Consider the following 62,500-nt stretch of genomic DNA (forward strand, 5'->3'; position numbering starts at 1 on the left):
AGAGAGAGGGAGAGATGGAGAAAGAGAGAGGGAGAGAGGGAGAGAGAGACGGAGAAATGGAGAGAGGGAGGGAGAGATGGAGAGAGAGAGAGGGAGAAATGGAGAGAGAGAGAGTCAAAACCCATAACAAAAACAAGTTTCTAAAATGACACAAACCCAATCAACTCCCATCGCAACAAGTAAAATGAGATATTATTTCCCGCCGTCCCAATCGTTGACAAAACCCATAGACGCCTCTCTCTCTATCTCTATCTCTCTCTCTACCCTTCTCTCTTCCTCTCTTCTTTCTCCATCTCTCTCTCTACCCTTCTCTCTTCTCTCTTCTTTCTCCATCTCTCCCTCTACCTTCTCTCTTACTTTCTTCTTTCTCCATCTCTCGCTCTCTACCCTTTTCTCTCTTTCTCTCTTATTTCTCCATCTCTCTCTCTCTACCCTTTTCTCTCTTTCTCTCTTATTTCTCCATCTCTCTCTCTCTACCCTTCTCTCTTTCTCTTTTATTTCTCCATCTCTCTCTCTACCCTTCTCTCTTTCTCTTTTATTTCTCCATCTCTCTCTGTACCCTTCTCTCTTTCTCTCTTATTTCTCCATCTCTCTCTCTCTACCCTTCTCTCTTATTTCTCCATCTCTCTCTTTCTACCCTTCTCTCTTTCTCTTTTATTTCTCCATCTCTCTCTCTACCCTTCTCTCTTTCTCTCTTCTTTCTCCATCTCTCTCTCTACCCTTCTCTCTTACTCTCTTCTTTCTCCATCTCTCTCTCTACCCTTCTCTCTTACTCTCTTCTTTCTCCATCTCTCTCTCTATACCCTTCTCTCTTTCTCTCTTCTTTCTCCATCTCTCTCTCTACCCTTCTCTCTTACTCTCTTCTTTCTCCATCTCTCTCTCTACCCTTCTCTCTTACTCTCTTCTTTCTCCATCTCTCTCTCTCTACCCTTCTCTCTTACTCTCTTCTTTCTCCATCTCTCACTCTCTACCCTTTTCTCTCTTTCTCTCTTATTTCTCCATCTCTCTCTCTCTACCCTTCTCTCTTCTTTCTCCATCTCTCTCTCTACTCTTCTCTCTTTCTCTCTTCTTTCTCCATATCTCTCTCTCTACTCTTCTCTCTTTCTCTCTTCTTTCTCCATATCTCTCTCTCTACACTTCTCTCTTTCTCTTTGATTTATTTGTAGTTGGTAAGCCGGCAGGGTCGCCGTGGAGTTGGACCTGGCGTCTTCGACTGTTCTTCCATGGCGTAGACTACGGAAATATGGGTTTTTGAGGGATGCCCATGGATTTTCTTCCTTCATTGATTAAAGGGTCCGAAGCTTCTCTAAAATTCTTCACTCCCAGTTGTGACAAAATTTCCAGACCACCATCTATGTGGTGAAGAACACGACGCGTAGGCCAATTCGTCGTTCCGGGTTCAGAAATTTGAAGGGATTCTCTCGCGATTTGCGGTACTGATCAGCGACAATCAACAGTGGAAAAGGAGATGGTCATGGGCAGGACGAGGAGATGGATTAGTGGGTTCTGTTCGTTGATTTTTATTCTCTGTCAGTTTGTAGACTACGCGGCTGCTTTACGGCCGATCAGGGAGAAATTAACTTCTTCTTCTTCTTCTTCTTCGACGATCTTTACGTCTGGCTCTTCCTTCTTGATTGATGAGGTTGGCTTCCTTTTTCTTCTCTTTCTTATCGTTTCTGTGATTCTACCTCGCTGCAATTGGAACGTAAATTAGTTTTTTGCGTGATTTGAAGTTTTGGAATTTGAAGAGGCGTCAATGAATGATTGAATCATGCACTGATCAGAAGAATTACGAAAACCCCTTATTCCGTTATCCGTTGTTCTTGGCTATGAACAGTTGAGAATGAACCTGAATTAGTGTTTTGTCAGCGATTATCTCCTTTGGAGTAACATCCATGATTAGGAAATATGTCGGTCTTTCAGCCAACTTAGTTAAGGCCTTCAAATTGAATTATCTGAATGAGAAATTTAACTGGGTACATCTCAATTTATTTGTGTTGGTCATATCTTCTGTTCGTTTCAACCGCTTGGGAGAAAAATCGGGAAAGGGAAATCTTTTAGATTGGGTGCATTCTTGGCTGAAAATAGTGAAGTTTTACTAGTAAAGGCTACTTTTCGATCAACTTAAAGTTTTTGCCGAAAACTGTTGCTTACTTTCATTTCATATCATAGTGGATATCGATTCTTTATGTAGTTATTATCTATTTGTATCGGTTTTCTTTAACAAAATAGTTAATAACAAAGTCTGACTATCTTTTGTTTCGCTAGCCTATTCTTCGGAGAAGTGATGACAACTTTGGCCCTTACTCTGCGAGGAATATCACAGGAACGTACAAAGGTTTGCTGTTTGTTTTGTATATTTTAAATTGGAATTCCTTTTGCCTGTTTTCATCAAACTTTATCCATTTGTTTCGATCTTTTTCTCTCTTTGGAAAGTTTTTTTTTATAAAAATCTTTCTCATTGTTTTTTTTGCAATTTACCTTTTTATTTACTAAATATTTTGGATATCGAATTTGGATAAAAAATAAGAGTACCACCATTGCTTCATATTGACTCAATATATGAAGCTCCACATTTCTGCTAAAATTTTGCACTTATTCTCTTACCTGATTCACGGGGGAAGTATAATTACGAGTCTGAACAGTGTTTGGCTTTGCTGTTTGGATAACTGTTTTGATTTTTTCTTTCTCGGGTGAAGCTTAGCAGTAGAATTTTTTTTGGTATTTATCTTAGCAATATGCTCTTCTGTTGGTGACAAACCCTAGAGAGTTTGGAGGAGAAGAAGGGTCGATGGAGGTTGAGAAATGAGAGAATAGATTGACATGAGGAAGTAAGTGGCTTACATTAGGGTATTTATACCCTATGAGAGAGAGGAAATAAGAGCTCCTAAAGGGCTTATAGAATAGGGCCCAAGAGGAGGATAAGCACTTAACTAACACCCCCCCGCAAGCGAAGTATGGATGTCGTCCATATTGAGCTTGGATACAGCACGTTGAAGCAGCGGCCGGGACAGTCCCTTGGTGAGGACATCCGCTGCCTGGTCAGCAGAGGAGACGTATTCGAGGTCGAAGAGCCCCTCGTCCATACGTTCCTTGAAGAAATAGCGGTTGCGCTCCATGTGCTTGATGCGCCCTTGCTGTCCGGGGTTCTTGGCTAAGGCGATAGTGAATTTGTTGTCACAGAAGAAGTGGATTGGTCCCATACTTCACGTGAAGATCGGCGAGATGTTGTGGATCCACTGTCCTCGGCTGCCCCATCAGCAAGAGCACGAAATTCGCCTCGGCACTGGAGCGACACCTTGTCCTGCTTGCTACTTTTCCAGCTGACGAGGCTGCCAAGAACGAACGTGCAGTACCCGTGGTAGACCGACAATCCACAACGGAGCCAGCAAAATCGGCATCGTGTACACCTTCACCGCCTTGTCCGAGCTATGAGGGAAGAGGAGTCCCTTGCCCGGGCAGCCCTTGAGATACGAAAGTACCCGGTGGGCGGCTTGACTGTGAATCTCTCGGTGAGTGCATGAACTGACTGAGCAGGTTGACCGCAAATGCAATGTCGGGCCGAGTGTGAGTCAGGTAGAGGAGTTTGCCCACCAACTGCTGATAGCGGTGAGCATTCGTCAAGGAGAGTCTCGCCCTTGCCCAACTTGACGTTGGGGTCGATAGGAGTGCTCACGGGCGCACACCGGTCATCCTGTCAAAGTCAGCAAGTCGACGGCGCACTTCTGCTGTGAAACAAAGAGGCCCCGTGAGGAGTACGCCACCTCAAGGCCGAGGAAATATCGGAGAAGGCCAAGGGCCTTGATCTCAAATTCCTTGGCCAGGGCGGTGCTAAGACGAACGGCTTCAGCAGCATCTGATCCCGTGATGAGGATGTCGCCGACATACACAGCAAGGATGGAGATCCCGGTCGGACGGTGGCGGAAGAACAAAGTGGCATCTCCGTTGCTCTGAGTGTACCCTTCGCTTTCAGAACAGCGGAGAACCGCCGAACCACATGCGCGGAGACTGCTTTAGTCCATAAAGGGACTTCCGCAGTCGGCAGACGTGGCCAGGGCGAGAGAGTAACCCGGGGCTGCTGCATGTACACCTCCTCCGTCAAGTCGCCATGCAAGAAGGCGTTCTTGACGTCGAACTGTCGGATAGCCCACGGAAGTGAGCCGCGAGGGCCAGGAGGCGTAACGGTCTCCATCTTCGCCACAGGGAGAACGCTCAAGTAGTCCACTCCGTAAGATTGGGTGAACTCGCGAGCCACAAGTCGAGACTTGTAGCGCTCAAGGGTGCCATCCGCATGATGCTTCTTGGTGTGGACCCACTTGCAATCCACCGCCCGCTTGCCAAGAGGAGGGGACGATGTTCCAAGTGCGGTTTCGGAGTAGGGACTGCATCTCCTCGTCCATCGCCGCTTTCCAATGAGGAGAAGCGATAGCATCGGCTAAGCGGCGAGGGATGGGATCCGACTCGATGCGGGCAAGGAACAGCCGGTAGGGAGTACTCAGCCGGTCGAAGGAAAGAAAATGCGAAAGAGGATAACGGGGCGTCTGAGTGCACTGACGAACCCCTTTCCGGAGGGCAATGGGCCATCCCAACTGGTCGTCATCGTCGAGAGAGGTTGAGGATGGCTCGGCCAATGGAAGATGAGCGGAAGCAGTGGGGGAGGGGGAGTCCTCGGGAGGAGGACGAGAAACCTCCACGGGAGAATCAGATAACGGAGCAGGGGAAGAAGACGCGTCATGGGAGGGAAGGAAAGGGTCATCAAGGGGAGGAGGCGCAACGGGAAGCGAGGAGGATGACTCGAGAGGGGACTGATCGGAGGAAGGAGGAAGAGGAGGAGCATGCCGGATGGCGGGAAGCAAAGATGGGGAGGACAGCACGTCCAAAGGCCCCTCGGGGGTCACCGACGGAGAAGAATCAAAGGGAGAGGGATCATGGAATGAGGAAGAAGATGCGGGAGCGGTGGGCTCCAAGAAAGGAACGGGCCCCAAGTGGGGAGCCGAGGGGGCCGCATCCAACGGGAGGCGGGATGAGGAAGAGTGGTCCCCAAAATAGGGTTCATGCTCGGCAAAGGTGACATTTGCCGAGATGAAGTATCGCCGAGCGGGCGGATGGTAGCACCGATACCCCTTCTGAAGAGAGGAGTACCCAACGAAGACGCACCGAACAGCACGAGCGTCAAGCTTTGTCCGGCCCGGAGACGTGTCGTGGACATATGCCGTGCAGCCGAATATCCGTGGCAAGAGACCCGTCCGCAGGCACGTGTCGGGGAAGGCCGCGCTCATCCGGTCCAGGGGGGTAGAGAACGCCAACAGCTGGGTGGGAATGCGATTGACGAGATGGGTGCTCGTCAGGACGGCATCACCCCAATACGGCCACGGGGCCTTGGCGTCGATAAGGAGCGTCCGGGCCGTCGAGGTGACATAGCCGATGCGACGTTCGGCTAGTCCGTTCTGCTCCGGGGTGGCAGGGCATGAAGATTCGTGGAGGATCCCCCGGTCGGCGAAGAAGGCGTCGAGGTCGTTGTTGAAGAAGTCGCGGGCATTATCCGAGCGAAACCGCTGGATACCCCGACCAAACTGCGTCGCCACCATCGCACAAAAATGACGGACATTCTGCGCAACTTCCGACTTCGCGGTGAGGAGGTAGACCCACGTATAGCGAGTTGCCTCGTCCACAAGTAGAAGGAAGTACCGATGACCTTTCAAGCTAGGTTTCGGGGCAGGTCCCCACACGTCGCTATGCACCGGAACAGCGGGACAGATGTGTGAGCCGAGGACGGAGTGAAGGAAGAACGGCGATGCTTCGCCAACTGACAAGCGTCACACACCAAGGTCTTAAGGTCCAAGCCAGAACATAATTCAGGGGAAAGACGGTGAAGAGTCGCAAAAGGCGGGTGGCCCAGCCGCTGGTGCGTCATCAGGAGTCGGCCCCACCGCTGCTCGGCCCCCGTCCGAAGTGTCCGGTGCACCGCGAAGCACTGCGACCGTCCCCCATCATCCAGCAACAGCAGCCCGTTCTCCCGCCTAATCCGTGTAGTCCGGCCGACCTTGTCAGACAGAAACATGCCGTCAGGTTGGAGATGAAATGAGCACTGGACGGCATCAACAAGGCGTTGTGGTGACAGAAGTACAGCCCGCAGGTCGGGAACGTGGAGGACGTTGCGGACCACACCAAGGCCGTCCACATAGACTGCCCCGATTCCAGCCACGCGTAGTCGTCCACCCCCGGCCGTGAGAACAGTACGTGCACCACTATGCCGGACGTAGGAGACGAACCGAGTGTTGAGGGGGGTCATGTGCTCAGTGGCCCCCGAGTCAAGCACCCAAGTCGTGTCCGATACGACCGGCGAGTGAGATGCCGTATGGCCGCAATACCAAGTGTCGGCAGGGGAGGGAGACGCACCAAATGTGCCGAAGTAGGCGGTCGAAGAAGGCTGCATGGCGGCCACCTGATCACGGAGCCGGGCAAGCTCGGCTTGGATGCTGTCCAGAGCCGTGGTAGACGTGCTCGGGGCCGGGGAAGATTCAGATTGGGCCAACATGGCCTTGCTGTCCGCCTCTTTCTTCTTTCGCCAGTCGTTGAGACGTTTAGTGCACTTGTTTTTCCAGTGGCCCGGCTTCCCGCAATAGGTGCAGACGGGTGTTTTTGCAGGGCGGGCAGCGGCTGCGGAGTCGGTAAGAGGGCCGAGGACTGCCCAGCAGCGGCAGCAGGTGCTGCCAGAAGCGCAGAGGACTCAGCCGGGTCGGAGGTGGGAGTCCCATGGAGAAGGAGATGACTCTCTTCCTCCTGGAGCTCCTGAACCAACGTCTCGAGATCCGGAGGGCCATCTTTGTTGTGCAGGGCCCGACGACGAATGGCCTCATATTCCCGGTTTAGGCCGTTGAGAAACCCCATGATGCGCAGGATAAGCATGTTCTGATAGGTCTTGCACTTGGGGTCGTCCGTTGGCAGGTAGTGGTCCACTTCATCCCACGCCTTCTTGTGTGCGAGAGCATAATCGGAGATCGACAGAGAGCCCTGTTTCAGGTTGGAAGCTTGAGCAGCGAGGGCGTAGATGCGCCACCAATCATTCTCCCGCCCGCAAAATTTCGTGGCTTGGTCCCAAAACCCTTTGACCGTTTTCTGATGGGGAAAGCGGTCGCGGAAATCGGGGGCCAATGTGAACGTGGACAGCCACCCAAGGATGAACTGCTCCTCGGCGTCCCAAGCCGCATAGTGATGGTGATCGGCGGTCAAGGGATGCTCGGTGCAGTGCTTGTACAGTTGACGGGATTTGAGGGTGGTCTCGATGAAGCGAGACCACTGCAGAAGATTCGGGCCGCGGAGAAGAGTTGATTCCGGGACCAGAGGCAACGGATGAGTGATCTTGTAGGAGAGCGGCTTCTCCGCAAAGTCGGTCTCTGTGTAAGGCATGGTCTCTATGTCGGTCTCTGCGCGGCTGACTGCGCGGCTGGCTGCGCGACTGGCTGTGCGGCTGGCTGCGCGGCTGGCTGTGCGGCTGGCTGCGCGGCTGGCGGTGCAGCTGGCTGCGCGGCTGGCTGTGCGGCTGGCTGTGCGGCTGGCTACACGGCTGGCTGTGCGGCTGGCTGCGCGGCTGACTGCGCTGCGGGCTGCGCGGCTGGCTGTGCGGCGGCTGGCTGCTGCGCTGCTGGCTGGTCGCGCGGCGGCTGGCTGCGGCGGCTGGCTGCTGCGCGGCTGTGCTGGCTGCGGAGCGGGCTGCGCGGCGGCTTGCTGCTGTGCGACTGGCTGGTCGCGCGGCGGCTTGCTGCTGTGCGGCTGGCGGGCGCGCGGCGGCTGGCTGCTGCGCTGCTGGCTGGTCGCGCGGCGGCTGGCTGTGCGCGGCTGGTCGCGCGGCTGGCTGGTCGCGCGGCTGGCTGGTCGCGCTGCTGGCTGGTCGCGCGGCTGGCTGGTCGCGCGGCTGGCTGCTGCGCGCTGCTGGCTGGTCGCGCGCGGCTGGCTGGTCGCGCGCTGGCTGGTCGAGCGGCTGGCTGCTGCGCTGCTGGCTGGTCGCGCGGCGGCTGGCTGTGCGCGGCGGCTGGTCGCGCGGCTGGCTGGTCGCGCGGCTTGCTGCTGCGCGGCTGTGCTGGCTGCTGCGCGGGCGGCGCGGCGGCTTGCTGCTGTGCGACGGGCTGGTCGCGCGGCAGCTTGCTGCTGCGCGGCTCGCTGCTGTGCGGCTGGCTGTGAGGAGGGAGGGAGGGTGAGATCAAGGGATCTCAAACCCTAAAGGGTGATGTCAAACCCTAGAGAGGAGAGGGAAGGTCAGGAGCCCTAGAGCTCTGATACCATGACAAACCCTAGAGAGTTTGGAGGAGAAGAAGGGTCGATGGAGGTTGAGAAATGAGAGAATAGATTGACATGAGGAAGTAAGTGGCTTACATTAGGGTATTTATACCCTATGAGAGAGAGGAAATAAGAGCTCCTAAAGGGCTTATAGAATAGGGCCCAAGAGGAGGATAAGCACTTAACTAACAGTTGGCGCACTTGCGGGCATTGTGGATGGTAGTTGAGATTAAATTTTTTGATAAAAACTAGTAGAGAAAAATAATATGTGAAATATAAAATTCTTTCCAATCCCTGGAATCGTGTTTTTGACTTTCTTTAGAGGCTCAAGTATTGGAAAAAAATACCAAATTTAGATCAATATATGATACGACCCCCTCTCTAAACTCCTGGGAAGAACGATCGTGCAGATTCCACTTCCACAATGTCGTTAAGAGAGAAACCGGAATTGCAATTCAATAACCCGCTCTGGTCTCAAGATAGAACAACGATAACAGAAAAAAAGGATAGAAGATAGATGGATAGCAGCGGGAGCAAGTAGGCGGCCGAATCGGGAACGCCTCCTTCCCACGGAGAGAGAGAGAATCTCCTCCCTCCTTGAAACTCCGCAGAGCACCTTCGCCAAAACTCTTCCTACCTCCTTGTCCCATGCGTCTGTTCTCCTTATAGGTTGTTAGCTCCCGCTCCCCTCTTCCCGCGACTGGCCGGAAACGCCGGGTGCGTGAGTGACGACTGCGACAGGAGTGCGACGCTTTTTCTTTCTATTTTCCAAATAAGTCCTCGTGATTTCGCTATCATCATGGGGCTATCAGCATTTTAGTGATTTTTTACTCTGGGACCCATTGGAATCTGTTAGTATTCCCAACACATGTCAGGGGCATTAGTTTCCCTCTGTCCCTGTAGATCTCCCCTGAGGAAAGCAGTCAAGAACTAGACCTGCAACCATTGTTACTTCCTTTTTTCTGTCTATCACTTTCTCTATCTCTCTCTCTCTACCCTTCGAGATCATTCCCTGATGGAGACCTACCGATGTCTCTATTAGAATCTTTATGCTATTGATTCTGGTACCATATTTTCAAAAACCAATTATGCTATTTTTGCTTATGAAACTTAAAGCAATTTTTTTGCTCGTTGAACTTGAATTTAGTTTATTTCAGGTGAATGGAAACTTTTTGATTCTGATTCTGGATCTTCAAGGTATTTTCGGTTTGGAAAAACCCGTGGTATCTCTATTTTTGAGTTAGTGAGTACTCCCGGAAAGATAAGGGGTGTTCATTACGTTCAGGTACTGGTCTTGGCCTTTTCAAAATTTAAACTGAAAGATTATCTGCTCCTCATCATTGTTATGTATTTCCCTCAGGACGCTTGGTTTCGACCTGAATAACAGCATTTTTTTACTTGGTCTTCTCACAGATTATTTGTGTCGTCAATAGTAGATCGCTATTGAATAAACATTTGGCTAGGATATTTGACTTTGCCTTCAAGATTTAAACCCAAATATGCTCGAATTAAATTTGGTCATGGTAGACCTTTGCACTAAGGACTTTTAAGATACCTGATTCTAATTTATTCGCCTGATCTTCCATGCTCGAATAAACATTTTTCTTAAGCATCAATGATGTTCAACATGTAACAATGATGAGAGGTGGAAGTGAGAAACGTGGAGATTAAGGTAACTTATGAAAAAAGTTATTTGAGGAGAAGGCTTTGTTACAAACCTCCCAAAGACTTATGAGAAACATCCCAGAAAGGAAAGGCGGGCGGCCGTTCACTCCTAGGAGGTGGGAGATCAGGCGGAAAAAGACTATATAAATAAATCCCTGGCCTCAATTGAGGGATCCAGGTTTTTCTTTTGGAAAGTCAAGACGTTCTCCCTATGGGAGGACTGCATTGAAAAAGAAACTACCCTAACGCCAAAAAGACAGAGATACCCCTGATAGTGGTCGGGGGCCCTAACATACTTATCCATAGCCTATACGACCTGTGACCTTTTGATGTTAATAAATCATTGCCTATTATATTTTATTATGTCTTCCTAAATTCATTTCAGGGGTCTGTGTCTCTCCATGATATAATTGAAGAGAAAAAGGAACTTGCTCCTGTTCGGATGAGAGTAGAAGGGGTGTACATATGGCCTTACAGGCAACTTCGTTTGGTGGTCACAAGGTCCATATTCCTAAAATATTTTTTTGTTTGTTTCTTTGTCTTCTTAATCCGTGCCATCTCTTTTGCTTGAAGTTTTTTTAAGCTTTGCATTGTTTTCAAATGTTTTTACATTTTAGTCCTTGGTTTTATTTTTTTGAATTTATGTTCTGTTTGCAATCGGATCTTTTTTTTTATTTCTTATGGAGTACTTTTCATATTCCCAGTGAAACAGATGCGGAGTCGGGTCAGGAAGAATATTTTTCATCTAATCCTTATCATTTGGTAAGCAATGCTCTGATTTTTTTCACCGTCTCCACTCCATTTTTATCAATCATTCGGCTGCGTGGTTTTTGGGCCATTCATTTGTTTTCTAAGGCGATCCTTAATAAAATAAATTAGAAACCAGGATGACCGTTTGCTAAATTCTAATCACAATTGGGAGCTGGGATACTTGCGATTCATAAGCTTCTTTCACAATTATTTTTGCTTTTTATTTGAAAACATAATCAAAACCTGTTTTGCCCTTTGAATTGGATATCTTTCTAATGACATTCAAAAATGCCGGAAAAGTCTTATTTTCTTCAATTGAACAAATAAATTTGCTTTCATATGCCATAGGAAGATCAGATGGACGATGGGAAAACTTTTGAAGATTATTTACCTTCACGTTAACTGCCCAGAAAAAAAGTGAATCACGCATGGTTATGAAACAAAAATGAGAGGCATTGAGAAGACCTTTTTTAAAATGCGATGAAGTGATATGATGGAATGCTCTTCACGGCCAATAGGTGCCATTTGATCATAAATTAAGTGCTTCCTCCCTCTCTCTCTTTTCCTGCCTCAGGAACTAGAATGCAACTGACTTAGTTCGTAATCTGATATAAACTGCAATGTGAAACAATACTCTGGGAGAAGGAAAGTACTGTGATGCACCCGCAGATAGTTCCCAATGCTTTTCTAGGTCAAGAACTACAGGTAATACCTCCCTCTATCCTTCTGTTAGGGTTGACGTCTCTGACATCTCCTTAGTCATTCTCCAAACTTCGTCGCCTGAGCTCTCTCCCCAAGTCCAGTTCAAGGACGTCCATTCCCTTTCCTTGCCTGTCTCTTTTATGGGGTGCTTGCCGGGACACCCTAGTAACATCCTGTATGGCTGTTACTATCATAACACGCCGCTTGCGACGGCATGTGGCTCATCGGTTCATCTCTTCTTATTCTTTCCAACATAAAAAGCAGTTGGTACCATATCATAACCATGACTAAAATTACTCTTGTTCTTATACGATAACCATTGGATATGGATCCTTTTAGTCATTTCAGTTACCAAGGCCATTGCTGTCATTTTATCTCCTAAGGGTCTTTCTCTCTTTAAGTACCTATAGCCATCTCCTGAGGAGGGCAGCAAAGGAGTATAGTGAAGTTGTGTTCGGTTATCTTATCTTGCGTCCTCTCTCTTCTAGAGGACGATCTTATTGCATGTTCTGTTTTTTTCTTTCCGTCGGTTCCCCTATAAGAACATTGAGGTTATTATCATCTTCACTATTTTTCTATCACTATTAAATTTAGTTTTCATTGCTTTAAAGTGAATCTTATCATGTTGGAGACAACTGAGACGCTACATACTGTGTTCCTTCTTTGAAACAGCTCGGGGCCTTTTCTTCTCAGGTTTTATCAGAGTCTTCAAATGACAAGAGTCAGTGGAGAAAATGTATAGTTGTTGCATTTCTACTTTGACGATGGTTATTCAGATTATCCCCTATCTTTGCTTTAAGATTTCTTCGCTTTCAGCTCTAGTACGCGAGATGGAGAAGCATTGCCGTGTAGAAATAGCAGCGCAGCTATCTCTTGCGTCACCTACATCAAGGAGTGAGAATCTATTTCTTTTTTTTATATATTCTGTGCACTTCTATGTAGCACTTCAATTTAGCTTCTCATTCTGTTTTTTATTTTGTTTCTTTTCTTATGGACTGTCAAACAATGATCATCCCCTTTTCTATTTATTTTCACCACTTATCAAGGAAGATTTCAGAAGTATCTTCGTATTGTCTATTGGTATTTTTTGTGCGGAGTTCAGACACTTGTATGTAAACGAAAACCCATAAACCACTAGTTAAAGAAGTTGAATTGAGAGTCTTGAGAACTGTTACGAACCACTCCGTCTAGTAAGCCCACTAGGGGCATTTTTGTCTTTTGCATTTCCTCTGCATTTGCCTTTAAATATGTAGCCCTCCTCGTTGGAGTTGTTAAGTTGTTATTTCCTTTCGGTAGTCTCTCTCCCTCTCGACAACACCCACTCAGTCGAGCCCCGTTCTCTCCGGCGACGCCCACTCCGCCGCTTCTCCACCGTTCTCATCCCCTTGGTGATGTCCACTCCGCCAGGGTCGTCTTTGTTCCCTTCCTATTTGCCAAGTGATTTTAATGAACTATATTTTGTGTTAACTTTTTACGCTCTTAAAGCCCAGACTTTGCCCGTCCTCAATCTAATTCTAGGTCTTCATAAAAGATTACCAAAATTAAATAAAAAAATTGGCTGTCGGGTAATACTTTATTATATACTTCAATTTTCTCAAGTTTACTTCTCTGTCACCTGTAAGGTTTGGGTGCATAACGAGTTTCTCCAAAAGAGCCTAAAACGGGCTTTCCCATTCCATGTAACCTCTAAATTTATGGGGGCTTTGAATCATTAATTTATGTATGACGAGCAATATATTACAAAGGACAATCCCTGTTGTGCGCCTCTCCTTTAATTATCGGGTCAAAGCTTGCAGACTTTGCTTTTTATGTTAAAACTCACTACATATTTATTATTGCATCTCTTGAACGGTCAAAGGTTCCTCTCGAGCAACCAAGGGTTCAGGAAGAACTCCTGACATGCCACCAGAGCAGATCTTACAAGGAGGTTCCAGGTTAATTCTTAAAGGTCATCTAATGTTCACGATTCTGCTGCATTCACCTCAGCCCATTCCACAGCATAACAGATTCAGTCCTAGGAGGAGACATGAGAAGCAAAATCTGCATCCCTTCATATCAGCATGACAACTAAGATGATTCAGAGCCTCAGAAACTGTTGAAATCTGATAAAGTTCCTATTAGGACTTACCGTATTAAAAAGAAGCACAGAGGTGGGACATCACGTGCGAACTCTCATGTGAGAGTTGAAATTTATTGCAGGCGGGGAAGGTGGTGATTGTAAGTAAGGAGGATGCACACATGAAGTAAACTCTCTGAGTTTTTCCTCCAGCAAGTTGGTTGTGCTTCAGTCGAGTAATGTCCTACAAATCTCCTGTAGTTGTTGATTAGTCCTAAGAATCCCAGCGGTTGCTTGAGTGATGTTGGTGTGGGCCATTGTTGAATCAGCTCAATTTTACCAGCATCAGTTGAAACTCATTATGCAGATATTCAAAAAAAAAGAATTCGACCGTGTCCTGATGAAATCCACATTTCCTTGGATTGATGCATAACTGATGATCTCTCAGTAAATCCTAAACCATCTTGATGTGTTATCTATGCTCCTCTTGGGTTTTGCTAAAGATACCAATTCAAAACGTTGCAATAAGGTTTGAACACAAAATTTATCAGCCCTTGGAAAAGTTGCAGGGGCTGTCAACAACCCAAAAGGCATCAAAATAAACTTCAAATGCCCTTGGTGAGTTTTGAAAGCCGTTTTGTATATATCTTCTTTATTCATCCTTATCTGATTATTCCCCGATTTGAGATCCAATTTAGCAATTATGCTTTCTCCCTACAGTTTCTCTAATAATTTGTCCACCACTGGTATTGGGAATCTGTTTGGGAGAGTGATCTTATTCAGTGCCCTGTAATCAATACATATCCTCCATCCCCCATCTTTCCTTCTGACCAGCTAGGCCGGGCTTAAAAAAGGACTCGTGGATGGCCTTATTACCTTTGAATATAACAATTCCTGGGTGAGTTCTTCCAGCTCATTCTCATGGAGATGTGAGTATTGGTAAGGTCTCATATTGACCAGTTTAGATCCTGGTAGCAAATGGATGTGGTGGTCTATGTTCCTTTGGGGAGGTAAGAACAAATTGCAGTTGAACAATGAAGGGTAAATAGTTTTCAATCTACCAATAATTTGAGTAAGTTCAAAAGTGAGTACCACTGCTTTATTGGGGTTACATATAGCGAGCAGCTTTCTGAACTGGCGCTTGCTTCTAACAATTTTCTGAGCACTTCCATTTCAGCAACTCCAAGGGATCTAAACTCGTTATCTGCCTGTAGTATATAAAGGTGGTCTTGCCATAAGGTAGAAGTTCCCGGGGTTGGAGGGTCGAAATGGGAATGATAGGAGGGGTCGAAGAGACGAGGTAGGGATTGACCAGGGATTAGCCGGCTGAAGATCCGGTGAGACGATCACGGGGGACAGGGATCATGGACGGTCAAGGGTACGGGACTGAGATAGGGAGGATTGAGATAGTGAGCCAAGAGGCCAATCTTACCTTAATTCTTGACTGCCCTCCTCAAGGGAGGGCTATATATATTTATAAGAAAAGGAAGCAATCTACCCTAAGCATGAGATGACTAAAATGTCACTAGTGGGCTAAAATGCCTAAGATACCCTTAGGGATAGAGGATCGTATCATACTTCCAGTATCCCACATCAATTTTGCGCAGTGAGAGAGGCAGTAAATCTTGAATAATATCCAGACTTCGCAAATGAGTGGTACATTTAAGTAGATGCCCTGAGACGATCTGAGACAACTGACTTCCAGCATATCATCAAATCTTGGACTTTCCAGTATTGGAATTCACAATGTTGCCAGAATAGGACCGCTGAAATTATGAGTTGCTCCTCCATCTATGAAAACAATTACTGGTTGACCATTGATACTGTCCCACATCTTCAATGATCCTGCCGAAGAATGTCTTTTCCTTGTTTCAAATCTACTCGAGCGAGGAATAGTGCCTCTTCTGTGATGGGGTCTTTGTCTGTCTGCCTTAAATCTTCTTCGATCGCTGCTGGAGGAAATGGTCCTTAATCTCCTTCTCGAGTTTATAATGAGATACGAATTTTGGGCATCGATGACCTGGAGTAAACATGTCATTACAGTAGTAGGACAGGCCTTTATCTTTCCTCTGCTGGTATTCTGAATCAGTTACTCTCAGATTGTTGCGACGATTATTTTTGTCTTATTGCAGTGGAACCAAATTTGACTGCATTCCAGAAGGACCAGCCCTGTTGCTAGTGTAAGGCCTGGAAACATTTTGAGCTTTCTGAGAAGAGTGTCCAGTTGGTGCATAGTTAACATGTTGAGTTGCTGTAGAACTCTAAAGTATGTTTGCATAAGGTTTAGGCTGTTTGCAAGCTCTATATATTATGCCCAAATTAGTTTCAATGCGAAGGGATAAATCCATAATTCTCCTCAACCCATAAGGCCTGTAACGCAAAACTTCCGTTCAGATTTAATGTCTGAGGCCTCTCAGATATGCACTTTGTTGAACTCCATGCTAGGGCTTAGAGGAAGGAGAAGAATGAATTCCTTAACTAGAATGTACATGAGGAGGGGTATATATACCCTAGGAGAGAGAGAGAGGAGAATATGAGTTAGTGATAAGTGAGGGAGCCTAGTGGGTTTATAGAACATGACCCACTAGGAGAGGCCTCTCACTAACAGCCCCCCGCAAGCGAGGTATGGATGTCATCCATGCCAAGCTTGGAGGTAGCACGAACAAGGAGAGGATTTGATAATCCCTTTGTGAGAACATCGGCCGCCTGGTCGGATGACGGCACGAAAGACAAGTCGAACAAGCCCTCGTCCATCCGCTCCTTGAAGAAGTAGCGGTTGATCTCCATGTGCTTGATGCGACCCGTCTGGCCCGGATTTTGAGCCAAGGCAATAGCCGATTTGTTGTCACAATAAAAGTGGATCGGACGGGTGTACTCGACGAAGTTCGCGGAGCACCCGTGAATCCACTGAGCCTCAGAGGCCCCATCCGCAAGTGCCCGGTATTCTGCCTCTGCACTCGAACGTGAGACACGATCCTGCTTGCTGCTTTTCCAGCTCACAAGGCCCCCCGAAGACAAAGATGCAAAGACCGGTGGTAGACCGGTAGTCCACAGTCGAGCCTGCATAGTCAGCGTCTGTATATACCTTTACAGTCGGCTCTGAGCTCCGGGGGAAGAGTAAACCCTTCCCGGGACAGCCCTTCAGGTACGCGAGCACCCGGTGAGCTGCCTGACGATGAATCTCATGCGGAGCATGCATGAACTGACTGAGAAGGCTAACTGCATAGCTGATGTCGGGACGCGTGTGGGTCAGATAGAAGTTTCCCACCAACTGCTGATATTGATGGGTGCTAACCGGCGGAGAGTCACCCCCGGCGCCCAACTTGACGTTGGGGTCGATGGGGGTCTTCACAGGAGCACAGTCGGTCATACCCGTCAAAGTCAGCAGGTCCACCGTATATTTCTGCTGGCTGATGAAGATACCACGAGCCGAGTAGGCCACCTCGAGCCCCAAGAAGTACCGGAGCTGACCAAGGGCCTTGATCTCGAACTCGCGAGCAAGGGAGCGGCTGAGGCGTGAAGCTTCGGCAGTGTCCGACCCGGTGATCAGGATGTCGTCCGCATAAACGACCAGGATAGCGACCCGGCGGGCCGTGACGGAAGAAGAGTGGCTTCCCCATTGCTCTGGGTGTACCCTTCGGCGCGCATGACGGAGCTGACGCGGCCGAACCACATCCGCGGTGACTGCTTCAGTCCATACAAGGACTTCCGCAGTCGGCAGACGGTCCCCGGAGGCCCGAGAGGGTAGCCCGGAGGATGATGCATGTAGACCTCCTCGGTAAGATTGCCATGAAGGAAGGCGTTCTTAACGTCGAACTGGCGAATCAACCACCCATGATGAGCGGCCAGCGCCAGGAGGAGGCGGACGGTGTCCATCTTCGCGACCGGAGAAAACGTCTCGAAGCAGTCGACGCCGTAGGACTGAGTGAAGCCACGAGCCACAACGCGATTTGCGGCGTTCCGAGAGCCATCGGCGTTGTGCTTGGGGTGTGAACCCACTTGCGAGGCGGCCGTCTTCCGGGCGGTAGAGGAACCACATCCCACGTGTGGTTTTTGAGCAAGCGCGCATCTCCTCATCCATCGCCGCTTTCCAATGAGGACAAGCGATAGCATCGGTTAAGCGGCGTGGAGCGAAGACAGAGTCGATGCGGGTCAAAAACAGGCGGCAGGAGTACTCAACCTGGCGAAGGAGCGATAGTGAGAGAGGGGGTAAAGGGTGCGGGTGCACTGGCGGACCCCTTTACGCAAGCGATAGGCAAGTCAGGAGTCATCGTCAGCAGGAGAAGAAGACGACTCGGAAATGGCTGGCGGAAGAGAGGAAGGCGAGAACTCAGCAGACGGGGAGGGAGCGGAAGCAGGAGGCGAGGATTCGGGGGAGGAAGATAATGGAGTAGGCGCAATGGGTGAGGAAGGAAGGCCGACCGGTGGAGGAGAAGAAGAGGGGGGTGGAACGACTGTGGGAGGAGAGACGACGGTGGGAGGAAAGGGAGCAGCGGGCTCCAGAACCAGATCCGGCTCCAAGTGGGGGGCCGGAGGAGATGAGGGAGAGAAGAAGGGTTGAAATTCAGAGAAGGTGACATTGGCGGAGACGAAAAACCGACGAGAAGAGGGATGAAAGCATTTATACCCTTTCTGAAGCGAAGAGTAGCCAACAAAGACGCATTTGAGCGCCCGGGCATCCAGCTTTGACAGGGAGGGCGTCGTGTCATGAACATATGCCGTGCAGCCAAAGACGCGGGGAAGAAGGTGAGTGCGGAGCTGCGCGGCGGGAAAGGCAGCCGACAACCGGTCAATCGGAGGGCTGAACTGGAGGGTCGGGGTGGGCAGCCGGTTGATGAGATGAGTACTCGTCAGAACGGCTTCCCCCCAATAAGTCCACGGGGCGTGGTAGTCCAATGGGAGAGTGCGGGCAGTCGGCGTGACGCCTGTCGCGCTCGGCAAGGCCATTCTGCTCGGGCGTCGCCACGCAAGACGTCTCGTGGAGAATCCCATGGGTGGTGAAATACGAGGTCAACTCCTGGTTGACGTAGTCCCGCGCATTGTCGGACCGGAACCGCTGAATAGTCCGGCCAAACTGAGTCTGAAGCATGGTGCAGAAGGCTTGAACAGTCGAGGAGACGGCGCTCTTGGACAGCAACAAGTAGGTCCACGTGTAACGGGTGGCCTCATCAACAAAGATCAAGAACCACCGGTGTCCCTTCAGGCTGGCCTGTCGCGACGGACCCCATACATCGCTATGAATGCGATATAAGGGAACATCACTGTGAGAAGTCGACGGAGGGAAGGAGGCCCGGCGATGCTTCGCCAGTTTGCATGCATCACAAACAACAGAATAGAGGTCCAAGCCAGTACACAATGTCGGAAAAAGTCTTTTCAAAACATGGAAAGACGGATGCCCGAGCCGCTGGTGAGTGAGTAGAAGCCGCTTCCGGCGCTGGTCCTCGACCGTCAGCAAGCACCGCTGCACCGGGGTCCCCGACCGCCCCCTCTCGTCCAACAGCAGTAGGCCATCCGAGCGCCTAATTCGCAAAGTCTTCCCCACCTTGTCAGTCAAAAAGATCCCATCAGACTGAATGTGGAACGAGCAATGGACCGCATCGACGAGTCGCTGCGGTGACATAAGTAAGGTCTGAAGGGACGGAACATGAAGGACGTTGTGAATGATACCAAGGCCATCCACATGGATCGACCCGATACCAGTCACGCGAAGTCGTCCCCCACCCGCCGTGTGGACAGCTCGACCACCAAGGTGCCGCTCGTAGGACATAAACCGGTGGTTGAACGGGGTCATATGCTCTGTGGCCCCAGTATCAAGCACCCAGGTGGTATCCGAAACGAAGGGAGCTTGGAGGGCCGAGTGTCCACAATACCACTGATCTGACTTGGGAAGGAAGAACGCACCGAAGTCACTGAAGTGAGCCACGGTAGGCTGCGAAGAAGACACGGTCTGCAGGGCAGCCAGCTGGGAGCTGATACGGGCAAGTTTGGCAGTCAGCTGGTCATTAGTCATGGCTGGATGGCTGGAGCTAGAGGGCGACGGGGCCGGTGCCTGGGCAAGATGGGCTCTGGCTTTGCGGGACCGGCGAGACGACGAGGCAGGAGCTGATGACGACGAGGCGGCCTCCGGATCCCGGGTACTGTCCAAAAATTTCTTGATGCACCGGGCCTCAAGATGATTCGGCTTGCCGCAGTAGGAGCAAACCACCGGTGCCCGAGAGCCCGAAGAAGGCTTGGGCAGCAAGGGAGGTTGCTCCGTAGGGCGGGACAGGAGGGCAGCACTCTCGCCGGGGGACTCGGCAGGCAGGTCCAGCAGCGGACGTTGACGACGAAGGCTGCTTTCAACCTCCGTCAACTCCTTAACCAGACCATCGAAGTCCGGAAGAGGAGTCTGGGAGTGAAGAGCCCGGCGCCGGACATCCGCATATTCCGGATTCAGCTTGTCGAGAAATGACATGTAGCGGAGCTTGAGAGCATGGCGGCGGTCGACGCAATTCGGATCCCCACCGGCATGTAATAGTCCACCTCGCGCCACAGGGCTTGGTGGGCAAGGCTATAGTCCATAATGGACATGGTGCCATGTCGGAGTGCACTCGCCCGCTCGGCCAAAGTAAAGATCTTCCAGTCATCAGCATCATGCCCGCAGTAGCGACGGGCGTGCTCCCAGATCTCCCGCGGAGTCGTCAGGTGGAGGAACTTGTCATAGACCTCCCGAGAGAGAGTGTGAGTCAAGAGCCAGGAGTGGACGAAGTACTGCTCGGCACTCCAGGCCGGGAAATGCGGGTCCGGGACGGGGAGGGGCTGGCAGGTGAGATGTTTCTGGAGCAGACGGCCGCGCAGAGTGTACTCGACGAACTTCAGCCACGACATCAAGTTCGAGCACTGAGACGGCAGTTATCCGGGCGGAGGGAGAGGAACACCGATTTTCGGCGACGGGAGTTCCCGGGCAAAGTCAGCCGCGGTGAAATCTGCTTGGGTTGACGTCGGGGCGGTGGATGCAGACGGATCACTGCCCATGCTGGAGGTAGTCGACATGACGGCAAACAGCAGCAGCGGCAGCGAACGAAGAACCAAACACGGTCCGACACTGCTGGCGGACAGTAGCTGCTGGCGGGCGCGGCGCGCAGGCGGCTGCTTGCGGGCGGCGGCTTGCGGGCGGCTTGCGCGGGCGCTGCGCGCGCAGGCGGCTGCTGCGGGAGGCAGCTGCTTGCGGGCTGCTGGCGGGCGCGTCGCGCTGGCGCTCCTTGCGGGCGCTGCTCGCGGCGCTGCTCGCGAGCGGCAGTGCGCGAGCGGGTGCTGCTTGCGGCGGCGGTTCGCGGCGGCTGCTCGCGGGCAGCAGCGATGAGCGAAAAATGCCCCCTTTTCCCAAATCAAGGAAGCAGGGAGAGGAGATCCGCGAGCAAAGAACAGATTGAGAGGGTGATAGTGATAGTGAGAGGCCCGCACAAAGGCTTAGGGCTAGAGATGGGAATCAAGAGCTTTGCTCTGATACCATGTTGAACTCCATGCTAGGGCTTAGAGGAAGGAGAAGAATGAATTCCTTAACTAGAATGTACATGAGGAGGGGTATATATACCCTAGGAGAGAGAGAGAGGAGAATATGAGTTAGTGATAAGTGAGGGAGCCTAGTGGGTTTATAGAACATGACCCACTAGGAGAGGCCTCTCACTAACACACTTTGTTTAATTTCAGTTGCTATCATTGGCAGTTGAATGACAATCGATTCAAATTTAGTACAAATGTCATGTACAGAGTCAACTTGGTGGATGTCACACAATTATTGATGAAGAATGTGAGCAGATAACGCTCGTAGACTTTCAAAAAAATATTGAAATGTAAATATGAAACCATGATGAAATTCTCCTTAATGTGTACAAACCAAGTGGGAGCTGCGTCGTCCAAATCTAATGCAATGAGATGTAATTTATCTTCGTCTGACATGGCATGTAGTCTGAAAAATCTTTCGATGCACGTTAACTAGTCTTTTGATTGGTAGTCTTTGAAAGCGGGAAGATCACCTTTTTGAATTTCCAGTCAAAGTCAATCATTTGATCTTGAGCTTGTATTTGGTTAGTCTCCCCAATAGGTGGTGTAATAACTGGTGCTTTATTCTTCTAGCTGGCACTAATAGAGGCCACTTCTTTCATCAGGCGCTCTAAAACGTTTTGTGGCATAGACTTGGTTGTTGTAATCCTAATTTGGTAAAGCATCTAAGCGTCCTTCCAGATCACCTATAATCTTAGGAAAGAATGAGCTCTGATACCAAAATGTTAGAAACTCCCAGGATGCACCAATAAATTCCAAGAACAATCCACCAAATCGGAGATCTGAATTTTTCTACAACAGAAGTGTTTGTTTACATCTCACTGAGACAAAAGATATGGAAATGAGAGAGTAAGATAGCTAGGATAAAGCCAGGGAATTCGGATAAAAATCCTGGGAGAAAATGGAGAGTGCTGACTCAGCTGCTCCCCTGAGATCTGAACTCAGAGAATCTCTCGCCAGAGCTCCAACCGACTTTCTTGGAGAAAAGCGCCAAGTATTCTTCATGCATGCGTCCTTATTTATAGCCGCCCTATTTCCCGCCTATATTCAATTTAAACTCTCACGTGCAAGCTCGCATGTGATGTCCCAACTCTGCTCTTCTCAATACAGTAAGTCCTAGTTGGAACTTCATCAAAATCCCTGGGGAAAGAGATAGAGAACAGAACATGAGAGAGAGAAGAGCCCTGCTGCCCATTAATTGGGCAAATAACGCAGATGGAGAACAGCCTAACTCACTTCTCATTAAGGCTCTGATACGTTGCTAGGGTCGAAAGGATACAAATAAACCCGAAATGTAATGATTTGATGGGGATTCCTCAGTTTTACTCATTTTGCTCTCTTTCTTGTCCTGTCTCCGGTACATCCTCTGTGGGATCATATCAAATTTCTTAACCCTTTTGTTCGGATAGAAACCGTCAAGAGAAATTTTACATAAAAGACCCTTCCTAAAAGAAGCATATTGTGATACATCTGAGAAATATGTCAGAAGGGAAAAAAAATGAGACAAGTGAGAACATATCACAACCTGAAAGAGAGGATGTTTGGTTCAAGGGGATCTGAATGGGCAAGTCAAAGATATTTGAGAAAGGTGGCAGAGCATCAAATTGCAAAACTTTAAGGATGTGTTAAAGAGCAAGAAGAGACAATAGATTTGGAATATGGGAGAATGAGGAGGCAGCAGAGAGGGAGGCAGGGAGAGAAAGAGAAAGAAAGATAGAGTCAGAGAAATATGCCAGATATGTGCTTGGTCCCATATCATCCTATATATTTCATACCCTCTATGATGCGTTTGATATATACTTGTATATTCTTCTCTTTTTGGTTTTTCTTAAATTTGTCTTCTGATCCTAGATATGTTGGTCACAAAGTTTCTCGTGTAGTATTGATGCAAGTCAATGGTTGGAGATCTTATTGTTTTGAAGTCATTCCCGTTTTTGGTCTGTCAGATAGTATTGTCCTTAACTGTTCATTTCTTTACTTGTAATCAGATGGGGTTCGTGATAGATACCGCTTGGAAGGCATAATGGAGAGCCCTTCAATCAATGAAGATGGCGACTGTTTCTCAACAATCAGCCTAAATGCCACTTCCGTCAATATTGAACTTTACTATAACAAGGCAGTAAACTATACACTAATGGTTACTTTTGTATCCTTTGGTTCGGACTATATTTTGATGTTATAATGCCTTTGGTATTTTAATGTCTTCCTGTGCAACTCCTTGACTATCAAACAACAGATTTCCTTTCTCCAAGTTCTTTTGTTGATTCGACAAATGGAGCATAGCAGTACCCAATCGGTAATTATATTTTTGAAAAAGCAATAGTTATAGTTCTTATCCATTCAAACTTGTTTTTATTTTAAATTTAGGGGGCCGCTAAGGTTTCTATTGTAATGATCGGGCAACAAGCTATTATGGATGCCTATCTTTGTCTCCTGCATTTAACTGCGGGTATTTTAGTTGGTAAGTGCTTTAAAATTTCCAGTGTCCTTCATGCTGCTATTTCATCATTTAAGCACAATGCTAGATTCCCTTACAGGTGAGGAAATGAAACTACAAATAGCAAAATACAGATCAGCAATAATAAAACGAGAGTACTTTGGCGTTGAATATATACTAGCTGTAAAAAATTTGGGAATTAGTTATGTTATTGTTGATCACCTTAAATAGGTTTTCTAAATCTGACTGGATGGTAAATTTAGTTTTTCGTTATTATATTTGCTAGGTTATGCAATGAAAATATTTCATGACCCTTTCCAGGAACTGTGCCATTTCTCTGGGGATCATTTTTATATTCTATTTTCTCCTTAAATGAAATTTGTTGGTTCATTTTGTTGTTTTTGTCATTTCCATTGAGAAAGTATATGGCTCCTCTGGTGGGGATTATATTTTCAAATCGTCATATATTTGTAGGTGATACACCTATGTTGTATCAATGAATTATCTCCAATAGAAACTCAAGAATTTGCCAATATCCACAAATTTTGAGTCTGAATTCGATGTTGAGAGAGAGAGAAGAGAGATAGAAAGATAGCAGAATCAGACGATAGGATGGCTCGCCCTTCCCGTGATGGAGCTCCTTCCTCATTGTCGTAATTCCCTCCCAGATCGGCGGCGTAGCTCCGCGTCTCTGGTCCTCCGGCAACATAACCGTCGCAGGCCTGAATCAAGAAAATGCCGTATCCTCCAACGATCATGACTCCCTTTTATTTATAGGGTCGAGTCCCTGGTCAGGTCTTCCGGTCAATGGTCCGTTGACCCGCCCGCCTTTTCCTTTTTTGGTACTTTCTTGAAAAGTACATATCAGTAGGCAACACTTCATTTTAATTTTTCTATTTCAAGCAAACTTTGAGCCTGTAAGGTTTTCTTTAAATGTCCATTCTCTTTTGCAGAGTCTTTGTTTAATGCTTTTGCGACTGCGGCCTTCTTCAAATTCGTAGTTTTCTCTATCTTTGAGATGCGATATCTTCTCGCAATATGGAAAGCTAATAGACCATTGAATGCTGGAGAAAGTTGGGAATCACTGAGGCAAGAACTATCATCTCTCTATAGCCGTTTCTGTAAGTATGCTGACACTTATCTTCACTTTTCAATATATTTCTTGGCTTTGGTTAGATTTCCGACTTGTTTACTATTTTATTTGAAGGTGTACTGACTTAAAGGGACTGGTCCCTCCCAGTACTCTCTCGAGGGTTTACATTTGAAATATATTTTGTTGACGAACTTCATAAATTTTTCCTGTTAAAATCGAAACTACATTTAAATGGAGGATGTAGGGTTTTGATAGGTATTTCTCATAGTTTCCAAACAATATCTGATCTAAGCTTCAAGCTCTCAAGGGCAACCTTCAACATTTACCAACAGCTCCAATGCCATTTATCCTCTAACTTGAAAATTTTGCAAAAGATTTTACAAACGCATTTCTATGGATTTGTCTCTCATGCGACTCTGTTAAAGTTGGGTTTAAATGGTCATTGTTGACTGTTTTATGGTTACGTAGAAACAGATAAAGAATGAACTTTCAATTTTAGTTTCTCCAGGGCAGAAACTGGGTCTAGTTGCAATGTTACCTCATGATTATCAAATTTGTCAGTTCTTGTTTGCTGTCAAACCTACCTCTCGTCTTCTGCAGACACTCTTGCCTTCGAGGTTTGTGATGACACTCCCATTCCCCACACCATTCCAGATCAATTCCTCCATCGGTGTCTTACTTTTCCTCAGTCTTCACTATTTTTGAAAACATTCCGTCAATAAATTCCATGAGGCTCTATAAATGTTCTACTGATAGAAGAACCTTACACCTCAAACTTTACTGAGTATAAGTTAGTACGTTGAGTCCATATACTTGGACTGTAGACTCTAAATGTCAGGACATTGAATCTGAACACCTAACACTGAATAATTGAAACCATTTAACCTTCACTATAAACCTTTACCACTCTATCCTTTGTTCTGTTTGTTCATTTAATAACTTGTGGAGACAGGAATCTTTAGTGCGTATCCTTGGTTGATGGTTTCATATGATATTTCTATATGTCAAAAATCCGTTTATATTTTTATAAACTAATGATAGATTTAATATCTGACATCTTTGTTTAATTTCCAGATGGGGTACTCCTAGGGGGTATTCTGATCATGTACGAATTCCGTAGTATCTTGCGTTACGTACTGCTCCTCATGTACTCCTTCTGGATCCCCCAAATAGTGAGCAATGTTCTTCGTGACACAAGAAAGCCTCTGCATCCCCATTACATCATTGGGATGACCATCACTAGGCTTGCAGTTCCACTGTACCTATTTGGTTGCCCAGAAAATTTCATGAGAATTGAGGTTGATAAGACTTGGTGTATATGCTTGGGAGCTTTTGTCGGAGTACAAGCAGCAGTTCTTCTCCTGCAGCATTATCTTGGATCTAGGTGCTTCATACCTCGCAAGGTTCGTGAATCTCTTGCTTTGTCTTCTACAGACTGTTGTATGATCATGCCTTTTTGAAAGGATATGTGTTCTCTTTTCTCCAAGTTTTGTTTTCCGTAACTTAATGTTTTGCATTGTGATGGATCCTCCATGATTTGGTTGATTAATAACAACACTGGACCTAGCGTGGACACTAATTCGGTCTAAAATCTGGAACAAACCTAGCTTGGACACTAATTCGTCCTAAAATCTGGAACAACCGAGAAACAAATTATCTAGGAAGGGGAAATGAAGGTTTGGGATAGAATGATCTCCAACTCCATTTCTTCAAGAAAAGGATCTCCAACTCCTGTCAGGGGTATTTTGTCCTTTTCCTTTAGAATCGTTCTCCTTTAAATACCTGAAACTTTCCGTTAAGGTGGGCAGAAACTTTCTGATTTGGCAGCAGGGCAGGGGCATTAATCTAGACTTGCAGCTATTGTAATCTTCTATCTTTTTTCTATCTTTCTCTCTCTTCCCTTCCGAGATTCTTTATCGAAACCCACATCAAGGTCGTTGTAAAACTTTAAAATGATCAAAGGTCCCAGGGTTATCCATTTTCAGGCAAATAAGCACCCATAACTCTTGGACCCTAGTGATCTGAACTATAATCGGAGTGCCTGCAAATTCTAATCGCTTGAATGTCATGAGGATTAGCCCATTATAGACCCTCTCAATTCGCTGTCATCTGGTGATTCTACTCCACCCAAAACCAAGATATTGTTCCGTTATTTTGGGGTCTTGTCTTTTTTTTTTCTTTTCTACTCTTAACGTTAAAAAAGTATCATATCAACTTGTTCCGACCTAGGATAATAAGCCCATGAGCGTGTAATATAGTTCTGCGCAGTTGGATGGATATTAGCCCTGTCACTACTTTTGCCTCTACTACTTCTGCTCACTGTCGTCATGGTCTAAGTGATGTCCGTGCATTAGATCATTAGTTTTTTGCTGAGGATTAATGCTTCTAAAATAAAAGGGAAGCTTGGTTTATTCAACTATCTTTCGTGTTGATAAGTGTGGAAACAGTCTTACCAATATTTTCTGTGAAATCAACTTCACGATTCTTATTTTTCGTACTAATTTGTGAGTAGGCATATCTTGTCGAAAACTTTCCCTTGGTATTTGTTTTTTAACCTATCAATACATTAGCAATGTATTTTCCCAAATGCTACTATCAGCTTTAATAGTCTCTGATATCAAATGATCCTGAAGTTTAAAAATAGAAAAAAAAGAAGTTTATGTTGTGACTTGATCGAAGCAGGTAGCTTCATTTTCTACCAGTTTATACTAACATCTCTCACTATTTGTGCCAGATATTGCCTGAGAAGTATAGTTACTACAGAAAGCTTGACAATTGTTCATCTCAGTCCGCTGATTGTGTAATCTGCATGGCCAGCATTGACACTACACAACAGCCCATCGACCATATGGTATGAAATTCTCTGCCACAAAGTTGTTTTCATCCAAAAATATGTCCAAATAATTATGTTGGAAGATATATTAGAATAAATGTACTGGAAATGGATATCTGATCTGCTTTTCTTCTGTTCAGCTTACTCCCTGCGAGCATTTGTTCCACACTGGATGCCTACAAAGATGGATGGATGTAAAGATGGAATGCCCAACTTGCAGGCGGCCATTGCCACCAGCCTAAATTCAATTATTCTGTATAATAATTTCTAATGAAGAGGTCATCTACCCCCTTTCCAACTCAGTTTTGGTAACTAGCTATCTTTTATGCACGGCTCTGTAGTCCTTAATACTCATTGACCATTCTTTACTTTTTTGCTTCAGGTTGTATGTTGGTCAATACTCGCAGCAGACAAGTCAAAGCTTCTTTTTCTCCATAGCAATTGTAACTTAAAAGAGAGAAACAGAAAGAGAGTAATGCTTCAATATTTATATAATAGTTACTTTGTCTTCATTGAAATGTTACTCTCCTGTTAGGTAGGATTGGAGGACAATGAAGAATTTATCATTTTTAGAGGAGTCATTGTCGTCACTAGTCATTCATAGCTGCAGACAAATGACGAGGATTACGACGATGTTGAGTCATCTTTAACATCATCATCGTAGTGCACACAAATGACAATGGCGATGATGACTCATTGTTGTCCTCTCATCAGCATCCTTTGATCCTTATCAAGGATTTCAAACCCCACCGATAGGTTGATAACTCCAATATTGGGTGTGCATAAGTTATCTCTCCTTTTTGCATTTTTATAGTAGGACTCAAGAATCAAGAATGATGATGAGAAATAAATCCATTAATTACTGTATATTGCCTTTTTTTTTTGAAATAATTACTGTATATTACTGTATAACAATTGAAGCTACGTATTCTGTAAAGCATGATGTTGGTGATGTAAGATGAGGATCATCTATGTCCACAGAGCGTATTCTGTTAGCTGGTTGAAATTAGAGGATTTCCTGCCGTACGATGCCAGAAATTGTGACACGGAATCGTCTAATGTGATACATTTCAACAAAGATCCTCGAGTTGATCTCGGGACTTATGTTGAACTTTCAAATCTTTAATCATCTGGGAAAATGTTGAAGCTATGTGATAGTTTTTTATCATTGTTTTCATACACATTCTAATGGGGTGTTTCGAGAATTTATTTCTGGCAAACGCTTGAATGATAAGTATTAGCTTACAGGAGTGTCACAGATACTTTCAGTTTTAAGTACACTTTTTGTGTGATGATATGATGACTATTAATGATAGATCTTGTCTTGATTTGTTCAGTCATGACAATTATACTTGAACGAAGTCTAGATTGATAACATAATATTCGGGGCTACTATACTTTTTAATATTTCATTTTCACCAATTCTAAAATAATGGATCCTACAAAACTTTTCTAATAAGATGTACTTTTTACTTGTTGGGGGTATTTCTTTCTAATTTACCTCTGATATTCTTTCTAATCCTTCCATGCTCTAGTTTGAGTCCTAGAAGAAAGTTCCCCTAGCAAAGCATGTAACTACGGAAGCCAGATGTACTAATTACATGTCTAAATTACCAAAAAATATTTTTAATTATAAAGAAGTAATCTTTCAGTATGTTCTTTGTCCATTTAGTTTAAATAATATATTTGGTAAATGATTATTTATTATTTATGAAGATTATATCCAAATAGAACCTTGTCTCTAAATGAGAATGTGTGACTTTGCTTATGATTGTTGGGGCACTAAAAGACAAGCCTAGAGAACTATAAATGACATGTAGGAGAGAAACATCAGCCTAGACATTAAATAATTTAACTTTTAAATTACTGGCGTCAAGAAAAACATGATATCCTTATTTTTTCAGATTGTTTCTGCATTTATTTCATGGTTAAAATAAATCATAATTTATTTTGAAATTTACTCAACTAAAGTCTCTGTTATGACCACCAAAACAATATGAGATAATGTTCTTGATGTATTGAAAAGACAATGAAATGTTTTTAATTCATGGAGAAGATGAATTGAAACTCAAGGGTTACACAAAATTCAGTTTATAATGATATCCAAATGATAGAAAGTTTACAATTGTTGTTATGCTTATACATCATTGAAGTATAACCTATTGGAAAGCTTCCAAGTTGGTCAATTTAAAACTTGACATCGAGACTACAGTAAATCACTGTACATTAAGCCTTGAAAAGAGAAAGAGTGATTGAAATATTATCACTAACCTATGAGTCCTGCCTTTGATCATATACCCTATTCCATTGTTGTGCTACATTAGTGGTGAAATTGTACAAATGAAAGAGTCTAGGTCTCATTAGAAGTTAAATATTTTTGTAAGCCGCTTCATTTGATTTGAAAGATCATCCGTAAAAGGAGATTACATAATTAAAGTATTCCAATTATCAATAATCAAGCAGACCCATAGATGAAGCCATAAGCTCAATGTATTTCGAGCATCACTAGAAAACAAAGCGTTTCTTCACTATGAGAGATTGCATTTTTTACAATTGGGAGATTGATGAAAATATATATGGCTGAGAAACCAATCAATTATTCCATATCTCGTTCCATGTTAATTAATATAATGTATTCATTATAATGCACGTGTGATGATTTTAATGAAGTCCATGAATAATACAGAGATCACTAGCCATTAAGCATGCATTCAAAATATTCCAATTCAAAGGATAATTAAGGAGGACACCAAAGTATCTAGATAGAATAGTGCTATCTAACCTCACTCTTTAGCGGAAATAAATTATTGAACTGATCTGTATGAATCCTTGAACAAAATTATACAAAACCTATAATTATGTTGATTCATGTCATGGTTGTCAAGTGATCCTTAGATTTGAGACACCAAAGACTGCTTGCGGACAGACACTCGTACTTTGACTATGGCCTAAGAGTTTGTAATCATGCCGTTAAGGTTAAGAATCGAGCTCGTTAAGGTTAAGGGCCAAGGATTGTGCTAGTACATCTAGAATATGACATTTTTATTGATTTTGTAGTTCAACACTTCTTATTTGAGGATCAAAGAAATTTTGAATGTGGCTCATGCCCTGTGATTCAATACATGGTTTTAATGATTCTGTTTCCATTCTTTTATCATTGTTCTAGTGTAAATCATTCCACATTTTTATCCAGATCAAGGGCCTATAACCAAAGATTAGTTTATGGAGAAATAATTAATCCAGATCAAGGGCCTATAATTAATGTTGATGTGAATTATCAGAATATATGATCTCTGCATGCTCTAAAAGAAAAAAAATAGTTAATAAAGATCATGGGAGGTTTTCTTGATTATAAATAATTTAGATGAAGCAAAACATCAATAGTGCTATTAGTGACAGAAATAAAATGATTACACCAGAGATTATGATTGGAGGATGGATCATCATCAGCTTTGTCCCAACCAGTCATTCATCATCAGTTACACTATAAGATTTATGACAATACGCCTGAGATGACAGATGACAGAAAAAAAACTGTCAATAATTGAATAGTAGAGAAAACATCAAAATAAATTTTAAAGTCAAAACATCATGAATGTAATACTCATTACATATCTTGAACATAAATCTTAATCTTAATCTAGAATTCACATTGTGCACTATTGAAATACCATGAATATCAAATGACCATTCATTAATTTAAATCCAAATCTTAACACAATAAAAAATTTCATCAAAGATGAAATGTATTCTAAAAATAACAAGAACTTTATTTCTTGAGAAAGTGAGATTCCAGTGAAAGAAAAATTTACAATTTTATTTAAAATGAAACTTGGGAGTTGCGGACTAACTCACGAGGAAGAATATCTCACTTGATTGAAAGTAATATGGTAACCAATATTTTTTTTCAAGAAATAATTTGGTATTTTATGGAATTGTGATTTAAATATAATTTCCATATCCATAGTTTTACTACATATATAATTAATTTTAAGGTAAATGAAACATCATATGATTTGACTCTTTGTAAGTTTATTTTAAAGATATATACATCTAACATACATGTCTAGGGATCGACTTGCATTAGACTTGGAGTATACATGACATGAAAAATATAAGGTTCCCTATGAAACTATGGTCTGCGTGTAGAAAAACAGCTCTAAGACGCTCAAGGTTTGTGGCCGACCGTATGAGTCTATAATAACCAAGAAAAATTAGACTTAAATGTGAAAAGTATATTAATGTCTATGGCAGATATTCTTGCATCAACAGTGAGAATAAAATTCTACACTGCTTTTAAACGGGAAAACTTTATATCTTTTAACAGAAAATAAAGTGTTGATAAACAGACAATGAGAAATGTAACCATAAAAAAAGAATAAAATAAATATTAAACACACCTGGGTCAAACATAAAAAATAATGGTGTAAATTATTTTCAACCAGTATAGTGCTTAAACAAAATTACCAACTTACTCAGCATGGGTGATTTTTCCTTTTTGTTTTCATATAATATTTTATAGATAATGAAGCAGTTGCACAGTAAAATTATGCATGAGACAGTTTTACTCTAAGATGAAATTATCTTCATAATGGCAGTCATTCAATGGCGTATCAGAATTTTAGTTATCCATTATCAATTTTCATTTATTATAATTTTTGAGACTCTTTATTTTTAATAGAATAAAGCTTAGACGAGTATGTCTTTCTTTGGTCAACTGATTTGTGACCTCAGAAATTGGACCATTTACTATGCTATTACTTTGGTTTTTTTAGTTCTTCTCTCGTTGTGTGTTGCACATCTCCTGAATTGATCATACATGATTTAGTGTACAAGAGTGAGTTAAATGTTCTTTAACAAAGAATACTTCAGCCTGATCCATTTACTAAACTGTCATCACCCAAACTTGTTCAAGCTATAATAAGTGGCTCAGCCTGGATTATATATTGGTATTGCAAAAATCCAGCATTCTATTCATTCATTATCATGGGTGCCAATTACACAAAAAATTTCAAATTGAAGCTAGTTATATTGTGTTTTCATTGATTGAATATTCTTTCTTCATTCTGATTAGATCTTACCTCATGAATTGTTATGTCATTATTTCAAAAAAAAATACTTATATTAAGTTAATTACGTATTGAGTCAAAATTTATCGAGAGTTCACTCTTCTATTTTAAATATCTCAGCTATGTGCTTAATATGTATCATGTGCTCATAGTTATTTAATAAACATAGTCATGTTTATTACTACTGCACAAATTTGTTTTTACATGTCGAATTTATTTCTTTAAATTTTCTGCAACTATATAATAAATCCCTTTACAACTACATTTTCAAAGGATGTAATTTTGAGCCATAGAAAGTTTTAAAACAAAAATCCTATATTAGTGTTGGAACAAAAGGAAGTGTAAAACACAAAGAAGGGAGTCAATTTTTTGCTTTCATAAGTTCTTCTCCTTTTATTATCTTATGTTTTCTATATTTGGTTTCTATATTCCTGGATAAATCTCACCAGCTTTAAAAAATGGGTAATGTTTTAACCCTGGTTTGGGAACCAAACTACTCGGTTCCATAATCCAGCCAAATGAGTTGTGAAGACTCTTGAACAATCTTTAGCGACGATCTTTAGATCGTCCGAGACTACAGATTCAATCTATAATCATTGCACTCTTGTCTTACAATGTTATCCCAAGTTTCTCTGGAACTTGAACATCCTCAACTCTTTCATTAAGTATTCTCAGCTAGAACCTTCAGCTGTTACTCCCTTACTTTGGATGATAGAGATACATGTAGAAATTAAGTCTCCAATCCTCCTTTGAGACTTCCTGAGATATATCTTCTCAACCCCTTTTCTTTAACCTGTCATGTCAATGCCATATCCCCTAGCTAAAATTTACTTTGATGAATATTTATAGGATTTTAAAACGAAATTACCATCATTAGTAATTTCAGTATGAATGTAAATCACAATAAATGGTTTCTAAAGTTACAATTAATAAAAATAAATATTTCGAAGAGTTTTTTTCTATTTATTTATTAAAATATCATATTTTAGTTTTAGATGTAATAATAAAGAAATTTCCAAAGATGTTATGTTGTTTGCTGTCATAATTATTTGATAGATTTAATTTTCTCTACAAAAGTAATTGCAGATGAAGAGAGAGAGAGAAAATAGAATAAAACAATAGTCAGGCTTGATAATGCAGACCAAATTTTTAGAAAAAACTTCAAACTTAGTATTTAAGATGTAAGATGATTTTACATTTAACTGTTGACTATTGTTCCTATAAATGAATTTAAATGTAGTATTGCAGAAACGATTGTAATATAGTTTAACATTTTAGATCTTTAATTTTTTTAAAATAAAATTATTGCATATTAGAATCCTCAAATCTAGGAATAATATTTACAGAATTTATAACAAAATAAGCTTGATTACTGATGCAATGATAAGAATTCAATATGAAATAAAATCCGATAGCAATATATTAGTTCCCAGAATCAGCAGAACGAAAGAAAAAAAAAATTACGTCAAACCAGTTTTTTGAATCTTGAGATAGAATTTTTATTTTCATTAGAAGCTTTGAGGAGTAATCCTTTTTGCGTTGTTTGCATCTCGGCATCAAAGATTTCACCGTTTCATCTTTTCCTTAAATGTTGAGTTCCCATGTTCCAAGCAGAACCAGAATGCCAACCTCAATTCACCAAGATCAATTAGCATAACAAGATAAATCTCAGCTTTAAATTCACCAAGCTTTCACTTAAAGAACATAAATAATTTTGGCTCTTCCATCTCCAGTGAAAACATATAAAACCCCCCAAAATAACCTCCCACGATTGGTCATTATCATAACTATCATGAAACGTTCAAAAACCAAAGAGCCTCCCTCGCTGGGTTTCTATTTTTTGTATCGTGAAATGTTTACATGATAACCCATCAAAAATTTTCCCACTTCCTTGATTTTTAGAAATAAAAAATATAAAGTATTCTTAAAAAATGAAGAGTATTTAATCTTACTGGGCCATTCAGCTCAAAAAGGCCCACTGACTTATCACTTAATCAATAACCAGTAATTATTTTAGAAATTGGAATGTAATTAGATTTCAAAAATATTACAATTACCTTAAGAATACTTGTTAATAATTACTTTTCTCTTCCATATTTTTTTCCAGAAAAATAAACTCGTAACCCTTTGTCATTCTTGGAATTTAATAATACATGTAATATAAATACTCGAAATACCACAATCTTAACACAAATAATGATGTCATAAAAAAGTTAAGAAATATAATTCTCAAATGTAGTTTTTTTGTCAATTCCTATGTATTTGTGTTCATAAACCCTTCATTTATATCCTTTATATTGTTTTTTGAATTAAAAAATTAACTAAATATTTCAACACTAAAAATCAATCCATTGTTATTTTTACATAGGTTTCAAAGAATTTCAATGATCGTATTGTGGTTTTGGATTAATTTTAGGAAGAAATTAAATCAGTAGTACTAGCTGTAAATATTAATGATTATCATAAAACAGAAAATACTACAAAACAAAAAATTGATTTTAAAGTGATCAAAATAGATGTGGTGATGTTGGAGGTCATCGAGGGCATCATCCAACGGATAAAATCACTAAGTAAATGTAATGACGTGGATGCATAGGTCATAGGTGGAATGTACGTGCAGGGCTGACGAGTGGGAATTCACTGGGCTCCGAGCTCCAAACTCTGAGGCGGTAGCCGATGATGATGATGATGACCTTCAGACCCTTGTCGGAGCGATGACGGCGACTACGACACTGAACGAAACATGTCCATAGGGGCTCGCACGTAACGAATGTAGGGGTTACCTACAAATACACTCAACATGTAGTTTTCTCGATAAATTCCTCTCACCTAAACTAACCCGAGCGTGGTGGAGTGCAGTTGACAATATACTGAAAGACGTAATGTAATGGACAACCAAGGGGAATGCCGTACCTTGTTCGTGATGGCGTTCATCGTCGGTGTCTTTGTTGACGCACAGGCCGGTGCGGACAAGTACAGCATAGACGTGCTGAAGGCTGACACAGAATAGATCGATGGCTGGAGCGCGATGCAGAGGAGGTTTGACGGGTGGACTGGTAAGGTGGTGAGTGACAGTGCGCGGCGCCAGGTAGAGAGCTCGGAGAGGCTACCGGTACAACAGGACTAGAAAAGAGCATTGCAATGACGTTGATGCACTGGCGGAGCAGAGAGCCTGGGCCGGAATGTTGTAGCAGCTCGAAGGCGCTGGCGATGCAGCAGGACTGGCGAAGAAGATTGCGGAGATGCGACAGCATGGACGTCTTGAGGGATGTCCGGCCAAGACAATCGTCCTGGCAACAACGGGACTTACTGCTCTGCTGAGGGGCGCTGAGGAGCGCACCTCTATCGCAAGTTGATCCGTAGTCGAATCAGCTTCTCTTCTTTCTCATCCGCGCTGATGAATGAGGTGCGCTCTGTTGATTGTGTGGCGACGCATACACTTCTTCCCGTCAATTGCCCGGAACCCAGCTCTTGCACGATGTTGCGGCAAAACTCTGGCGGTCAACGTGTGCGGAAATAATCGTGGGAGAATGCAATAATGAAACGACCGTTCATCGATTTGCGAATTCATCACGCTGCCTTGCAGGACATTCTCAAAGTATTTCTTGTTGAGGGAAGGGGGGGGGAACCACTCGAGCGTGCGATCCATCGTCGGCCTCAAGGAAAAGCCCCACGCACGTGAGACGAATCTCTAGTGTCCGATCAGGTGATCTAGGATCGTCTGCTGGTTGCAGCACTGTCGTGCAGACTTCGGTGTAGACTCAGGGCACCGGTCATGTTGCTTGATGGCGCAACCTTGGACATAGCGTTTATAACACAGCCAATGAGAGGGGGCCGGGAAAAGTGCACGGCGACCTGGTGACCTCTTACGGAAGACTGGCGCTTAATAGGCACCGGGAAGCTCCTCCCTCCTATGGGTCTTCCCTTCGTCTTCCTGGTTCCTCCTCTCCTCTTCCTATTCCTCTCCTCTTCCTCTTCCTCTCCTCTTTCTCTCTTGGTGAGATCTAAAATAGGAAACAACTACCACAAGAATAATTCCAGATCTGACTGAACGTGGGGCTCATCATGGCCTTATATAGGGCCATGATGGGCCCCTTACAACGAGTCCAACAAGGGGCCTAATAAAGACCCCATTTTACAACATAAATAAGAAAACTAAGAGATAAAATGATACAAAACTAAAACAATACGGATACGTCACGACGAGTAGGAGCACTCATCGTGACAAACACGAGACATAAATCAAACCAATCAAAGCAGATAATGAAAACACAAAGATACGGGCACATACGTGCTCTACCCGGAGTATTTAAACCCAGGCGTCTTCACGGATGCTTTGGCGTGCCGGTCAGGCTGGACAGGGACCGGCGGCGATGCTGATGACGGCGATGACGGCTCTGCTGATGACTCGTTGGCGTCGTCTGGATGCGCTCCATCATGTGGTGAGAAAGCATATCACATATTCCTCATCCCATAATTTGACTCATCATAATTCATTTACTTATTTCATATATCTATATATATTATTATAAGATTGACTTGCTTGAGGAACATGACTTGCTTGAGGAGTTAAGAAGTTTCAAATCATATCTGTAAACAAATGTGATTTGATCATCGAGTTTTTCAATTTTTTCAATAATGTATTTACAATATTTTGTCTTACACTTCATGAATCATATATGGATCATGTCAATCACAACCTCAGAACTAGAACCAAATTATCGTCACACCAAATATTTTAGAGGGAAACACTAAAATAATGTTCAATTGGAATATTGATTACAGGATTACTGCATTTAATTAAATAAAGTCCTAATAAAATATCATCATGATAATTGATATGGGATTGCAAATAAAGATCCATATTTATTATTATTGATGAAAGTATTCATCAATTAAGTATGATAAAAAATTTCCAATCCAACTTTTATTGATAATTCTAATTTCAGATAAAACATATAACTGAATCTATTATAAAAGACTAAACTACTTTTTCATCTACAATATTTTTGATAAATAGGAGTTGAAGGATGTTGATCTTTGAAAGTCAGTATTGTGTAGTTTATAGGATTTAATTGGAATCATTATGAATTATGTCATGGGGATCAAAATGGGGAAATATTTGACATTTTTTTTTACCAAAGCCCTTTATTTTAGAAGATTTCTCAATTTGAGCCATTTATAGGCAAGATTTTGATTGACTAGTATATGTATTATAACTCAAATATAAAGGAAAAGTATAGTGAAACCTGAAATGTGTATATCGCTTGAATGTAACATTTTTCCTGAGATAATGTGAAAATTATTTAATTCAAGAATTTTTCCATGTTCCATTAAATATGGATTTTGAGGGAGAGAAATATTAAGATTTGGAACGTCAAATAGGAGAACAAGAATGACAATGGGTTAATGAATGATTGCTAAGGGAAGGGTCACTGCTATCTAGAGGATGTCGTATGCTCCTAACTGATATTGAGAGAAGAGAGTCACACCCGGTTTGTTATATAAGGTATTATAATATATAGAGCAAATAAATAATGTTACTCAAGTAGGAATTATTTCCCTCCCATTAATTTAGGATATGCATAAAATGCTCCATTACTGGGCCGGGCCTTGACTTGGGCCAATTTTACCCCAGACATTCTCCCTTTCATAGATCTGGCTCCAAATCATTTTAAAAAACATTATATGCTGAACAGCTTATCCTCAAGTTAGAAGTCAGAGAAATGGGCAAAGAGGATATATGTGCTCCCACAATGCCTTAAATGCTGTAAAATTATGAGATCGATAATTTATAGAAAAACTCATGCAAGAAAGGTATTTTCTTGTGACGGTAGGTACCAATAGATTCAGCAGGTACACATTGACATCAGTACTTGATCACATTGAAAAATATTTCTATTCACTTTCACTCTCAAAGTTAAGAAAAAAAAAATTCTCATTTTTTGATTTTGCTCTTAGGAGCCTAAAACTTAAGAAGGAATAGAAGACGATAAAAAAAGGGTTCCTCTTGCAATCTTGCTCATGGGTTTGTGTCAATTGAGAAACAAAAGAGTTTTGGCAAAAAATCATCCAAACGAATAAATTTTTAGCTATCATGTGTTCACAAGATTCGGATTCTTCCTACATTGTGCGATTGTTCCATCCCCCACAGCACAGGAAAAGAGTCCAGGTTTTCAATTCTTTCATCTTCAAAATTTGTTTCTCTAGTTTCAAAAATGTTCTATCCCAAATCATATTTTGTTTTTCAGTTTCTGCATCTTCAAAATTAGGTTTTTCTGAGTATAAAAACTTTCTATGTAAATCCTCATTTTTCAATTCATTCATCTTCAAATTTCGTTTTTCCAAAAATCAATCTTCAATATCCATGATCAGAAATATTGAAACTAGAGGAAAGACAAAATCAACACGTTAACATCTCTCATTGAGCCTAGAAAAGTGGATGAAGAACTTTTGGAGGTAGCATGATTTAAGGCTATGCACGAGGAACTCGAACAGTTTAAACGTAACTGTGTATGTTGCCTTGTTACATGTCCTGTTCAGTTAAACATGAATGGCCCAAAGTGGATATTAAAGAGTAAATTTATTGAAGAGGGCAATGTTGTTTGCAATAAGGCACAATCAGTTGCCCAAAGGTATGTTGAGGAAGAGGGGATCAACTACAAAGAGACCTACACCTCTAGATAATGCTTAACTATTATTATCATTTGCTTCTGCAAATTATTTCAAATGGATGACAAAAGTGCATTCTTAAAGGGGGTAATCAAGCAGGACGTGTATATCAATCAACCCCCTGGATTCGAAGATACTGAGATCCCCGAGCGGGTGTATCAACTACATAAAGCCTAATATGGCCAAAAATAAGCTCCAAGAGCTTGGGATGAGAAACTTAGTAGTTTTTGTCATCACATACTACTGTTTGAGAGGACATGTTGATACAACCCTATTCATCAAAAGGGTAGATAATGATATGATAGTCATTCAGATATATTTGACAATATCATTTGTGAATCCAAAAATCAAACTCTATGTGAATTCTTTGGATTACTTTGAAAGTGTGGACATAGAAAAAACACTAAACAGAAGATTGGGTCCCTTTTGATGTTTCCAGAAAAGGGGAGATAAAATGACTATAGAATTCCCCTAGTAAGGGTGAGTTAGACTTAATTTCGACAAGGGGAGCTCGTACTGATTAGGGGAGCTCGTGTAACACTCATATATCATTTATCATTGATGTGCATTATTTAATAACATGAATTATATAAAAAGGGGAAGAGTGTGAGTTAAAATGAGTTTGATAATTTTACAATTCGGTCATTGATTTTTATGAACGATCATATGTGTATATTTAAAAACAACTATATGAAATATATATCTGTGCGATTGATCATCTCCAGCCAAAATTATTTGAGAAAGGTATTTTCTTGTCAGTATTAGTACCAATAGATTCAGCAGGATATGTTGCAATCAGTGCCAAATCATTTTGCATTATATTTCTATCCTCTTTAAATTTATACGTATTAAAAAATCAAAATTTCTCATTTCACGGTTTGCTATCAGGATAACTAAAATTAAAATAGAAGTAAAGAAGAAAAATGGTGTTCCTCTCGCGATCTTGCTCACTGGTTTCTAGAAATTTATAAATAAAAACGTCTTCAAAAACATTCTACTAGGCATAGAATTGTTTTTGGCTATAATGTGTTCATGAGATCCTGATTCTTTCTGTGTTGTACAATTGTTCCAAGCCACATATCAAAGGAAAATAATCTAGGTTTTCAATTCATTTATCTTTAAAAATCATTTCTCCAAATTCAATAACATTTTGTCTAAATCCTTATTTCTTTTTCAATTCTTCCATCTTCCAAACTCATTTATCTGATTTCCAAAATTTTCTATCTAAATCCTACTACACTTTTCAATTCTTATCTTCAAAACTCGTTTCTCTAGTTTCAAAATTTTGTATCTAAAGTCGTACTACTTCTGAGAACGTTATATATAAATTCGTTTTCAATTATTTCATCTTCGGAATTCATTTCTCTGGTTTGAAAAACATTCTATCAGAATCATATTTTTCAGTGCTTTCATCCTCAAAATTAGTTTCTGTGATTTGAAAAATTTTCAAACAGAATCTATTTCACTTTAATTTTTTTCATCATCAAATTTTGCTTTTCTGCCTTGCAAATTATTCTGTTTTGAATTGGAGGGCAAGATTCATAAATCTTTTTTGATTCTTGGATCTTTAGTTTCTGATTATCAAAATTCTGATTGAGACTTGATAAACCTAGTGATTAAAATTTAATTTTAGTCACATATAAATCTGATTCTCTTGTGAGTACATATCACTAAAAATAAATCTGGTTTAGTATCTTAATTACTCTTGAGAATAAGTTTCCAGGTTCTCTTGAGATCAGTATTCAGAGGAAGAACCGTAAGATATTTTATGCAATACTAGATTCATCCATCATATAGATTCATACAGATTTATCAAATAGAATCTTTCACAAGGTCATATGCTACTAATTTGGATCATCTTTGAAATTCTATAAAGTAAAGGGCAGGTGAACTAGAAGAAAAAGACATAAGTCAGAGAATCAATTTCATTCACAGAAAGTCAAAATCAACTACAAACAATAAATCTCAAACTCATACTGTTAAAGTCAACTTCAAAAAGACAAATTCAATTATGCACGGGAAGATTTAGTTAATACTGATAAATTTATATTTTTTTAGTGTCATTTAAGGTTGAGTTAATTTTTTTTATTTCATAGGGTGTATATTTGAATTTAGGGATATTCCATGCTAAGTGGGCTCTGTAAAAGTCTTCCTTGCCAGAGAGGGTAAGCGGTTGACTCTTTGTGGGTGGACATAATGGTCAACCCCTGGTGCATTTATTCAATTCTGTAGAAGATCACACATGTGCGGGGTAAGCGGACCTACTTGAAGCATTCATGGATTGGGAACATAGTCAATCCCTAGTCATTCCTTGGGAGACACGGTGAGAGGATATGTATCAAAGGATGCCTACAAAGAGAGGTTGCTATGAGCACGATTGGATCAGATCACAAGTTTGTTTTGAACTGTGACTTGATCAACCCATTCAGGTAGTAACTGCGACTAGGGGTTTAACAAGGTAAGGAGTGACTCTCCAGGGACTGTCTTGCCCTGGGACTGGCATAAGGGGTTTGGATATCCTGTGCAATATAAAAAATCTGGTGGACAGACATTTTACTATCTTCATGATTATGTGTGAAAGATTGACATTTCGCATCTGTGGAGTTAAACTACAAACCATTTTATTTTTGCTTAATTACATTTCAGCCTTATAATCATCAATAATTTCTAAAATATCATATGTATTATCTCCATTTTTGTTTAGAATAGAATTTATCAAAGTAGCTGCATTCATTGAAACATTGTGCTCATAAAGAACTTATAATTTTGATATCATCCTATGGTTTTGAGAAGCTTTCTCCTCAAGTATATAAATCATTATTTTCAGGATATTCAGTGCTAGGAAATAATTGAAGTGACTGCATTTGTATAAGACATTCATACTTAATTTTCTTCTGATGCCTTTGAAAATGGTTGTCTATGTATCGGTCATTTTAGGAGAATCATCAAGTTGAGAAATTTTAATTAGAAAAAATCATATTGCTTTGGAAAAAGTCAACATAATGCTTTTTAGAAAAAATTATGAAGGAATCAATAAAGTTTCTGTTAGGAGGAAAAAACTGAACTGCGTTTTCTCACATGAGCGTTGATATGTGTGATAAGTATCACAATTTACATATTCTCTCAAATCATCATAATTATAAATTCTCTCACTAAAATATGAACTCATTACCTTGTAAAATATTTAAAAATCAAAGAATTAATCATGTAGATATACATTTGAACTTCTCCTTTATGGTGTTTCTACACTAAAAATGTATGAGAATGGAGAGAAAAAATATAATTGTACATCTCAATGACACCTCTATCCAGAAACGAGACTAGTTGATGAACCATAGATTAGGGTTAAATACATTTATTTAGGCTATTTGTTTATACAAAAATATCTTTACCTGCATGGAACAAGGGTCAAATCCACAAGGAAGGAGTACTGAATAAGTGAATATTTCAGGAATAATTTTTATTTTTATTTTTATATTTATTTTAGGAATTATATATAATTTAATGAAGGCAAAATATTGAAAATTAATTCAAAATAATTTTGAGAAAGTTTTATAGAAAAATTTAATTAAATATACTAATTAATTCTAATTATAATACCTTAGTCAGTTCTTTAGGAGCACTAGGTAATAGTTGATCGAAAGGCGTGAGTGTACTATGAGCGGATGAAAGAGGTATGGCCATTGATTAGGATAGAGATGAGGGCCAATGTGCACCTACGAACAGCATAGCAGGGGCAAGTGATTACAAATTTAGCATTGTAGGTGGGATTGAGGGGGGGAAGATAAGCACCGACAAAGGACATGGTTTATTGTCACATGAATGATGGGTGAAAACAATGCTATCGGCAATGATACCCCAAGGAAAAAGGAAGAACACATGAGTCAAAAAATATTTGAAGATCACACAAACCTCATCTTGATGTGCCCAACGGGTCTAGTGGTGATTTTTCCTCATGAGTCTTGATCTAAATGTCAGCCATTCAATCCTTTATTCTTTGAATGTAAAAACAAACTTAAATGAGATTTTGAATGAGAAAATCACTCCACCAATTGTAAATAAGAACAAACTCTAAAGACACCTTTTTTACCAAGATGGGGGGCTCTATTTATAGATCCAATATTGTGGATGGATAGAGGATTTAATATGGGACTACCCTCAAAAGCTCAGCAGAGAACTCCTTCTATTGTTGGATATCATTTTTTGAATTTCATGCAATCTGAGCCATCCAATTTTATTTCACCTCAAATTCTAATGAAAAATTAAAATATTTAAGTTATAAAATTATTTCATTTACTAATTTAATGTTAGAAAATTTCATAAAAGCTCAAGATAATTCAGAAAAGTAAAATATCATTCTAAAAGTAAACAAACCCTCGTGCAAATTTAACTAAATCTAAATTTATATTTTTATGAGTTAAAAAATATATATTTTTGTAAACATTATGTCATAAATTTATGTTTAAATACCATTAATTACTCATAAAATCTTTAATTCATTATTAAATATGGAATAAATCATTTTAAGCTTTTAAACATTAATGATCATTCACGTGAGAATAAACACATAAGATGCATAAAATTACTATCCAAATTTGCATGTTATTTTGTGATTATCAGCATTGGGAAATCATTTTGTGCAATATGGGTGAAGCTTTAAGTACAGAACATTGCACACCTCAAATTCCACAATGCCAAAAAGTTCCATATTTGAATTTCTGGCAGCTTTTTCTTAGTCCAGGTGTTTTCATATGAGCTCTAGATGCTAATAAAAATCTTTATTCATGATATCAGCGTTCTCAATGGGTAATGACATCAAAATGTAGAGCAAGATCCTGAGCAGTTCACACCTCTTCATTGATTGTAAGGACTTCACCTTATGTTTAAATTTTATGAAATATTATAAGTAAGCTTCTCCAAATGTAACGACACACCTCTGCATTTCCTATGATCACTTAAAAAACATAGTCCTAGCTACTGTGATTTACGAAAACAAAAATGATAATCTCTAATGCAACTACATTCCTTGAATATTGTGCAACTCTTGTAAGAATGTTCTCATAAAAATGCCACCTTTTTCCAATTTGATAGGGTTGGAGTTGTGTAGAACTCGATAACCTCTTTGGGAATTTTGTTGTCTCTCTTTTGCAGGGAAGGTGTGTGTCAAGGCAATGAAATGCCCATATTTTCTGAGTGGACGCACCTCCGCCAATGGGTGTGTCAAGTCCCATGTACACATCAGTGTTGGAAGAGGTCAGCATAGGAATATATGAGCAAGGGTTGACACCTTGAATTTCAGGCACAAATAGCAATAGTTAACAAACTCATTCATGTTGTGTTTTATTCCTAAAAAAAGTAACTATTTGATGATGACTTTATATGTATTTATAAAACCTCATTGGTTCCGCACACCTTGTTGGTGAAATTCCTTAAATATGAGACCCGTGAAGACCAAGGACTCAGATAGAAACTGGCTGCATCATAGAAGAGTGTGTTGTTAATTATCGTTACATTGGAGTTACATGTCATAATCCCTTGAAACCCTAAAATTGATGAAAAAAGGGGGCATTACATGTGTTTACATAGAAATTGGGAGAAGAGATACATGAATATAAAATAGTTGAGGTAGTCGAAGACGAATAGGTACATAGGTTGAATGTCAACAATGGACCAGATGAGCCTAGTGAGCCTATACTAACCCATCACTTTGGCCCACTCACTGACATATGGTTCCAAATCATCCCAATTCATCCTGTGATGACACATGGTGATAGATCATCACCATGGGGATGTGAGAGAGGGTGTTGGCTGCCATATAATTCCTGCCCTGGATATAGTGTATAATGAAAGAGCACACCATCAATTTAGATAGTCAATTGTTGTAGTTTGTGATATTTGAGGTGTTTCAAAATGGATTGGTTAGAGCAGATCACAAAGGTCATAAACAAAAGATAGTGTCATCACTTGTGGTTGGCAAGAGATTTACCATTGACTTGCATTACTAAACTAATCGGGTGTAGGCCATTGGAGCAAATAAATCCCCTAGCCAATCAAGCCAAAGGACTGATCTGACGCCATTCCCTAAGGCATCTATCTATGAAACAAATTCACATGAGAGACATTGAATGACAAGCAGTAGTGCCCTAGATAGATTCCCTTTTAATCGATGGAACAGTTATTATGCCTCCCTAATCCACACGAACATCCTGTTCTTTAAGAATTGGATCAACCTCTAAATGATAGATGTGCTCAATAGCAGTGTAGTTAATGACTATAGTGGCCAAATAATGTTTATTGGCCTTCCAAAATAATTAAGTATATCATCATACATATTAATTAATGTCAGATCAATTTAACCTAATTGATAGGCCGAGTCTTCAACCTGTGGAGTGACAAGCTACACCTCATGCTCTAGAAGATACAAAGGAGTGTGTATCGACTTACTCATGGAATTATCCATCATTGGTTACCTTCTATGTATAGTTTCTCATCCTCTTTATGGTCTTAGGATTACATTTGGGTATAGTCAACTATCAAACCCTACTTGGTCATCCAAGTTTGTACTACTGCGCTCAAAATCATGAGAGAAATGTTTTATGATATTTCATTTCCTTAGGTAAGGACTTCATCAAATCATCTTTCTTGAGCTGTCTCCTCTTATTTTGAGGGATCACATCTAGAGCACTCAATCATCTTGGTGAACTTCCATGACTCTTACTGTCTTTGAGCCACTAATATAGTTTGTTGTTTTGTAAAAGGCCCCTAGGGTGTTGCAAAAGTCAGCCAACATTTCCCAATCATCACGAGCCACTCTCAAGTCCTTATAAGCCATACCTCATATTTGTAAAGCTGTGAAATCAACGACACCTCACTTCTCCAATGCCGCATTAAGCATGTCATGCGTATTGTTCTGTTGTGTTGGACACTCCAATAGTATATGGTTATGGTTCTTTTGTTCAAGGTCTTGTATGTCTTCACCTATTGTTGGTGTTGTTGAGTCGATGCTCAAATGTTGGCGACCAAGGCTCTCATTCCAGACAAGGTCAGGATCATGAATCACTATGCGGACCTATATTGATGTAGCCTCATAAATTTCATCCCAATCACCTGTGTCACCATCATAGACACTATCATATCCATAAAAACAATAGTGCTATCCAAAACCCTAGGGGAAAGTTGAATCATTATGACACACAAGGACTTTAAGGCAGCTTGGAGGACAATGTTCAGAAGATGGGGCATGTTGGTCCACTATGAAATGCATATTCACCCCCCTATGATCTTTCACAAGTTGTGCTATCATCTGCCTACTGCTTCAGACATTATTTGTGACGATAACAATAACCTAGAATAAAACATTGTTAGCTTTATAAAAAAATAATATATGGTAATATCGAGATGCATTGGGTTGGTGCTAACACTATGTTTCAACTCAAAATTATCTAATGCCTAGAACACAAATTTGCAATCATATTCTCACTATTGTGCTTTCCCATGAGTTCTTGAATTGCAAGCACACGCTAACAGAAGTCCCACCGGCTGCATACCCAATCAATCATGATATTGAATAAGACCGCATGAATTCTTAGGGGTCCACTCATCTACCGCCACGGACACCTCGGGGACTTTTGCTAGAAAATCTATGAGCCTACTCTTCAGGACCCCTTATAGTTTTTGTGTTGCAGCCTTTATTGCCATCGATCTTGGCAGATCAATAGTCATCTCAGTGACATACTCCACAATTTTGAATCCCACATTGCCGACGATAGTCCATGGTGCATTTGTAAGACAAATAAATTGTGCTATAATCCCTTTGTTTTCTCTAGGTTATTTGTCACTACACCACTTTGCCTGTTTGCCTCATCTATCAGAAAATGTTCACTAGGAATGCCTTTCAACTTATCATAGATTCTAAAATTATTAAAGTGGATATGCCTCCAAAAGGTGTTCATAGATCTATCTTAACATCTCTTCCACATATTTGCGATGGGTCAAGAGTTTTTCTCGCCACATAGTGTGCAAGCCCATTTGCTCATTCCAACCTCTGTAAAATACTTCAGTATTTCTAACTTTTGTTTATGCTTGTTAAGAGATATACTAATCAAATTGAGATGGATTTTGTGAACATCATTTGGCGATGACTCTCAACCAGATTTAATCTGCAAGCTGCCACAAGTGAATGCCATTCAAGACTATGTAATACATATGCAAATATATTAAATATATTAAATTAAGTAACCAATTGTCTTTCATCCCCCTCATCACAGTCTCCCATACTGATCAACAACACAACGACCCTGAGTCCATCAATCTCATCACAACATGAACAGTCATCTTACTCTCATCCTCAACACCCGACTCCAACACACTCCTCCATAACACCCTCCTCTGTGATGCCATTTTAATCATGGATGATAATGGATTACATATGCACATCAATGCATAAAAACATAGAGTTAGAAATTAAATACGTAATTATGACTGTAAATATTCATGGCGTACATCTAAATATGTAATATTTAAAATAAGGAAAAGAAATTTGATGTTATAAAAAAATTGACCTCAATTCTTCATTTGAACCTGAATGTCTTCAGCTCCTTCAGGCTGAAGCTTCAGCAGCAAGTCAGCAATCACCACTGTCAACTCCTGTAATAACGTTGAACAAAAAAATTAAAAAACAGAGGGAGAAAAAATGAGAAAGGGGAAGACCGAGAAAGAGATGAAAATCAACAGAGAGAGAGAGGGAGTCCAAGAGAGCAGGGAGACCAAAAGAAAGAAAGAAAGTTAGGGCAACCTAGAGAGGGATAGGAAGATTGAGAGAGAGAGGTCTCACTTAGAGAGAGCGGGTGAGTGGAAGACAGAGTCAGAGAAGGAGAGGGATCCCAATTGAGAGAGAGTAGTCTGAGAGTGAGAGAGGAAGACCGAGAGAGAGAAGGAGACCAATAAAGAGATAGAAGCCTAAGAGTGAGAGAGGGAGAGGGGGAGACCAAGTCAGAGAGAGAGAGAAAGAATAAAGGAGGGAGCGATAGAACAGAGAGAGGGAGAGATTGAGCGGGAGGGAGAGGGAGTTTGGCAGAGAGAGTGAGAGACTGATTCAGAGAAAAGGGAATTTGAGAGAGAGAGAGGAAGACCAAGAGAGAGGAGTGAGAAAGAAAGATTCTGAGAGAGGCAGAGAGAGATATCAAGAGAGAGAGGGAGTCAGTGAGAGTCATAGAGACCAAGAGAGAGAGAATGGAGTGTAGTCAGAGAGAGAATAATAGAAAGGAATGAAGAGAAAGAGGGACAAACAAAGTGATAGGGCAAGGGCGAGAGCAAGTGAGAGAATGACACAGAGAAGAGGAGAGAAGCATGTTACTCATAGTCATATAGTGACAGGCAGAGTTGCAGAGACCAATGGAGAGAGTAGAAGTAGAAAATTAAAAAATTTAGAAATAAATATTTGCAGAGATCGACAACAATAAATTGAGAAATAAAAATTAACCTAAATTAAAATTTTACTTCTAAAACTTTTAGTTATTGATATGTCTTTTGTACCTTGTAATGGCGATGCTGTCTAGTGACTAGATGAGGACAAGACGACAGCTCTAGTGACGTTTGACAAAAAATTGATAGAAAAAATTTCAATTATGAGATGGGTGATGGGATGTGCGATGCTACAAATCACGCTTTTGTCCATCACCACTTATCATCCATCCTGTCACTTTGAGCTGAGACGTCTAGAACACATCATTCCCTTTAGTAAACCTTATACATTTGACATTCTTGGTCCATGAATCAGTCTAGTTAATAATTCCATAAGTGTAATTTTATTTTATTGGCTAACCTAATTAAGTAACTAATTTTATTTTATGAGTAATTAATCTTGGATTGATTTAACCCAATCGACAGCATGAGTTACCAACATGTGAGGTGCCAACCTACACCTCGTACTCTAGAAGGTAAAGGGGTTTCATCAACCTTTTCATAAAAAATATCTATCATTAGCTATTTGTGTGATAATAGTCAAATGATATAAGCTATGGAAAACTGTTAAACCCTATGCCAAGGAATTCAATATGTCATATTCATTGAGCTCTTTCATGTACAATAAGGGTAGATCATTCCATCTTGACCACTCAATCACCATAATGGACATTTTGTTGCATCCGAGCTAAGCGTTTTTCCTACCTTATTATCAAAGCAGAACCTTCTATGCATATGATGTCCTTTATGTCTTAAGTCTAAGAACCACTTATAAAATCATGATTCGAATCAACCTGTTCAGTTGAGAGATAGAGATGCATATGGGAATTCATACAAAGAAATCTAGTAGGCTCTTCCCTAAAGAGCAGCGACTATCTCTCCTCGGTGTGTCCTCACTGATGGTTACGGAAGCAAACTTACTCATTATATGAGCAAGAGGAGATAGTGATATTCTGTCAGGACATTTTAATGTCCCTCTTTAATATCTATGAATAGGAATATCTATGATATTAATATTAAAGATAAATGATCATGGTAGTATGATATCATCATAAATAATCATTGTAGTGTGATATCATCATAAATTGTTTTCATTATGTCAGGCCTCATAATGGAAAAAAAATTTCAGTTGGCATTTGTAAAGTTAGCTATTTTCTCTGTAAATAATTTCTCCCACATTTATAAAGTAACAATATATAAAAATTAGCATGTCACAGTGAATTACTCTCAACTAACTATTGATATGATTTTTTTAAATAAATATATACGTGATTTCTACTCGAATGCACGTAATTGTAATTGGAAGATGACACAATGTATCATTTTTGGTTCTTGCAAGAAAAGGTTTGGTAGAAGTTTTTGAACATTAGAGAATTTTCAAAACACGAGATCTGACACATGAGCGCCGAATAATTTATAAACATGATGAATATCATTTCTTTAAATTAACCACCCAGTTATATCTTACACCTTTATATTTCCTTTCTTGATGGAAATTTGATTTCCAAAAAGTAGAATATAATTTTATCAATAAATCAGGTTGGCCCTTGGAATGGATGACAGGTTTATATCGGTAGTTAGGAGATAAATGATTTCTCTTGATATTATTTTCTTATCTCACTTATGAACACAAAAACTACTTCAAAAAATCGAACAAAAAGTAACTCATTCATGAATTCATTCTACTAGATGTTGAGAATATGAAAGATTAATATAGCTATGTAACATACCTCTGAGGGTCATTAAAATAGGCGCAGACTGAAAATTCAGCATAAAACAGAAAATTGAGGGCTAAAATTACTCCTAAGCCCCAGCCGAATAATGTTTAAAAACATGGAGCACATTTACACCATAACACAATTTCTTATATTGGTCGTGGAATGGACGACAGGTTTGCATTGACAATACTGGAATAAGAGGTTTTCTTGCGCAACCTATAATTTGGAGATACTTATAACATAAACATCCAAAACTACAATACAATCACCGAGTATAAAACTTCTCCACAATAACTATCCATTTATTGATAGGCATGTCTATTACTTGATTGCTAATCAGATCAAGCATAGTTGATCTATTCTGTCAAATGGGCCAAATGAGCGATCCAATTGGCCCGATTACAAATTGAATCAAGGACATCAAGGACCAGAAATGTTCGCCTAGATGGTTGCTCTTATCTACCATCAGATGGGTCTGTTCTAATCTTGATGGACACCTTAAATCTTAAGTTTTGAGTGCCTCTACCACTGTGCTAAAAACTATAGCGCGTACCAAGGGTGGTGCTCCCAAGCCTCAATTGTGAGTGCACAGGGTGCTGACTTCCAACATTCTATTTAAGGACTTCACCAAATTAGAGGGTATTTCCTCCCTCCCACAAGTAACCAAGTTACACCCAGACATCTACATTCATACTTGCATGCACAAACATGAGAAATTAATATACTGACTAACATCCCATAACCTTACTAAAACCTCAACTGCAGACTGAATTTTCAGCATCACAAGAGCACACCCACGCATGGCATGTTCTTCAGATCACTCAGGCGGGTCCCTTGGCCGACGCATCACCGTCCGTAAAATGATGGGATGATCCCAGCCGTTGAGACCTCTCCATGGACCTCTGCATCCTGATGCTCCTGATCTCCTCGTGCTTCTTATCTGCAAAGTTCATCAACCTCCCAATATTGCCCGCACATGACGACTGCCCCGCCTCAAGACGGCCGCTGAGACCTCCTGCTTCTGACGAAGAAGAATCCAAATCCTCTTCAAATCTTCTGTATTGGGTCAAAACTTTGAAGAAGAAGACGAGCAGCGCCAGAGTGCAGGCCACGCCGCAGATGAGGAAGAGACCCCAGAAGCTCTCTAACTTCAGCCTATTGGCCTCGACGACGTCATCCGCTGGGTCTGGGCACGACGCACTAGATATCCACATGTCGTGAATTCTTTGGAGATCTCCTGTTTCAGAGAGACTAAGAATAGCTGTGGATAGATCCAAGGCCAAGGGCGAGTCCCTGGGGAATGCCTGCCCAGTGAAAACTCAGATGAATACCATCCGCTGTAATATTAGTAAAGTGGGCTCTTTTCATTTGGTGTTTTTTCATGAAAGAGATGACAAATTATAAGGTGGGTTCTTTGAAGATGGAATGGAGAATTCTAGATGGGTTCTTTTTATTGGCGTTTTTTCGTAAATGGGGTAGAAAAATTCAAGGCGGGTTCTTTTCTTGGTGTTTTTGATTGATGGGATGAAAAGTTTTAAATGGGCTGGTCTCGATAGAAATTGGGATCTTTCTAGCAGTTGATGCGAAAAATACGATTTAAATAAGATTTAATGGGAAGATCAGGAATTTGTTGATTATTTGTAATGCAGAAATAATCATTTCATGAGAAGATTTTTTAGATATAATCAATGCTTCCACGTGTTTATGATAAAATCAGAATAAGAATAACTTCAGATGTAGGAACATTTTGAACGGGGTTCTAATCGTGTTTCATGAAAAAATCATGTCTCGGGATTTTCTTGGCTTTCTTTCGGTTTCTACCATCTAGATTTTCACGAGGACCCTGTCAAATGAAACTCCGGAGTTATTAAAAAAACACGAACAAGAAGATAAAAAAACATGAACATTTTCGGATTATAAAAGTATGTACGAAGGAAAAAAAACAATGAAAACATTTCTTCATTTAATTCGTGAGTATTCTTATCATTGGATGTAAGGAGATTCTCGATGGTGTAAAATTGAAGAAGATAAAATCTTCTTCCTTCAATTTTATCTAGAACCAGAAATAAATAAATATTCTAGACAGAGAAAGAGATGCAGAGAGGAACTCACAAACCCCCATCCGCTCTTTGTGAACTCTTGCCCAACAGTCTTGAACTCACAGTACTTGGCCAGGAAGATATCTACGTAAGGCTTCTCATCCACAATCGCAGCCACTCCGCCGCTGTGTGGGCCGAGCCTTAGCGCCTTAGCGTATTCCTCCGGCGATCCCAGCGCTACCAATCTCGATGGTGCAATATTGAACTCTGAGATCATGTAGTTGTTGGCAAAAGAACCAATCTGAAACAAAAAATTGTTGATAACCACATCATCAAATATACTGACTAAACTAATATGTATACTACAAGCGTTATACATAATATTAGAAGGATAAAATAGCTTCAATCAACGTATTTTCGTAGGGAAACACTGTAATAATCGGCCAAAAAAGTAGAGACTTACCAAACATATTTGATTTTTTGTTGCAGTTGAGTATGAATGTTTTATAAATAATGAAGTATAATGCAGGTGAAAATCGTACCCGACACATCCATGGTATTGCTCTAGAAATAAATTATTTGAAAATTCACAATAATCATTTGATGGTGAAATAACTCACCTGAAATCCAATCGAATAATACATATTTAATTAATGATCAGCTAAAATTTGGTCACTATAATCAAATATACTTAATCTTTATGTTGCATTCAATACAAACAAAGGTTCTATGGATAACCACACTTGAGACATCTGACGTGTTACTATAAAACAAAACCCATTAGAAAATGAAGCTAGAGCCATAAGTAATTTTCATTCGTTTTATTTCAGAATCCTTATTACTTTACAGTACAATATTGCTTACACTAATATATGTAATAATTTTCATGTAATTTTTGGCGAAGAAACCCACCTGATATCCGATGGGATCGTCGCTGGAGATCAAGCTTTCCAGGCCTTTTACGCCGGAGGATAGCTGTTGGACGGTCAAGATCGAAGTGAGGCTAGCGGTGTAGCTGGAGTTGATGATTAGAACGACGAAGAGCCAGATGATCAACACCAGCCGGCCGAGCGTACTCACAGTGTTCTGTCCTAGAGAGAGAAAGAGAGCCGGGGTTGGTGGAGGGAGAAGAGAGAGAGAGATGCAGGGAAGATGGGCATACTGTGCGCGAAGAACATTGTGGAGAAACTGAACCTGCGAGAAACGAAGGTTGCTGCTGATTAATATACGATGATGATGATGATGATTGCAGTGCTGATGATGATGGTAGAGAGAGATATAAACATGTACACAGAGTTTGATGAGTCAGAGAGCGAGAGAGAGTTACAGACGAAGAGAAGACGGAGACATTAGAGGGAGATGGAGACTTAGAAAGGTAGAGAGATAGGGGCTGATGAGAAATAGAGAGAGAGATACATAGAAAGAGAGGGGTCAAACATATAGATGGAGGGGAGAAGATATAGAGAGAGAGGGAGGGATATCCGTGGAAAGAGAGGGTCAGACATAGAAATTGGAAGGGAGAAGAGAGAGAGAGGTGCATGGACACCTGCACAGGTCATTAAGTAGAGAGTGAGATGGAGAGAGAGAGATGGGAAACAGAGTGAGAGAGATACATAGAAGGAGAGGGTCAGACATAGAGATGGAGGGGAGAAGAGAGAGATACTAAGAGATATCCGTAGAAAGAGGGTCAGACATAGAGATGGAGGGGAGAAGAGAGAGATACTAAGAGATATCCGTAGAAAGAGGGTCAGACATAGAGATGGAGGGGAGAAGAGAGAGATACTAAGAGATATTCGTAGAAAGAGGGTCAGACATAGAGATGGAGGGGAGAAGAGAGAGATATTAAGAGATATTCGTAGAAAGAGGGTCAGACATAGAGATGGAAGGGAGAAGAGAGAGGTGCACGGACACCTGCAGAGAGATAGATAGATAGAGAAAGATAGAGATAGATAGATAGATATAGAGAGGGATAGAGATAGATAGATAGATGGAGAGATAGATAGATAGAGAAAGATAGAGATAGATAGATAGATATAGAGAGGGATAGAGATAGATAGATAGATGAAGAGATAGATAGATAGAGAAAGATAGAGATAGATAGATAGATAGAGAGAGATAGAGATAGATAGATGGAGAGATAGATAGATAGATATAGAGAGAGATAGAGAAAGATAGAGATAGATAGATAGATAGATAGAGAGAGATAGAGATAAATAGATGGAGAGATAGATAGATAGATATAGAGAGAGATAGAGATAGATAGATAGATGGAGAGATAGATAGATAGATATAGAGAGAGATAGAGATAGATAGATAGATGGAGAGATAGATAGATAGATATAGAGAGAGATAGAGATAGATAGATGGAGAGATAGATAGATAGAGAAAGATAGAGATAGATAGATAGATAGAGAGAGATAGAGATAAATAGATGGAGAGATAGATAGATAGATTGATAGAGAGAATGATAGAGAGAGAGAGATATATAGATAGATAGAGAGAGATAGAAGATAGATGGAGAGATAGATAGATAGAGAGAGAGAGAGAGAGAGAGAGAGAGAGATGAAGAGAGATGAAGGAAGAGAGAGAGAAAGAGAGAGAGAAAGAGAGAGGGAGAGGCTGACCAGCAGATGGTGACGAGCTGTTGCCTTGGGGGGCCGCGGAACTCGGAGTTGAACCTGTGCTCGAGGATCCAGACGACGGTGCCGATGAAGAGGAAGAGCGCGGCGGTGACGCACCACATCTGCGTGGAGAAGGGCTTCAGAAACGACCACGCGTTGGAGTTGAGCCTCCGCACCGGCGCCACCACCACCAGCCCCGACTCCGCGTACGGCTGCGTGAAGTCCACCATCTTCGTCCTCCTCGTCGTTATCGCGATGTCTCCCACCGCCGCATCGTACACCTGCCACAAATCCCACAAATAATAATGATTATCATCATCATCATCGCGATTCTATCGACCGTCCGATCGCAACCATGGGTGCTGGCGTTTACGATCCTAACAATGAAGATCAGAACTGAAAATCTTGAATGATGATGATGGTGATGATGATGAGTGCGATGACTATCTTGATAATAATGCTGATTGAAGAGCAGGATGATCTTGAGGATGAAGAATTCGTAACGATTATGATGATGATAAGAAACACAGGGATGATGGTTTATGATGAGTACGAAACAACAGTGACGGTGATAAGAAAGACGAGAGTGATGAAGAGTTAAAAGGAAGAATGATGAGAAAGATGAGAATTATGGGAACGATGAAAAACGATGAGAATGATGATGATGAATAATAAGGAGAAGAGAAAGAAGAAGAATAATAAGAAAATAGGGATAATTGAAAGGAAGAATGATGAGAATAATGATGGTGCGGAGTAACACGAAGATGATGAAAAAGAATGCCGACGACGACGACGACGACGACGATGATGATGATGATGATGATGGTGATGGTGATGATGATGATGATGATGATGATGATGATGATGATGATGATGATGATGATGATGATGATGATGATGATGATGATGAAACCCAAAGAACAAACAATTAAAAAAAATAAGAAGAATGAACCCTAAAAAAGTGCTCATCCCAGAGAAGGGAAGGCTCACATCATTGGCCACCCCGTTGACAATGTCATCATATCTGGGATTATCGACGCCATCTCCAAACAGCTCAAACGCGTACTCCACGCGATAAGGCAGCCTCTCAACCGCAGCCTTGAACACATCCACGGCAAACCCTTCGACCTGCTGCTTCCCTTCTTCTTCTCCCCCACTGACAAACTCCCTGAAACTCACCCTCCTCGGCACTCCTATTCTCAGCCCCTTCCCCTCTTCCCCTCCCCCGGCAAACTCCCACCCCCTCGGCCTCTCCACAATCTCCCCCGGCCACACTATCCCCTTCAACTCCCCAATCCCAGAGCCGTTGGTCCAAGATCCGACGGCCCTCATCCCCCCTCCCACCACGTTCATCACCTCGTACTCACCACGTAAACGTCCCCTCTCCGATTCCGCCTGCATGAAACCCATCAGCCCTTTCCCTCCTCGGAACACCCGCAGACCCTTCCCGACCGTCGGATCTCCCTCGAAGCTCATCTCCAGCCCTTGATCCACGCACGCGTCCACCGCCCTCGCCACCGTCCACACCGCCCCGTACGCGGGATTATTCTTCCCCTGCATGGGCATGGAGTCGACGCGCCGGCGGAGCGTGACGACCCCCTGGACGTCGTCCGTCGTCCCGGCGTCGTCCAGCGCGGCGGCGAGCCAGTCCGTGGCGATCCACACGTAGCCGGCGCGCAGCAGGCCGAGCTCTCTGGCGGCGGAGAAGAAGGCCAGCCCGGAGTCGGGACTGACGTGGACGACGACGACGCGTGTCGGCTGGAGAGCGAGTTTGAGGAGGGCGGCGGAGGGTGACGTGGCGGGGGGGAGCGGGGCGAGGAAGGCGAGGCGGCGGCGGCGGAGGGAGAGCGCGGCGGCGAGGGCGGCGGCGCCGCCGCGGCCGTAGTCGTCGTCGGGGAAGACGACGGCGACGTCGCGCCAGCCGTTGACGGCGACGAAGTCGGCGACGACGGACATTTGGAGGGCGTCGTCGCCGAAGGGCTGGAGGAGGAAGGGGAATTGAGGGGAGCGGAGAGAAGGGTCGGTGGCGGAGACGGCGAGGAGGGGTACGTGGAGCTCGCTGGAGAGGGCCGAGAGGACGTGGGCCTCGCTGGATGACGTCGGGCCGATGATCGCCACCATGCCCTTGCTCATCAGCTTCATGGCTGGGGAAGAACAGCAGCAGAGCAGAGATTCTCAGGTTTTTCTTTTTTTTTTTTGCTTTGTTTTTTGATCGGAGATTTCGGCAGAGTTCGTTTTTGATGGGTTTTGGATGAAGTTCTTGTGGGTTTTTTTTCTTGTGCAGAAATCTGGAGTTGGAGTTTGGAAATAGTAACGGAAGGAGCGTGGAGTCTGGGTAAAGTTGTATTAAACCAGTAGATGATGTGATTTTTTGTTTGGTCAAGATGAGAATCAGCTAGGTTTTTTTGTGCAAAAATTTGGTGCTGGAGTGTTTAAAAGTCAGCGTAGAATGAACTCGGGGAATGGGGCCATTGTTCTTATCCTCATCAAGCTAAACCACCAAAATGGATTCTAGAAGGTGAGGTGTTTGAAGTAGGTTGTGGTAAATCTTATTTCGGTGGTGCCAACTTTCACCATTTCTCAGAAATCTGAAGTCGATTAGGGAAATCATCGCGTATAATCTTCACCAATGCAGGTTTAAAGAGTATGACCATTCGGACATTGTTCCAGCTCTAAGACCAACGGACTTAAGCAATTTTGGCAGGTTCAGGGGAGATTCCAGTCAACGGAAAGTATAAAGGCCGGTCTTTGCGGTAATAGAAGAAGAAATTCGAGTGTCACAACCAACGTAATTAGTGATTTTGGTTAATTTCTAATCTCAGAAAAATTAGCCCAAATGAAGATAAAAGGTCAACGCGAGACAAAAGGTTGATTTTTGCATCCGAAGATTGTTGCAAGTATCACCCAGCGCATGATCTTATCAAACCCATGTAAAAAAGTAAACTCTTGGAAACCCAGTTGGGCAATTTTTGAGATAGTTAGAGACATTAATCATTTAGGCTATTTTCTAATCATCCTGTTTGATTTTGATCTGCCCAAATTCTGATAAAAGGTCAACGGGAGAGAAACGTGTGTAAGTGATCATATGCAAAGAAAATCAACTCTTGGTTGGCCAATTTGATTCCTAACTATGTGAAATTCAAGGCTCCTCCCCATTCATGGCGAGGAAAATCGACTTGTTATTAAAAAATTCCAGTAAGAGGAGAAATCGACTTACCTTCGATTAGCCCGACGAATTCGCTGCAGTTTGTGTCTGCGGCAAAGAGATTGAGCTTGGTTCCGGGAAGAACAGCAGTACTGTTATTCACGTCCTCCACCGCAGCTTCAATGGCGGCCCTCGTCGCCTTTCCAAGTATGGAATTGAACGCGACGAGGGCGCCAACGTTCACGGAGCTCGGTCTAGAGAGAGAACCGTTCTGTGTTTCACCCCTTACCCGAACGGGGAAAGCCATCCACAGCACCACCAGGATGATCTTCGACGGACTCATCTCCTTCCAGAGGAAAGAGAAAGAGCAGGAAAGAAGAAGAGAGTCGAAGAGCGAGAGAGAGAGAGCAGGAGAGAGGAAGAGATTGATAGATAGATATATGGAGAGGGAGCTAGAGAGAGAGAGAGAGAGAGAGAGAGAGAGAGAGAGAGAGAGAGAGAGAGAGAGAGAGAGAGAGAGAGAGAGAGAGAGATATATATATATATATATATATATATATAGAGAGAGAGAGAGAGAGAGAGAGAGAGAGAGAGAGAGAGAGAGAGAGAGAGAGAGAGAGAGAGAGAGAGAGAGAGAGAGAGAGAGAGAGAGAGAGAGAGAGATAGCGAGAGAGAGAGAGAGAGATAGCGAGAGAGAGAGAGAGAGATAGCGAGAGAGAGAGAGAGAGAGAGAGAGAGAGAGAGAGAGAGAGAGAGAGAGAGAGAGAGAGAGAGAGAGAGAGAGAGAGAGAGAGAGAGCTTACTTAAGTATGGGCTTTGGGTTGGGAGAGATAAGCTCTGGAGAAGGGAAGAGTACACGCAGACCGAACAGCTCCGGCAGGATGATCTGGAATGGATCACGAGAGATGGAAAGAGAGAGAGAGCCGGAGCAGCAGAGATGGAGAGATAGAGAGAGAAGCAGGAGAGAGAGAGGGACGCAGGAGATAAAGAGAGAGAGAGAGAGAGGAGCAGGAGAAAGGGAAAGAGAGAGAATGAGGAGAAGGAGAGAGAGAGGGGCGCAGGAGATAGAGAGAAAGAGAGAGAGAGAGAGAGGAGCAGGAGAAAGCGGGAGAGTATAGCAGCAGAGAGGAAGAGAGGAGCAGGAGAGAGGGAGAGAAAGTAGAAGCACAGAGGGAGAGAGAGGAGCAGCGGAGAGGAATAGAGAGGAGCAGGAGAGGGAGAGAGAGGAGCAGCGGAGAGGAATAGAGAGGAGCAGGAGAGGGAGCGAGAGGAGCAGCAGAGAGGAAAAGAGAGAAACGTGAGAGGGAGAGAGAAGAGGAGCAGAGGAAGAGAGAGGAGCAGGAGAGGGAGAGAGGAGCAGCAGGAAGAGCGAATAGCAGGATAGAGAGAGAGACGGAGCAGGAGAGAGAGATAGTGGAGCGGGACGGAGAAAGAGGGAGGAGAGGAGAGAGAGAGGAAAGAGAGGATATAGAGGCAAAAAAGAGCAGGAGAGAGAGAGGAAAGAGAGTATATAGAGACAAAAAAGGGCACGAGAGAGAGAGAGCTGTCTATCGCATTATCTTCCGATTGGGAGGGAGCAATCTGCAGGAGGGAAGACTCCCCGCAGACCCAGGAGCTCCAGCAGGATGTTGATGTGGATTCGACTGCTGCTGAAAGAGTGAGAAAGGTGGAGACAGTTTGATAGGTCACCGCAATATTCTGATGCCCAAGGTTGGATAAAGATGCTGGATTGGAGAGATATCAGCAGACTCAAGGTTGAATGGATCACGAGAGATGGAAAGAGAGAGAGCAGAAGCAGGAGAGATGGAGAGATAGAGAGAGGAGCAGGAAGCGAGGAAGGGACGCAGGAGATAGATAGAGAGATAGATAGATAGATAGATAGATAGATAGATAGATAGATAGAGAGAGAGATAGATAGAGAGAGAGATAGATAGAGAGAGAGTAGCAGGAGAAAGGGAGAAAGAGAGAGAGAATGAGGAGAGGGATTGAGAGAGAGGGGCGCAGGAGAGAGAGAGAGAGAGAGAGAGAGAGAGAGAGAGAGAGAGAGAGAGAGAGAGAGAGAGAGAGAGAGAAGCCGGAGAAAGGGAGAGAGAGTAGCAGCAGAGAGGGAGAGAGGAGCAGGAGAGAGGGAGAGAAAGTAGAAGCAGAGAGGGAGAAAGAGGAGTAGGAGTGGGAGAAAGAGGATACGACACCGCAAGATTTTGATGCCCAAGGTTGAATAAAGATGCTGGATTGGAGAGATATCAGCAGATTCGGAGAGCCCACAAAAAGTTATCCAGACTCAAGTCTAGAGTTCTTGGGATAGAGAGTGACTGAGGTAAGTACCAGAAGGGTGAACAGGAAAGTTGAGAGAGAGAGGGATCGGTAAGGAGCTCCTGCGGAAAAGGTTGGTGCTGTCGACTTATCCTAATAGAGAGAGATACTGATGGAAGTACCCTAAAGAGAAAATACGAAAAATGCTCCCCGAGAAGTGGTAAGCCCTCTTTTCATACCTCACTGCACCGTGCAAACTTAGAAAGAGAGGATTTTGCCCAGGTAAAAGAAAACCCTTCTTGGTCGATCACGAGCATGACAAGGATCTGTTTCTTCAAGCCGAACAGCTACATCAATAGACGAACAAGATGAAGGTGTGAGATATCAGTCGAACAACTTGGTTTTGGTATTGCTCCTGTGTAATTTGTTCCTTGAATCCTGACACAAAAGGAACCCGCAATATAACAGATTCATCAAATACCACACCTCAACCAAAAATAACCTTCTTAGCCTCTAGACACGATAACTTATAGCCCTTTACCCAAGGCTTAAAGCCAAGATATATACATTTGATGAAATGCTGATCAAGCTTACCATTATCAACATGAGCATAAGGAGGGCAACCTGCAGGTGATGAGTAACCTGCAGGTGATCCAGGCCATATCTCCTGTGGTGTCCTCTTTTCAATAGCAGTGGAAGGAGACCAAATGACTAAGTAGGCTGCCATTTGTGTAGCTTCAATCCAAAATGACTTTGGTAAGGAGACATTTAAAAGTAGCACCGTGCCTTCTCAATTAATGTATGATTCATGGACTTTGCAATGCAGTTTCATTGTGGTGTATGGCACACAGTCAAATACCTTCTTCCTAACAGAAGTTAAGACGTTCATTAGAATAAAATTTCAGCCCATTACATGTCCGTAATACCTTTACAAAACGTATCGTTTGTTTCTCAACATTAAACTTCCATTCCTTGAAGTGTTGGAACACCTCAGGTTTTTTTTTCAAGAAATAAACCTAGACTTTCAATGAAAAATCATTAGTAAAGGTCAACGTATAGTGCACTCCACCTTCAGAGGGAACACTCGAAGGATCCTAGAGATTTGAATGGACATAATCCCAAATTCCCTTTGTTTTATGAATGCCACTGGTGAACTTGACTCGTGTTTGCATGCCAAAAGTTCAGTGCTTGCAGAAATTTAGTGTGCTTGTACACTGCCAACTATTTAGTCCATGTCGACTCAACTCTGCCAAACCCTGCTCACTAGTTGCGCGAAGTTGCATATGTGACAATTTAGTGATTTTCTTGGGTGATTTATATGGTTGATGCAACATAAATGTCACCCATTATAGCACTGCCTTACAGAACATCAAGAACCTTTAGTGACTTATAAAAGTCCACCCTCACCAATGAACTTATAGCCCTGAGAATCATTAGGGTTATGTTTGAGTTATGCAACATGTCACACATCACAAATTAGTAGTTTTTCTGGGGCGGATTATGTTGTTGATGCAACATTTATGTCACGCATTAAATACTGCCTTACAGAACATCAAGAACCTTTAGTGACTTTTAAAAATCCACCCTCACCAACGAACTTACAGCCCTGAGTCTCCTTAGGGTTATGTTTGAGTTATGCAACATGTCACATGTTATTAAAAGTCCTGATAGTGCCATCAAACTTTCAAATTTGAACATTTCCAAGGCCTTCAATATTGCAAAAAGAATCATTACGCATCATAACAACACCAGTTGAAACAATGGAATAAGAAACAAAAGTATCTTTCTCTGAGAGGAAAAATGAAATATATAATCTGAAACAAGAATGCATTCAGTTGAAGAATTTCACTCACTTTCAGAAATGATCCAAAACTCACCATTTATTGTTGCTTGGACCAGGCTGAAAAACACATGAGAAGTCTCCCCTTGATTAGACTACTTCAATCTTTTATTCTCTTCTGCAACTTATAGCACTCTTATTTTATATGACCTTTCTTCTTGCAATAGTTGCAAGTTTTCTCACGATTTTTTGACTTCGACCTAATTTTAGAGCCTATATGTGACTTCTTTTTAGAATCTCGACCTTAAACAACCAAGATCTCAGCGATAGGTGATGACAGAGTTAGGATAAATTTATTCATGCTCTTTTTTGATGACAAAGCGTCA

General features: G+C 42.0%; 2 protein-coding genes and 1 long non-coding RNA gene across 4 annotated transcripts; 2 read left to right on the forward strand and 1 right to left on the reverse strand.

Moving 5' to 3' along the window:
• Positions 1 to 1,188: 1,188 nt before the first annotated feature.
• On the forward strand, positions 1,189 to 27,873 carry LOC144704916 (transmembrane E3 ubiquitin-protein ligase FLY2-like). 2 transcript variants are annotated; one of them, XM_078577501.1, is made up of 15 exons: positions 1,189 to 1,642; positions 2,269 to 2,338; positions 9,435 to 9,562; positions 10,328 to 10,443; positions 10,647 to 10,704; positions 12,088 to 12,130; positions 12,211 to 12,288; positions 22,981 to 23,138; positions 23,229 to 23,288; positions 23,360 to 23,453; positions 24,383 to 24,550; positions 25,597 to 25,925; positions 27,257 to 27,373; positions 27,496 to 27,633; positions 27,738 to 27,873. In XM_078577501.1, exons 1-14 carry the CDS (start codon positions 1,469 to 1,471, stop codon positions 27,595 to 27,597), a joined length of 1,695 nt encoding a protein of 564 aa, XP_078433627.1. In that variant the 5' UTR covers positions 1,189 to 1,468; the 3' UTR covers positions 27,598 to 27,633; positions 27,738 to 27,873. The 2 variants fall into 2 exon arrangements, with proteins under 2 accessions (XP_078433627.1, XP_078433626.1); XM_078577500.1 differs by having other exon boundaries at positions 1,190 to 1,642; positions 12,067 to 12,130.
• A 23,000-nt stretch (positions 27,874 to 50,873) lies between these two features.
• On the reverse strand, positions 50,874 to 58,439 carry LOC144704082 (glutamate receptor 3.4-like). Its single transcript, XM_078576320.1, has 7 exons — positions 58,154 to 58,439; positions 55,927 to 57,080; positions 54,940 to 55,217; positions 53,478 to 53,509; positions 53,228 to 53,406; positions 52,389 to 52,616; positions 50,874 to 51,580 (listed from the first exon to the last, which is right to left on the reverse strand). Exons 1-7 carry the CDS (start codon positions 58,422 to 58,424, stop codon positions 51,098 to 51,100), a joined length of 2,625 nt encoding a protein of 874 aa, XP_078432446.1. The 5' UTR covers positions 58,425 to 58,439; the 3' UTR covers positions 50,874 to 51,097.
• On the forward strand, positions 56,980 to 57,352 carry LOC144704083 (uncharacterized). Its single transcript, XR_013581732.1, has 2 exons — positions 56,980 to 57,115; positions 57,221 to 57,352. It is a non-coding gene; the product is annotated as an uncharacterized LOC144704083 (long non-coding RNA).
• Positions 58,440 to 62,500: the final 4,061 nt, after the last annotated feature.

The sequence above is a fragment of the Wolffia australiana genome, chromosome 6 (assembly GCF_029677425.1).
Source record: "Wolffia australiana isolate 7733 chromosome 6, ASM2967742v1".
Lineage (NCBI taxonomy): Eukaryota > Viridiplantae > Streptophyta > Magnoliopsida > Alismatales > Araceae > Wolffia > Wolffia australiana.

Excerpts from the sequence above, each read along its gene's own strand:
- LOC144704916 (XM_078577500.1), top strand. The coding sequence starts at position 1,469 with ATGGTCATGGGCAGGACGAGGAGATGGATTAGTGGGTTCTGTTCGTTG. Across the intron at positions 1,643-2,268 it reads CTTCCTTCTTGATTGATGAG|CCTATTCTTCGGAGAAGTGA; the intron begins GTTGGCTTCCTT and ends TTGTTTCGCTAG. Across the intron at positions 25,926-27,256 it reads GGTGCTTCATACCTCGCAAG|ATATTGCCTGAGAAGTATAG; the intron begins GTTCGTGAATCT and ends TATTTGTGCCAG.
- LOC144704082 (XM_078576320.1), bottom strand. The coding sequence starts at position 58,424 with ATGAGTCCGTCGAAGATCATCCTGGTGGTGCTGTGGATGGCTTTCCCC. Across the intron at positions 57,081-58,153 it reads ATTCGTCGGGCTAATCGAAG|CCATGAAGCTGATGAGCAAG; the intron begins GTAAGTCGATTT and ends GTTCTTCCCCAG. Across the intron at positions 51,581-52,388 it reads CAAAGAGCGGATGGGGGTTT|GCATTCCCCAGGGACTCGCC; the intron begins GTGAGTTCCTCT and ends TTCACTGGGCAG.